The sequence below is a fragment of the Lactuca virosa genome, chromosome 4 (assembly GCF_052849685.1).
Source record: "Lactuca virosa cultivar CGN04683 chromosome 4, Lactuca_virosa_CGN04683_v6, whole genome shotgun sequence".
Classification (NCBI taxonomy): Eukaryota; Viridiplantae; Streptophyta; class Magnoliopsida; order Asterales; family Asteraceae; genus Lactuca; species Lactuca virosa.
The window spans coordinates 129,407,479-129,479,567 of NC_136429.1; the positions used below are offsets into that span (position 1 = coordinate 129,407,479).

Here is a 72,089-nt window from a genome sequence, read left to right on the forward strand (position 1 = left end):
TTCTTCTACTTGGGCCGAGAGAGTGAAGAGAGAAAAGGATTTGGGCCTTTTGTGCTTAAGTCTCCTAATGAGAAGCCCAAGCTAATGGTTTTCGGCCCAATGGGCCCTTAAGAGGTTTTACGGCCCAACTTGTATAAAGAATGAGTTTTATGGCCCATTAGGGCTAATTAGATTTGTTATGGCCCAATGAGGCCCATTTAGATAAACTAGCCCATTTTAGGCTTATAAGGCCCAAAAGGTTAAGTTTTATGAAAGTGAGTCCAATTAGGGTCCATTTAAGGGTCCTAAGCCCAAAATAGTCAAATTGGAAGCTTATTGGTCCATTAGGCCCAATAAGGAAATCCTAATCCATATGGACTTAAACCGGGATTTTTAGGGTTTCCAACCTTTTGTTGACTATTTGAATGTTTGTATAGAGTATTTGATGGAATTTTGTGGTCATTGAATAAGCACCATACATGTTTTCAAGTTTTAACTACAATGTTATCTTTGTTAAGGGTTTTACAAAGTATCAGAATTCCCAGTTGTGACATCATCCCCCCGTTAGAGGGAATTTCGTCCCGAAAATTCTTTTTAAGGCTAGCTTTGAGAATGCGAGAATAGGTGAGGGTACTTATGCTTCATCTGGTCTTCGTGTTCCCATGTGAATTCTGGTCCGCGTTTCGCGTTCCACCGAACTTTCACAATCGGAATGCGACTTTGCTTAGTACGCTTCACTTCCCTGTCCATGATTTCGTTTGGTTCTTCGATGAACAGGAGATTCTCGTTGATTTCGATTTCTTCTAATGGAATGACGAGAGTTTCGTCGGATAAGCACTTCTTTAAATTGGAAACATGGAATACGGGGTGTACACTGCTGAACTCAGCGGGTAGCTGCAGTCTATAAGCCACTGGACCGATTCGGGCAAGAATCTCGAAGGGTCCAATGTATCGTGGGTTTAGTTTTCCCCGTTTCCCAAAACGAATCACCCCTTTCCAGGGAGAGACCTTTAACAACACCCGATCCCCGACGTTAAATTCCAAGGCCTTCGCCGCTTATCGGCGTAGCTCTTCTGTCTGTCTCGTGATGATTCCAGTCGGGCTCTGATCTGAATTATCTTCTCGGTCATTTCACGTATGATTTCTGGTCCCGTTAATGCATTGCCTGGTGTCTGTCCTCTTGCTAGCTGGGTGTCACCTACCTCAGCCCAACACAACTGTGATCTACATTTATGCCCATACAATGCCTCGAAAGGAGCAACCTTGATGCTTGAGTGATAACTGTTGTTGTACGAGAATTCGATCAAAGGCAAGTGGGTATCCCATGATCTTCCAAAGTCTATCACACATGCGCGAAGCATATCTTCTAGCTTTTGAATGGTTCGCTCGCTTTGACCATCCGTTTGTGGGTGGTAGGCAGTGCTCATGTCAAGTTGTGTTCCCATAGCTTTCTGAAGCGATTGCCAAAAGCGTGAAGTAAACCTACTATCTCTATCTGAGATGATAGATACTGGTACTCCGTGGAATCTCACGATTTCCTTGATATAGGTCCTTGTCAATCGTTCCATCTTGTATGACTCTTTTATTGGCAGGAAATGAGCGGATTTTGTAAACCTGTCAACTATTACCCATATGGTATCCAAACCATCAGTCGTCTTGGGTAGTTTGGTCACAAACTCCATAGTAATCCTTTCCCATTTCCACTCAGGAATTACTGGTTGTTGTAATAATCCCGAGGGCTTCTGATATTCTACCTTTACTTTAGCACAAGTGAGGCACTTGCTAACGTAAGTGGCAATTTCTGCCTTCATGTTAGGCCACCAATAATGTTGCTTGATATCCAAGTACATTTTATCTGAACCCGGATGGATGGAGTATCGTGTCTTGTGGGCTTCATTCATGACTACTTCTCTGAATCCCCCAAGTTTAGGGATCCAAATTCGGTTCATGAAATAATATGCTCCGTCCTCCTTCACTTCGAAATTCTTTTCCATTCCACGTAACGCTTCGCTTGTCTTGTTTTCTGTCTTCATGACATCGAACTGGGCTGCTCTGATTTGCGAGGTCAGTTGGGATTGAATGGTTATGGAGAGAGTCTTCACATGACGATTCGAGTATTCTTTTCGACTCAAGGCATCAGCTACCACGTTAGCCTTACCTGGATGGTACTTAATTTCGCACTCATAATCGTTCAGCAGCTCAACCCATCTTCGTTGCCTCATGTTTAACTCCTTTTGATTTAAAATGTGTTGGAGACTCTTGTGGTCAGTGAAGATGGTGCACTTGGTACCATAAAGGTAGTGCCTCAAAATCTTCAAGGCGAAGACCACAGCTCCCAATTCGAGATCATGGGTGGTATAATTCACCTCATGTGTCTTTAGTTGTCTGGACGTATAAGCTATCACCTTCCCACGCTACATGAGTATACAACCTAAACCCTGATTCGACGCATCGTAGTAAACTACGAAGTCCTCTGTTCCCTTTGGTAGTGATAATACCGGTTCACTGCAGAGTGCTTGCTTCAGAGTTCGGAATGCAGCTTCTTGCTTATCCGTCCATTCAAAGGGTACACCCTTTTGCGTAAGCAAGGTAAGTGGCTTGGCTGTTTTGGAGAAGTTCTGAATGAACCTCCTGTAATAGCCTGCGAGACCTAAAAATTGACGAATTTCTGTGGGTGTCGTTGGGATCGCCCATCCTTCGATGGCTTTGACCTTAGAAGGATCCACATGTATCCCTTCTTGACTAACAACATGACCTAAAAAGTTCACACTACGGAGCCAGAATTCACACTTAGAGTGTTTTGCGTATAGTTTTTCGGTTCTTAGGGTTTCTAAGATTTGCCAGAGATGTCGTCCATGCTCCTCTTCGCTTCGAGAATAGACTAGAATATCGTCGATGAAAACGATGACAAAGTTGTCGAGGAATGGTCGGCAGATTCGATTCATTAGGTCCATGAATGCGGCAGGGGCGTTCGTTAGACCGAAGGGCATTACGACAAATTCATAATGTCCATAACGAGTTCGGAAAGCGGTTTTGGGGATATCCTCTTCCCGGACTTTGAGTTGGTGGTATCCGGATCGCAGATCTATCTTAGAGAAGTAACTTGCTCCTTGGAGTTGGTCAAATAGATCGTCAATTCGCGGAAGTGGATAGCGATTTTTGATAGTGAGCTTATTTAGTTCCCTGTAGTCAATACACATCCTAAAGAAACCGTCTTTCTTCCTAACAAAGAGAACCGGAGCTCCCCAAGGTGAGAAACTGGGTCGGATGAATCCTTTGTCCAAAAGTTCGCTGAGTTGGCTGGACAGCTCTTGCATTTCCGCAGGAGCCAATCTGTAGGGCGATTTGGCGATGGGTGTAGCTCCTGGCACGAGGTCAATTCGGAACTCGACTTGTCTTTCTGGGGGTATCCCCGAAAGATCTTCAGGAAAGACATCCGGGAAATCGCAAGCGACTGGGATGTCTCGAATATTGACCTCTTCCTTGGACTTATCCACTATATGAGCCAGAAACGTAAAGTCCTTCTTTCGTAGATACTTTTGTGCCTTAATGCACGAGATAAGACGAAGGTTCGTGTTGGGTTTGTCTCCGTATATAATTAGGGTTTCGCGATTTGGGAGGTGAAAGCGAACGGCCTTCTCGTGACACATAATTTCAGCATGGTGGGGGCTTAACCAGTCCATGCCGAAAATCACATCAAAACTCCTAATGGATACAGGCATTAAGTTTATTTGAAAGACGTGATGGTTCAAGGTCAGGGTACATCCGATGTAGATTTCCCCAGTGGATTCTGTTTTCCCATTAGTCATTTCCACCGTAAAGGTTTCATTAAGCTTCTGGGGTTGTTGTTTTAACAAGTGTTTGAATCTATTACTTACAAAGATTCGTTCTGCCCCAGTATCAAATAGGATGCATGCATAAGTGTGGTTTAAGAGAAACGTACCGGTGACAACAGCGGGATCCTGAACCGCTTCTCCCTGACCCATGGTCAGCACTCTTCCTGCTCCTCCATTCCCAGGGTTGTTGATGTTGGGGCAGTTTCGACGGAAATGCCCAGTCTTTCCACATCCATAGCAGGTGTGGCTTGGTCCCGCATTATTGCCGCTATTGTTGGTGTTGTTGTTGTTGTTGTTGTTGCGGTTGTTGTTGTTGTTGTTGTTTCCTTGCTGCTGGTTCTGGGGAGGATAGGTCCTGCAATATTTTGCCGCGTGACCCTTTCGATTGCAACTGGTACAATGCATCTCCCTGCATTCGCCATTATGATGGAGACCGCACTTGTTGCACTTTGGGAGATTCCCGGAATACTGCCTAGGGGCACTTGGAGTAGCTGAGACTGGAGCATGTGGTGTGGAGGGTACTTGGGTGGCTGCAGCATTGACTGTCACTGTTTGTTGCTTCTTTGACGTCTCTGAGCCTTGTCGCCCCTTTCTCTTGTTATTCTTTCCTTTCTTGTTGTCACTCTCCTTCTTGCCTTCAGTTTCCCCTGACTTCTCGCCCTTCTTGTTGTTGTGGTCGTATAGTTTCTTGGCCAACCTCTTGGCACTGTCGAAGGTTTCGGGATTTGCAGCTATCACATTCCCTTGAATTGGGGAGGTTAATCCCCAGATGAATCGTTCGATTTTCTTTCCCTATGAAGTAATCATGCCAGGCACAACAGTGACAGTTCGCTAAACCTTGATATGTATGTATCAATGTCGGAGTTGCGGACGGTGAGATTCCATAACTCTTGCTCCATTTTCTGAATTTCGCCTCGCGGGCAGTACTCGGCCATCAGCATTTCTTTCAACTCCGTCCACGGCATGGCATTGGCTACGGGGAGAGTCATGGCCTCTACATGTCCATTCCACCAGGTGAGAGCTTGGTCAACGAATGTGCATGCAACAAACTTCACTTTCATCTCCTCGGGGCATTCGCATATCTCAAATACCGATTCCACCTTCTCAATCCATCTCTTTAGGGTTATCATTCCACCCGTGCCATTAAAGGTTCGTGTCTTGGCGTTGATGAAGTCCTTGTAAGAGCATGTCTTGGTAGGTCCTTGATTTATTCCGTTGTTCGAACTTCCAGCCCCTTGTCCATTGCCTCCACCATTGTTACCTTGGTGGATTTGCGCCATGGTTGCGGTGACCGCAGCAGATACAGCTGCTTGAAATGCAGCTGGGTTGATTTCTGGTGGGGTTGGCTCAGGGTTTCCACGGGTTGGTCGTTGAGGCATCTTTCTGTCATTGAACGGAAAGATGTTGAGTGCCTATGATTTTTGTGAGTTTGTGGTCCTATAAACTAGGTGTATTGCGTGTACTTAAGTAGTTTCACATGTTAACATACAATCATGGATACATAACACATAACAGATAACAACGTCACAATAGAACACATATATTTTTCCATTAATAATATCCATACTTTGATACATGAAAATTTGCTCGAAAGAGCATACATAAGTGGTGCAAGTTCGGCAGCGTAACGACTCTATGAGTAGTGTAGTCACTTAAACATAGAGTCGATGGTACATATCATAGATCATAGTACTAGTAGGGTAAGGCTGGTCCTAACACTCTAAGGAGCGCTCGACGGCGGCAGCGAGGTCATATACCAAAGTGTTGTGCCAACAACTGGGCCATCTCAGTCATTTCTCCAATGACTTCATCTCTTTCCTGTACGACCTGCACCGTTCGTGCTTCCATGGCGAATAGCTGTTGCCGCAGAGCGGCAATCTCAGCTTCCGGAGAACGATTCTCTCTCGCGGGATTCCCTGGTGGGGCAGGGTGGTTCTGCTGCGTCTCGCTGGTAGGTGGTGTGACGGAATCCTCGTTTGGGTCTTGTTCTTCCTCCATGTCATCATTGGTCCCATCAAACTCGTAGTCTGTGTCCGTGTACTCGTCGGGCCCAATGCCGGGTGCTCCCCCTTGATCTCCCTTGGGTTCGTCCTCGATCATTCCGTGGGCCACTAAGACCTGATGAAACTGAATGCCCTGGTGCTCTCCTTCCATGGTGACTGAGAGGGGGTATATGAATAAACTATTATTACTCCTAAGATGTTTTAATTATTATGCAAATTGAGTTGATGTTCTCTTCTTGGTGACAAAGGGGTATGTTTTTAGGTTTACCGACCATCGAGGTTTCCCCGGGGCATGTAATAGTTGTACTTCGGAGAAAATGTAGTTGATCAGGCTACATTCACCCCTTAATACAACTAGGAACAGTCCCGACTTAACCGAGATGTCAGTATTATCTTATTTGATTTGGTATTATGATCTTTTTCCTATATCGTACAAGTAGAGGTGTTTTATCGTTGTGTTTTATTTGTTTTGTTCAGAGTTGTTTTTGTCCCTCTTTGGTTTATAGTTGCATATCAATGTGTGGTTAGATATGCCAGTTCACTATAAACAGAGCTCTGATACCAACCTGTCACACCCCCGAACCAGACGGCGGAAACGTCCGAGGGCTCGCGTGACTCAAATTGAATATCATCACAATGATTATACATGAAACACAAACATAAACTTCACCATGCATTAATACATTACAGCTGACATTGTTCACATCAAGTACATTGTCTAAATATTACATATCCATAGCATAAATTGTTTGAGAGTTTTCAAAACATAACATCCTAACATACTTGGTATTACTCTTCAGCTTACCTGTTACCTGAGAATACAAGTTATTTTGAAAACGTCAACATATGGAATGTTGGTGAGTTCATAAGCAGGGTTGTTATAAAAATGTTTTGTGTAGTTTATAAAACCCAGAAAATCTGATATTTTCTGAAAAGACAATTGTTTATACCAAAGTGTGAAAATCCATAAGTTTGTGCATGAATGATTTCAAAACATGTATAAATGAGAAGTTTTGCATTATAGTTATTGAAAGTACAAGTGAATGGTGTTGATTTCCTCGAAAACCCGATGTTTTCCGATAATATAATATAATTGTTTCAAATTGTTATACCGTCACAACGAATGATTATGATTTTCCTTGATTACTCGGATAATATTGGATTCATTTATTTATGTGAGTCGTTATAACCATGCATGATAATGACTAGTTCGTCTGTCTTGGCATTCTAGCGGACGCCGGAATTGATCTTAAGATTTTGTCACCCTAGACTGGCCGAATCTAACTGTAGCGAACAGCTGAGGTGTGAGGGAGTCACCCCCGTATAGATCTATACACAAACTCTCGCTCTCCCTCCAGGAGACTTTGATTATAACTACAGACTACGAACGACACTTAGAGGTGTCGCCCGTTATTCCTCACTTAATCCAAACGAAATTGATTACCATTGATTAACGACCTGTATTTGTTTACTTGAATTGAAGGTAAGCCTAACAAACGAGGAGAAGAGGATTACAAAGTCCTGCTAATTACGTGTGTTATTTAAGGCTGTTGGTTATACGAAGGACGCGTTGGCCCATTTCACATTTGATTTAATTGGACCTTACTAGCAATGCTAATGGGCCACAGAGGCCCAATAACACATAGAAGCCATTGAGGGTCCCTTAAACATGTATTGGGTCACAGGAGGCCCAATAGACATGTGTTATTATTGTTAGGCCCAAAAGTCATGTCGATGGGCCACGAAGGCCCAATAAGCATGATTAGGATCTTTTAAGCCCAACTATTTGATTATTTACTTGTTTTAGGTATAGTATAATTGTCGAAAGTTTGATTGAACAATTGTTAAATTCGCAACGGCACGAAACTTGTCGATTGTTTATAACGATATTTGAAAATATATGTATATTTTTCATTCTATTTTTATAAGTTGTAATTTGGTATTTTTGACCCAAATATCTTAATAATTAAATAATTGACTCAAAATTTTGGTTTGACACATTCAGCCCTTTTTCTAATAAAAATGACAATTTTAGTCCCTTATAAACAAAAAGAAGACATTTTAGGCCCTTAAACCATTTTCTTGACATTTTTGACCCATAGACTTGTTTAAGTAATGTTTTTAGCTCAAAATTTACTCTTTGGCAGTTTCAGCCCCTTTAGTAGGGAGTTTTTCGTTTAAAGTCCAAGTTTTTGCAACTTTTACAATTTTGGCCCAAATTCCAAAAACTTTACATTTTTGATCCTTTTTGGAAAAAAAATCATTTTAACCCCTGAAATAGTTTTGTTTACCCCTTTTACCCCCTGTTTTGAGAGTTGTACCATTTCAGTCCCTTGAAAATCATATTTTTGCAATTTTTGGGCCTATGGGCCGAAAAGCCCAAAAATTGGCCCATTAAGCTACAAATTACATATCTAGTCCTTTGAAGAGCATATATTCATAAAAACATTTATTTTAACTGTTTTGACTCTTTTGTTCCTTTGGAAAACCGTGAATGGCAATTTTTAACCCAACTTTTGTTTATTTGACAAATATAGTCCAAAAATGAGTTTTATGTTGCAATATGTTTATTATAACTTTAGAGGGTAATTTTTCTTGACTTGTTTAGTGTAATATATCTTAGATCATGTTTGTTTTCCTTCTTGTGCCATAGATCTCGAGATTTCTTTCCTTTTTGTTACATATTTACCACATAAACACATAAAGTCACACATATACACATGAAATCACACATAACATACACATACACATAGATCTACACATTTTACTTGTATTCTACCCCACAAAACTTGTGAAAACCGAAAATAGAGGGGTATGAACTCACCTTTTCTTGTTGTTTTCGATTTGAAGAAGAAAGGGAAGAGTTTGATGTTATTTTTCGGCCCTATCAAGCTTTCTTGTGTTGATTTCGAACTTAAGGAGCTTCTAAGGAGTAGATCACGAAAATTGTGTGAGTTAGGAAGAAGTTTTGATGAAATAAAGAGGCTAGGTTATGGATCTAAACAATAACTTACCAATGATGATGATTATTGTGGAATAACCTTCTTGAAAAGCTCTAAATCTCGAAAATTTGGAAGGAGAAGTGAAGAAGTTGTTGTGAGTTCTTGAGAGAAGCTTAAGTGAAATAGGTGTGTCTGTGTGTGTGTTGATACTTTCGGCCGAGAGTAGTAGAAGGAGAAGAGAGAGAGATGAAAGGATAGTGCATGGAAACATGTGAGATTTGCATGGAGATCCCATAGGTATTAAGGAGGTGGCTAATCCTCCTTAATCCTCTAATTTCCCTTTTTTTTTCTTCTACTTGGGCCGAGAGAGAGAAGAGAGAAAAGGATTTGGGCCTTTTGTGCTTAAGTCTCCTAATGAGAATCCCAAGCTAATGGTTTTCGGCTCAATGGGCCCTTAAGAGGTTTTACGGCCCAACTTGTATAAAGAATGAGTTTTATGGCCCATTAGGGCTAATTAGATTTGTTATGGCCCAATGAGGCCCATTTAGATAAACTAGCCCATTTTAGGCTTATAAGGCCCAAAAAGGTTAAGTTTTATGAAAGTGGGTCCAATTAGGGTCCATTTAAGGGTCCTAAGCCCAAAATAGTCAAATTGGAAGCTTATTGGTCCATTAGGCCCAATAAGGAAATCCTAATCCATATGGACTTAAACCGGGATTTTTAGGGTTTCCAACTTTTTGTTGACTATTTGAATGTTTGTATAGAGTATTTGATGGAATTTTGTGGTCATTGAATAAGCACCATACATGTTTTCAAGTTTTAACTACAATGTTATCTTTGTTAAGGGTTTTACAAAGTATCAGAATTCCCAGTTGTGACAAGTTTAGTGTCAAATTGGCGTTCAACAGTGAGAAGAAATTGTTTAAAGGTAGGGAAAACATCATATTTTTGCTTTAAAGGAAATATCCACATGAATCTAGTAAAATGATCTACACACAATAGAAAATAATGGTGACCACCATATGATGTAACAGGAGCAGGACCCCAAACATCACAAAAAACAAGATCCAAAATATGATTGCTTTTAATAGTAGATGGTAATAAATGAAGTTTTGAGGACTTGCCAATAGAACATGAATCACAAGAAATACTAGAACAATTGTTTGTCAAGGGTAAACAAACCTTAGAAAACATAGACTTCAAAAGTTGAGGGTGCGGGTGGCCCAATCTTTGATGCCATGTAGTCGGAGAAGCACGAGTTGCAGAGAAGGACACTTTAGATTGCACTCTCGGAAGATTGAAGGAATAGAGACCCCCGTTACTTGGACCCATGTGGAGGATATTGTGTGTCCTTCACAAGAAAAAAGATAGAATGAAATTCAAAATAAACATTATTATCTTGACAAAATTGTTGAACAGACAGAAGATTTTGTGTAATGGCTAGGACATGTAGGACATGTTTAAGATTGAATGTTTTGGTGGGTGAATGGAAGCATGAAGAACTAATATGTAAGATAGGCAAACCTTTACTGTTGCCAACATGGAGATTATCCTCGCCATAGTAGGCTTCAGAGTTGTCAAAACTAGAGAGATTTGATGCAACATGATGACTCGATCCTGTATCTGGAAGCCAGGTACTTGAAGCTTGTGTGCGGTAATCAGCATAGTTGGCAGAAGGTGCCTGTCTCAATCTAAGTGTACTGGGGTCACGGTTTGAACATTGAGACGGTACATGCCCTATAACACACCTGTTACATGTACCAACAACAGTATTTTGATTAGATGCCCAACTAAACTGATTACGAGTACCTCCTCCTTGAATGCGATTGTTGTAGTTCCCACGTCCACGATTGTTGTTGGAGTTGCCTGGTCGACTGTTTTGAGCCCGATCACGGTTGTTCTGAGATCTATTTGTGTAGTGTGCTTGAGGTTGCTGGGAACTAAGAGGTTGCAACTGAAAACCTAACTGAGCAGCAAGCTGTTGAATTGCTTGAACTGCCTCTGTAGAGGCCGGAGACGAGATGGTTGTAGTGGCTGGTTTCCGAATGGATGTTGCTGCAGTGAAGGCTTGCGCTGGAGTAACCTCGGTGGAGGTTTTTGAGATCATATAATCATGATCTAACAGTAGAGCATGAAGATCAACCAAGGGAACGGGGACTTGATGGGCAAGGATGGTTGACTTTAGACCATTGTATTCTTCACGCAACCCAGATAGAACGAGCATAACCAAATCTTTTTCTTTCATGGGTTCGCCTATGTTGGCTAGGGCATCAGAGTATTCTTGAGCCCTAGTAAGATAGGCGGATGACGACTCATCAGGTTTCATTTGTAGCTTCAACAATTGAGTCTTCAATGTGTATTCCCTTGAAGAGGTATGAGGGGCAAAAGCACGTTCCAGAGCAAGCCATAATTCTCGAGAAGTGTTTCCTTGAACATGTTGAAAAGCACTTTCAGAGATTGTGGACATAACTATCATCCTTACGTGAGCATCATTCAAAACCCAGATTGTAAACTCAGGGTTGACTTGTGTAGTAGCTGTCGGTTCTTTGTCTTTATCAGAAGAGGGTGTAGCCACTGAGATTGTAGATGAGGGACAAGGAATGGTACCATCGATGTGGCCGAATAGATTGTTTGTTACAAGAAAGGGCTGAATCATCGTTTTCCAGTACCCGTAATTGGTTGAGGATAGTTTGAAACCAAACTTGTGTGAGTTGTGAACAGTTTTCTCAGCTTGAGTAAAAGCAACTAGAGTTGTCATCTTGTTTTGTGATTACCAGGGAACAAAAAGTAGAAGAAGATGGCAGTTGACGACTTCTGGAGGGAGAACGGCTAGTGTGGCTGCCGATTAGGTTTAGGGCTCTGATACCAAGTTAATCTTGATAATCGATGTTATATATTCATGAATACATTACAAGGGTAAATTTATATATATATATATATATATATATATATATATATATATATACACTTTACAATGTTACACTTTGATACCTTCTAGTATAATATAAAGTCTAGTCTAATAGTGGGCGACATATGGAGCGGAGACTCCGGTTTTGGCGGATGTAGCAAAAAGAGTACTCTCTCAACCAATTAGTAGCTCTTCGGCAGAGAGGAATTGTAGTATGTACTCTCATATCCATAATATCAAGCGAAATCGTTTGAATGACCAAAGAGCTGATAAACTTGTGTTTATTCACTTCAACATTAGATTTATATACCGTTTTTCAGAATCTTATAAATCTGGCCCCAACAAAAAATGGGACATGAATCCGAAAAGTGATTACACTGAAGGTTCAAGTGCTCGTTTAGAGGAAATGGTGTGAGAGAATCTTGATGATGAAGGCTTGAAGAATGAGAAAGGAAAAAGATGTAGAGATGGTGATTATGTTTTCTATTTTTATTTCCTGTTTTTTACTTTTGTGTCTTGTTTTATGTCTTGCACTTTGACTATGTATTATGTAATTATATTTCCTTTTTTTATGCACTTGGTAATCAAATATTCAAATTCAATTATGTCTTGTTGTCTGGGTTCACTCTACCGGACCACAAGGTACACCGGTCCGAAATGAGCCTACCCCTCGGTACCCGATACACTCAGTTTAGTAAACCCTAGTAAACCCGTACTCGTTTCTCGTTCCCGTACCCGAGCCTACCGCGTTTTAGGTAACTATGGTTTTGCTAATCGGTTTGAGTAGTGCCGTAGTTAATCAGAAAAAAAACTGTAATAAAAAATCATGTAAAGCTATGAGCTTTGTAAAACCCTTGATTTTTCAAGCGCGTTTGAAGTTGTTCCTCCGCAACGCATCTAACTCCCTCCTTCGAGAACCCTAGATTTATCTTTTGCTGTTCGATTATTCAAATGGGTAAATCAAGGAAGAAACCCGATTCCGAAGTACAATCCTTTTAAAATATCCTTATAATCTTCATATTCGAATGTATCTATGTATGTATGATAATCTGACAATGTTTTCTTGAAAATTCAATTTTAGGTTGATTTGGATCCCGTGGTTGTAGCTTCACCCTCCACTCCAATAGAAAATGGTAGCTTCTTCTGTTCTTGAATTTTGTTATCATGACATGTTTTTTTCTAACGTCTTATGGGTAATTTCTTTGACGTTTATCCTTAAAAATTAGGACTTTAATTCTTTCATTAATGTTAATTATGGTGGCATATCTTTCATCTTTGTTTCTTCTTTCGCCTAATACATTGTATTGTTTTTCTGGGCGGAGGCAAGAGAGCAAAAGCCTAGCCTTTTTTTTGTTTGTTTTTAGGGCAAAATAGTTGAAAAACACTTATATCTTCACCAATCACCATTTTATTGATTTAGCATCTTGACTATTCTATTTTCACGGTTACTCAGTTTTGTAAAGTGACAAAAATACAGATCATGACAAGATATTTTCACTGTTTTGTTGATTTAATCACATAAGTATTGATATTTTATCATTGAAATTATTGTTCGATGGGTAAATCGATGAAAAATAATAGTTCTATAATGGTGATAGTACTTTATAATTCTCTGTATTTTGCTAGCTCATGGTCATACCATTTTTTTTCAACAATAAAAAAAGTATACTGGTTTAGTCAGTTGAAAAGTTAGTTAAGAGGTTAAATGGATAAAATTGCAACAATACGTTGTGCTTTCCTGTATTTTGCCCTTGTCTTTTAATTCCTCTATCAGTTTAAAAAATAAATGGATCATGACTTGCTAATGCGTTAATTTATAATCTATCATATTAAAAGAACTTCTTGGTAAGTTTGTATTGGAGGAAACATTGCATACAATCCAAGATAGAAAGATTTGATTTTTTTTTTTTTGGTAAGGAGGGAGTGTTTGGTATACTTATGGAAAGAATATTGTTCTAGTTTCTTTATTTTATAAGATTTATCGTGTTTGTTGCAGAGAAGATTGCCATGAAGCAAGTTGTGAGTAGCAAGAAACAGAAGCTTGACAATGGTGACAAGGGGCAGACTGTTGAAAAAAAGAATTTTGGAATGGAGGGAGAGGAGAACACTAAGGAAGAACAACACAATTCTTCAGAAAAGAAAAAGGTTCAATTTTTTGGTGATCAATTAGTTTTTGGATACAGTTTCTGCTGGATTTGAACTCTGGTGTATGTTAATAGGGTTAAGTGTTTGTTTATGCAAAAAAGTTTCATTTTTTTTTTCAGTTTATGCCACAAATCTGATTTTTAGACGAAATATGCAATCATGTGTTATTCTAGGACCCAAGTATGCAAAAGTTTACATGTAATCGATTTGTCAGGTTGAAACATGGTTGCATTATTCGTGTCAATTGCATAAATTGGTAAAAAAAAGTGAGACATTGTTGCACAAGTTGGTAAATTAAGTGAAACATTGTTGCATAGATTGATAAAAATGTAACCTTTATAAGTGATTTTAATTGGTTGAACCATGGTTACATAATTCATGTCAATTGCATAAATATGTAATAAGAATCGAACATTGTTGCATAAAGTTGTAAAAAAAATGAAACATTGTTTAGCCTAGTATTACATAATGACAAATAAACATGAATATCATTGAGTAACAAAAGTGTAATATGTATCAAAAGTTTTCAATCATATGAGACATGACTTAATCTGGTAAGCTATATATGAATGTTTATTTTTCACTTAATGCAAAAAGAATAACTTACTAGAGAAAGTTAGAATAAGGAGACTTTGTTCATTAAGTCCTAACTTCTTACAAATTTGCCCTCATTCATCTACTTAACACTTTATATGTGTACTAAGTGAAATAATAGATGCATACTTATCTCAACTTGGTACTAGTAAATCCTAGATTTAGACATTTAGTTACTCATGTGAGCATTAAAGAGTAATTTAACATGAGGTATTCCATTATAATTTATAAATGAACATTTTTTCCTTTAGGCAATTTTAAATATAGTATGTAGGGGCCTAGGGGGTGTTTGGGATTGTGTTTTAAAACAGCTTATTGACTCTGGCTTTTTAAAAAAGTTAAAATTAGTTTTTGGCAAATGAAAATAGCCTCTTAAAATGACTTTGCACCACCATTAATAAGTCATTCTGTTGTGACTTGTTGAGATTAAATGACAAAAATACCCTTCTATTAAACCTAAAACATATGCTGTTCTCTCATCCATCTTGTTTTCTTCTTCTTCTTCTTCTTCACAACCACCGGACACCATTTTCTCTGATCTCTCCTCTTGCTCTCTTCTTCTTTGTTTCTCTTTTCTGGCAATTCTTCAATCCCTTTTCAATTTATTCGATTTTTGGTTTTGATTTGATATATTTACATGTTGATTTCTAGACTGGAATTGGTCAACTTGAGCACTTGTAATTTAAATCTATCCAAGCACCTTAAATAAGCAATCCCAAACAACCCCCTCAATAGTGGAGATATACCAATGGCAATTAAATATTTTGTTTTTGTAGCATGTGACAGTAAAACACTATGATATGGTTGAAGCAAAATATGGGATTCCATTGTATTTTCATTTATTTTCTAATTCCATGATCAATTTACTTCAATACTTTTAAAACCTGTCAATATTCTAAATGTTTTGTAGGTTGAAGTGTCTGTGTCTCTAACAATAAACTCAGCAGAAACTACAGAAGATGCAAAGAGAGCTAGAGTCTCTATTAAGTATGAGGAAGAAGACAGGGATGATAATTCCAAGGAGGATCACCAAACCCCTACAAGAAGTGTAAGGATAGTTAAGATTTCCATCAAACTGATGGATGATTTTTTTTATTGGGTTAAATGCAAGAAATAGTAATGCAGTTTCATTGATTTGCTATTTTTTGCATTTAGCCCTTTTTCTTTCATCTCAATGACATTGCATTCTTTTGGTGTTCGAATGATTGTGATTAATTGTTTTGTAGGTTGAGGTGCATGTAGCTATTAACTCAGCAGAAACTACACAAGATGCAAACAGAACTAGCATCTCTAATGAGGATGGAGATGATAACTCCAAGGAGGATCATCATCATCATCATCATCATCATCTAGAAACCCCAACGAAAAGTGTAAGTATAATTAAGATTTCCATAATGTTGATGGAATGTTTTTTCTCGTATTAAATGAAAGGAATGACAATATACTTCCATTTCTTCCTATTATAGTATTGTATATCGAAAAATCTACCCAATTTTAGCAATATCATCCAAACACAAAGCAGCTTTCACTGTTAAAATGTTGATTTTTTCCTTCCTTTAAGTGATATTGCATTGTTTAGGTGATTGAATGATTGTATTTACATGTATTGTAGGTTGAGGTGCCTCCTGCTATAGAGTCTACACCAACTACACCAGTTGCAAAGAGAGCTAGAATCTCTAATGATCATGAGGAAGAAGACAAAGATGATAATTCCAAGGAGGATCAACCACAATTAGAAACCCCAAAGAAAAGTGTGAGGATAGTTTTAAGATTTCCATCTCGGGTTAAATGCAAGACATAGCAGTGTACTTTGATTATTATAGCATCCTACTTTCATTTCACTGCTATAATTGGATAGATTTTCAAAGTATAATAGTCGTAATAAGAAAAAAAATTGGAAGTACAATGCTATATTTGGGTAGATTTTATAAAGTACCTTGTCTCATTAAAGGAAAAAAGTTGAAAAAAGCTCTAATTGGGTAGATCAGTGATTATTTGCATTCTTTTTTGTAGGTTAAGGTGCCTCAAAATATAAACTCAGTAGAAACTACACCAGATGCAAAGAGAGGTAGCATCTCTAATAAGTATGAGGAAGATGGAGATGATAATTCTAAGGAGGATCAACTGCAATTAGAATCCCCAAAGAAAAATGTAAGTCACTACATTTATTGGTATATCAGTTTGTAGAATGTTTTGGAAGGAATTGGAATCTGAATGAATTGAAATATCAAGTATGTCATGTGTTTAGTTGGCAGGAAATGGAATGGAATTCACTTTCATTTTCTAAATCTGTTAAAAGGATTTGGAATGTCAATGAATGATATATTTCTGCTCTATTGATTTTTGTAAATTATTATTGTTTGTTTTATAAGTAAGTTATAAATACTTGTAAAAATATTTAAATTACCCTTTTATTGATTTATTGTTTGTGAAACGTTTTTAAAAGTTAATACTAGTTTAGAAGAGTATTCCAGCCATTTGCACAAATGACACTCACTTCTTTTGCAAAAAATTTCTCCAATTGCAGGATATTGATGTTGAAATGTTTGATGCTTCATCATCTAAGAAAACGGTTGCTTCTAGATACTCATTTCTGCTTTGTTTAACTTAGGTGCTTGTTTCTTGTAGACTTAATGGGGACATGACTTAATCTGATAAACTATATATGAGTGTTTCTTTTTAACTTAATACACAAATAACGACATAATAGAGAAAGTAAGGAGGCTTTCCCTGATAAGTCCTAACCTTTTACAAATTTGACCTCATTAATTTCTTCTTCCATTTCCCCCATTTCTCAAATATTTTTGAACATCACATATCCAGACAACACTTTATCCATACATTACAACACTTAATGAGAAAAAAGAGAAACAATATTTCTTGCTTTCATTTGAAGGAGCTTTGATTGCATTACTAACATATGCTAAATACTGCAGGCTCAAACTTCATTAAGTTCTCAAACCCCAGGATCGAAAATTGTGCTCATGGACAACTTGAGTTTCTCAATTCAAGCAAAAGATGTGTATGAACTATGATCTTTTTCTACTTTAACTTTTGCAACCTTCTTAAATATTCATTATGCCATGCTTTCCACCCATTTTTCCTATTAAGTTCTGTATGTTCTTCAAATGTATTTGAAAATATAACAGCATACTTTGGGAAATGGAAGGAAGAAATAAACAAGGACAAATTTGTAAAATATTAGGACTTAATGGGAAAGCTTTTTTTTTTTCCTTGACTTTCTCTCTTAAGTTGTTTCTGCATCGAAATGATAAAGAAACACTGAAGTGATGTATAGCTTCTTAGATTAAGTCTTGTCCCCATTAAGATTTAAGCCTAGTAATGTTTGACAAGTAGTTTGATTTTATAGGAAAAATTTCTTCAAAAATGGTGGTGAAATTGTTGAAATCCACTTTGATATGAAAGAGGACTATTTTACGGGTCATGGGCATGTTGAATTCACCACTACTGAAGCAGCTAAAGAGGTATACACTTGTGTTTCCATGGTTTCAATAAATCCATTTGGGCTAAATTCAAAAAAATTTCAATGTACTTTCATTTGTTTGTGTATTATAGCATCCTACTCTTCTTTTTTATTTCTATTATGGCATTGTAATTTACAACTTTTTCTTAGTAAAGGCATTGTACTTTGAATAATCTATCTACCCAATTCTAGCATTTCACTTTCACTTTTTTTTCTTATTAGCACGTTTCACTTAAAAATTTCTATCCAATTAGAGAAGTGGAAATTGCTTTGTATTCGGATGACATTGCTATAATTGGATAGATTCTCAAAGGAAAGTGATATAATAGAAAGAAATGAAAGTATGATGCTATAAATATAATAAATAAATCAATGAAAGTACATTGCTATAATTGGATAGATTCTCAAAGGAAAGTGATATAATAGAAAGAAATGAAAGTATGATGCTATAAATATAATAAATAAATCAATGAAAGTACATTGCTATTTCTTGTATTTAATCCAATTCGTGGATACCCTTTTTTTTAAGGGTGCTTTTATATGCGAAGTGTAATGCTTCTTTGTATTTACCCTTTTGTTGATCATTGGTTTGTTGAAATTATTGTTCAATATCCACATAACTCTACTCACATCCTATCAAAATATTTATATAATCATCTTTCTGTATACAGGCTCTGAAACTTAACAACACATCATTATTAGATAAGCCAGTGAAGCTTGATTTGGCAACAGAAAGGGGCGAATGTGATCACCAGACAACAACTTCTCATGTCACAGGATGCAAAACTTTATTTCTTGGCAATTTAAGTTTTTCAATCGAAGAAGACGATGTGTATGCACTTTTCCCACATTACCCTTTTGCATCTTATTTATACTTTACTCTTTTTACCAATATACACAATGTACTCACATTTCTTTACCAATAATAAGAGCTTAATTACATATTTTTACGGGTAATAGAGATAAATAAATCCATAATTGCAACATTCTTACATTTCTTTACACCTACTAATTTCTTTACAGTAATGGAAATATGCAGAATGAAACATGTAAGCATTTTACATTAGGATTGACTGATTCATGATTATTATTTGGATGTGATTCTATAGGAGGGAATTCTTCAAAGATGTTGGAGAAATTGCGGGAATCCGCTTTGCCATTAGGAATGATCGATTCATGGGCTATGGGTATGTTGAGTTCACCACTGCAGAAGCTGCTCAAGAGGTATTATTTAATTATAGCATATGTTGTCAATACTTTCTTTAAATAATAGTTTTTAAAAAGAAGCACAAACTACTTTGATGTTATTAATAATAGTTCAGTGGCTAAATCGATAAAATTGTTCAAGTACCTTGTGTCATTTATATGGTCAACAAAATATAAGGGTTTTAGTCGCTACATAAAATAGTTAAGGGGCTTTTCTGTATTTTTCTATTTACAGGCTCTTAAACTAAATAACAAAGTGATATTAGACCGAAAAGTGAAACTTGATTTGGCAAGGGAACGAGGTGCATCCACTTCGGGTAGCAGGTATTCTGACCTGGAAATATTTTTTATTTTATTTTTTCAGATGAAAAAATAAATTCTGAATTAATATTATATATATATATATATATATATATATATTATGATTGTAGCTTTGAGAAATCTAACCAAAGTGGAGGACATGCTCAAGGAAGAACTTTATATGTTCGGGGATTTGATTATAGTCATGGTTTTGACAATGTATGTTTATGTTCCTCTTATATACACAAATTTCAGAAAATAGCAATGTACTTTAGTCTTTCTTTCTATATAGGCAATGTACTTTGTTTCTCACCTTTAATAGCGTACTTACATTTTTTTTTTTAAATTCATAATAGCAATATGTCATATGTAGCATATAAAGTTTACTTTATTTCTTTGTCCATAATAGCAACGTAATAGCAATATGTAATATGAAACCTATGAAATTTACATTATTTCTTACACATAATGGCAATGTATTTACATTTCTACCCCCATAATAGCTACACACTTACATTTCTTCACCCATTATAGCAACATACTTGAATTTCTAATACGGATAACAACAATATGTAATCTAACACTTGTAAGCATTTTACAAATTTCAGGTTACATATTGGTATTATTGCAATTATTGGTAAAAAAAATGAAAGTACGTTGCGATTATGGGTAAAGAAATGTAAGTACACTGCTATTATGGTAAAAGATGAAGTACATTGCTTATATGAATTAATTAAATACATTGCTATATTATCCATAATTTGCCCTTGTGAATATATTTTGGGATTAACTTGCTATTTGTTGCAGATTAGGAGTACACTTGAAAAGCATTTTGGGAAATGTGGAGAGATCTCACGTATCTCCATACCCAAAGAGTATGAGTCAGGGGCTCCTAGAGGGTTTGTAATCTTTTTGTACTTTTGGATTTTGATGTTTAAAATTATGGCAAAATACAGAAACATGCAACATACTTTCACCATTTTATCTATTTATTTAACCCTGAAACTATTATTCTTTATGGTTATTATAGTAATAGTCCAATGGCTAAATCGATAAAAAAGCAAACTTATGTGGCGAAATTGATAAAATGGTGAAAGTTGGTTATGCTTTTATGCATTTTGCCTTGATAGCAAACCATGGAACCTGGAAAAATGTTTTTTTCAATGGTAAAAAAGTGTATTTGGTTAAGTGGCTAAATTGATTTTTGGGGCCATTCAATATCACTAAACCATTTTTATTTTAACTTCATAATTTTAATTAAGATATTAAATATGATTGCGAAAAGTATTATTAGATTAATAGTTTGAATTTTTTTTACTAATACAACTAAGAGGATATAAAAACTTGATTATGGCATGGGTGACTTTTTACTCCGTTCAACACTTTCTATTTTAGGTAAAAGTAAAAATTTCATTTGGCCCGTCTGACTCAGTAGCAATAGATAATTTTCACATAAATGGGTTGAAATTTTAAACAGATAAATGAAAGTACGTTGCCATTTCTTGCATTTAGCCTAAAATTTTAATTTGAGCTATTATGCTCATTAGCAATAGATAATTCTACCCGAATTGGCTAATTATGACATAAATGAGTTGAAATTGTGACAAATAAATGAAAGTAGAATGCCATTTCTTGGATTTATTTATGAATGGATTGGTGCATTGTATTTTCTCAGGGTTGCTTTTATCGACTTTGTAGAGAGTAATGCATTCAGTCAAGCTCTCAGACTCGATAAATCTGAGATTGGAGGCTTCAAGATAATTGTTGAGGAAGCCAAAAAAAGTAGAGGTGATGTTCGTGAAGGATCTGGATATGGCGGTGCCCGTGGTGGCTCCGGTGGTGGAGGAAATGACTATGGTGGTGGTTCTGGTAGACCAGGTGGTGGCTGGCGTAGAGAAAGTGGTTCCGGTGATGGTTCTGTTAGAGTCAGTGGTGGATGGCATAGAGAAAGTGGCTCCGGTGGTGGAGGAAGTGACTATGGTGGTGGTTCTGGCAGAGCAAGTGGTGGCTGGCGTAGAGAAGGTGGCTATGGTGGTGGTGGTTCTGGTAGAGCAAGTGGTGGCTGGCACAGAGAAGGTGGCTGGCATGGAGAAGGTGGCTATAGGGGTATTTTAGGAAGAGGAAGTGGTTATGGTGGTGGTGGTGGTGGGTTTAGTAGCAGCAGCCGTGTGGGGATGTTTAGTGGCGGTAGCAGAGGTGGAGGTAGCCGGAGATGAAATGGGATATTGCAGCAACACCTTACTTGACAATGTAAAATTATTATTATTATTATTATTATTATTATTTTTTATGTATGTCTAGTAGGTGTAAAGAGTCTTCAAGGTCGAGATCCCTTAGATTTGTATCGTATTAACTTCTTGTTTTTTTAATAGACTTGATGTTAAAAAAGAACAACAATTTAAGCACCAAATTTACTACAAATTTGGTGTGTAATAAAAGCATGTCATAAGGATATGCTTACACCAAATTTTGTTTATTCCAATATTTGCATGAAATCTCGACACGCTTCAAAACAGCATTAGACCAAAAATATTAGTATTTATACCCATACTACCCATAAAATTGATAAATATAGAGATTTTTCAGAAGTTAGAAGCAGTTACCCGACAATTAGGATCGAATTAGATTTATACAATTGTTAAAGTGTATGTCCACTCCCCACTATTTGATTTGTATCAGATCAAAGTCTAAATCCCATTTGGCACCCATATAAATTCTAATTACACAAAATAATGACAGACGTGACACTAAAATCATTAACAAGAGAGACACTAAAATCATTAACAAGAGAGAGAAAGCAACATATATATAGAGAGAAAAAGAGTGATTTAAAGCCATGTTTAATTGAATTACTGAAATGACCACAAACATATGGAGCGAAGTCTTAGGATTTAAGCTTATTTAGCGAAAGCGCTTTTGATTACAGATACCAGATGAAACTAGAAATTAATAGGACATTAATATAAGTTTATGTTGAATTACAAACCCAGTGCTTTCCTAATGCAGAATCCTTCCCCTATATAACCTGTTACATGAAGAAAAACAATTACAGTAGCAAAAAGAAACTATAGCACAGTGATGCACCAGTGTGCAAATCATGTATATAGTTACTGGATTTTAGGTGAAGATTTATTTTGGTATCATGGCATGGATATTAAAAGTACTATAGAACTGAGAAACTCGAAGCACACAACATAGACATCTATTGTTATTTCCATACCACGTCAGATAAAACCAAAAAATTGCTTTTTATATCATCCCAAAACAAATGCAAATTATACCAGTTGAGTAATTTTTAGTACAAGCTTACTTAATTTTTCATCTATTAGTCATACAACTTATGATAACACTAATTATCCTAATACATTTGAATACATAAACGTTGAGGTAGGCAGGTAGCATTAGGTATTTCCTACCTTATACAAACAGCGAGGTTTGGATAGTATTATATGCAAAGTGTAACGCTTCTTACTTCCTATTAAATATGAATTAGAAGCTTCATGCACAATGTTCATATGCTCTTGAAGTCGAGCTCTAACTTGGTTGAACTTCATTACTTATACCTTTTTATTGGGATTGAGAGGGCCAGCCGAAGAAAAGAAGAGCTGTTTGGTGTAAGTATAGTATTTGGTATTATCAAAGTCATTACTCTTGTAAATATTCCAATCTAATGTGAAAATATCCTTTCGTAGGAAATCATTATTTTAAATGATATCAGAGAACAAATCCCTAAACCTTAGGGATGTCAAAAAGTCCCGTGGGTTTGAAACCGAAAACCTAAAAACCGAAATCGAGAAACCCAAACCTAACCCAAATCATCAGGTTTGGGTTTAAATTTTTAAAAACCGAAAAATGAGTTTTGGGTTCGGTTTTAGTACCTCAAACCGACCCAACCCATTGGGTTTGAAACCGGCCCAACCTGTTGGGTTTGAAACCGACCCAACCCGATATTTTATTATATGTTTTTCAATGATATGCTATAATTTGACTTTATATGTAAAAGATAATATATGTCAAATGCAAAAGGAGGTGGATTTTGGTACTAAATTGCATCAAATATATGGCTTGTGTTGTTGTTTTAGTGAAACCGATTGTGTATATTCAGTAAAATCCATAGAACCAATAAACCATATAACCAATAACTATGCACATTTATGAATATTTTGTAATTTCATAACTTAACATACATATGTTCATAAATGAACATTTATATTTAATGAATATTAGTCATTTTCATGTGGTTTTATGGTTATTTGAGTTATTTTGGTTCTACGTTCAATATATATATATATATATATATATATATATATATATATATATATATATATATATATATATATATATATATGCAAAAGTTCAACAATGAACATTTTAAACCATAGAACCAAAGATTCAAGTTTTAGATATTATTATTTATCGAAAAAAAAAAATTCTAAAAATATAGAAATTCATAACTTTTTATCTTCTTTCCATTGATATCGAATTTGATAATTTTTTTTATCTGTTTAGATTCACATTGTGATTCTACACTATAAATCATTAATTTTGTATAAATTCACAGTATGAATCTGCACAAATTCACAGTGTGAATCTGCACAGATTCACAGTATGAATCTGCACAGATTTCACAGGGTGAATCTGTACAGATTCACAATGTGAATCTGAACAAATTCACAGTGTGAATCTGAACAGATCCATATATATATATATATATATATATATATATATATATATATATTAATTATCAAATTTGATATCAATGAATGGAGGGTAAAAAGTTATGAATATCTATATGTTTAGTTTTTCTTTTTTTTTGATGAAAAATTTGCTCTAAAAATTAAGAAAAGATTGATTCATTGGTTCTAACGTTTAAAATGGTTCATTTTTGAACCCAACCCTATATTATATATATATATATATATATATATATATATGAACCCACTCGCATCCATCGGTTAAATCAATCAATCTATAATGATGACAAATTTTAAAATTGAAAAATAAGTAGCACATAACAATAAAGATTAATAACTTATAATGGTAATAAACTTTAAATCACTTGTAACCATCACTTAAATCAATCAATAATAATGATGGGATATTTCAAAATTAAAAAATCAAGAGTGAAAGCTATAAAGGTTAATAACTTATAATGATAACAAACTTTAAAACATTTATAACTGTCATTTAAATCAATCTATAATACAGTTTTTTTTAAATATTGCATTTAACGTACAACCAATTGTGTATTCTAAATGGCATATAAATGTAATATATCATCTAGTTTTATATGCACATATTATACATGAACTAGTATATATTTACAATGAAGAGTATAACTAAGGAACTCATTAACATATTCATAGTAGACTACACAACTAATACTTTGGTCATTGATATTAGAATAAACAACCAGGTGATATCATAGCTATATATTATGATACGAATATACAAATATCTGATGTATTAGTTGTACATATATGACTAAATAACATATTAGTTGTATATTCCACTGTGAATATTCAACCAACTAATGTATTACATATCATATACAACTAGGTTATTTATTAATAGTATATCAAAATTTCTAACATTAGTTCTCCTATTCTCACTGAATTCAGGTTCTATAAACTCAATCTTTACAAAACTTTTAAAAGTGGTCATCCAAATCAAAATGATTAAAAATAAATGACATATCTTGTATCGTATTCATTTGAAACTCATACCTTTTCAACTTATGCTAATTAAATACGTGGTTAAATAAAATAATTTTTCTAAATAAGAACATTATTTGTATGTTTTATTACTCATATTTTTTTCTCATTCTATTTCCTTTATTGTTATCATGAGTGTATCAAATTGAAAAAGGATCACATATATATATATATATATATATATATATATATATATATATATATATATATACTGTAAATAACGTAAGACGTGACTTGACGACAATATCAAACCTCAAGTTTTTTCGAGCCGTGGCGAGGTAAGTCGTTTGTAATGCGTGACTTAAGGCGTAAATTTTGTATATAATTAATAATTTTATATATAATTTCTATTATTTTTTATTTTTACATGCATATATGATTTAAAATGAAAAACATATCCTTGGCAATGATTACATATATCAGACTTTGGAGGACAATATTTTGGTGTTTGTGATCTGGAATGTTTAAATAAGAGTAAATTACAGTTTTGGTCCCTAATATATGCATCTTTGTGTAAGTTTAGTCCTATTTTTGAAATATTGATGTTTCAAAATCCATCTTGATCCCTAACCCATTTAGTGTCTACAACTCTCCATTAAAAGTGTATATTGTTTTTGCCAATCCTCTTAACTTCAGGGATAGTTACATAAATATTTGAAAGGAAGCCTAAAAGCCGTAAGTAACCCCTAAAACCATCTCCAACTCATCTTCATTTTCCTCGTAAAATGAAGGGAAAAATTAAGTAAACAATGTTTCAGCTCTAACTGTATTCTATTTTTTACCCTATTTTTTATCTCAAAAAAAAAAAAATATTCCTAGTATATTTCATTTTGCAACTTACATAAATTGTCAAATACACTCCTTCTACTAATTAATTTTTAACAAATATATAATCTATTTTATTTCATTACAACAATATTAAATAAATTAGATTATATTTATAACACACTTATAAATAAATATTATACATGAACTCGATACATAAAAAATAAACTTTATATTTATAAGCTTTTATGAAATATATTACTGTGTTCCAAAAATTTGATATGAAATTTTTATATAGATTTAAAAAATAAATTTATATTTATGATTAATTAATATAACTACTAGATAAAAATAAACAAGAAATGTATAAATACATGAAAAGAAGGAATAAAACTGACAAGTGAAACGTCATCCTCATTTATGGAGAAATGAATAGTATTACTCCATATTTGGGCTAATACTAATCATATCTCCATAAATTGGGTAAGATTGAAGAATAATGGAAGAAAGACAAAGGAAAATACAGTTTTTTGAGGTGGGTTGGAGATGTTCTAATGCTCCATCGATCGTATCCGTCTATCACGATCAACATATCCAATGACGACAACCCCCCCCCCCCCCCCCCCCCCCCCCTATCTTTCTCGTATGTAAATCCGACATCTCTCTTCCTCCGTCTCGCATGTTATTCTGGCCACTATCTATTTAGTAAAAATAACAATACATCTAGTAATATGAAAATATAAAAGAAAAAAACAAAGGCATTTTAATTATTTCGTGCATACTTAACGAAAGGGCACTGACGGTAACTGTGGTGGGGACCATATCTGATGGATTTGGAAACCTTTAGGATGTTTGGTATCAATTTTTCAGAAGTATGAGTAAACCTACATAAAAGTGCATAGCTAATGGACCAATACTGTAAATCTACTCTTTAATTATTGACATTGTTTCCTACGTCAAAAGAAGCCATGGTACAAAGTTTTGGTACTGTTTCGTGATCTCAAACATAGATGTAAATAACCCAGAGATTTAAATATGTGAAAAATATGACGTACATTTGTGCCTTTGTAAGTAAAATGAAATGTCAAAGGACTGCTAAAAATTAATACTTTATTGCTGCGCTTTAAATCCCAAAAAGTATTATTTTTAAATTGATGATGAAACTCGACTTATTTGTACGTTTGAAAATCCAATTATGGCCATGTTTACCGAACCATAAACCAATAATAAAAGCATAATTTTTTTTAGGGAAATTGTCGGAAAAGTTATACTTTAATTTTAAGATTTTTTTTAACATAAAAGTTTGAATTATTTCATTTTCACTCAAGTTTCCAAAAGTCCTTTTTTTTTTTTTTTTTTTTTTTTTCTTTTAACAGGAAATGACATATTATCGTGTTTTTATAAATAATCGAGACTTTTATGTTAAAAAAAAATATTGAGACTAAAGTGTAACTTTCCTGAAAATATCGAGATTTTTCTGACAATTTTTATTCGTAGATGTTTAAGATTATTTCTTAGAAATGTTCTAAAAAATATAGATATAGCTAGGGGAGCAATATACATGATTTAGTCAACAAATATGTACGACTGCCTTTTACTGAAAAGGGTATATAGATTAAGTGCAAGAAACATCTTTGACTAAAACATTGTAAAACGACAAAATTGAATAAAAGTAATACCCCAATATAATCGGTAGCAGACAACCATCAAACTAGTAAAGTATGGCCCTCTCAGCGCACCAAGAATAGAGCAAGTTGTGGGTGACAAATATGCCACTGTATAGTGTATATGCATGACCTCAGGAAACAAAAAGAAAATAAACTTAAGTCCGTGTTTAATATTCCAGTAGGTTTTTTTTTTTTTTTTTTTTTTTTTTTTTTTTTTTTTACAACTGCTGTAACTTTATTAAAAACAAAAGATGCTTAGGTTTTATATAATGTTATTATGATTTCAACATTATATTATATCAAATTAGAACTTCTAGGTATTATGCAAAATAAAACCATATAGTTAAATTTTTTGTATATACATATTGAAATAATAAGACATTAACTATAAACCAACAACTCCTACGTTAAGTTGATATATAAATTTATAATTATTTTGAACTATAATAAGACATTAACTATAAAACAATAACTCTTACATTAAGTTGATATATAAATTTGTAATTATTTTGAACTATAGTATAAAATATACATCTATCAAAATCATATCATTCAGTAACATCTATCTGCAGTTTGCGTTTAAATAGAACTAAACATGGTTTTCGACTTAGTATTACACTTTAATGTTATGATTGATTGATTTAAAAATTACTTAGCTATTGATTTTCTTTTTAATTTCGATCATGATGGTTATGAATCATTTTTTGTAAGTTAACACAATGTAATTTTTTCTGTTAATTAGTTGAAAACCACTTATTTGGAAAAATAATTAAATTATAATAAAAAATAATTTTTAGATATTTTTTATTTAATTTGACTTGACGGTTTACATTTACAATATTTAAATATTTTTAAATATTTCGAAAAATAGTATTTGAATATAGTTTTAAGTTTATTTTATATTTTAGTTTGTGTTTTGGATTTAACATAATATTTTTATTTAACAAATAAGTGTATTATAATAATCATTCTAAAAGTCTACCAATAATAAGATAATAGTTGACATTTAATAACATATTTTAAGTTAACAAGTTAATTATGTTAAGTTGGAAATTGAAAGATTATGAAGGTTTCAAATGCATATGATGATAGTAAAAATGTCTCATTTATACTATAACTAGACGAATACCCGCGCATTGCACAGAATACAACAATATATTTGAAATCTTTACAAATATATATTTTTTAAATATATCAATGACGTTGTTGTTAATTCTTATATATATGATAAATCTTTTAGTAAGTTGGTATAAACATTGATTGTTTTGAATTATATGATAATATAGAGATCTTTTAAAATTCTATAATCCCAGTTGTCTCAATGACCTCTACCTGTAGGGTACTCATGAATAAAATTAAATATAATATATATGGTTTAATGATATTTATAGTTGTTATTTATGAATAAAATTATATTGTTATCTTTAAAAACAAAAACAATGTATGTTGTTTTAAATAATTACAATCAAAGAAACTAACAATATTCATCAAATAAATTTCAAAAAAGTTAAATTTCTGAAACCAAATTAAAATAATTAAGAGTTTCCAAATACGTTTTTTAAATAACTTATAACAACAATAGTTAAAAGTAACATTATATAAAAAAAATTATATTGTTACCTTTAAAAACAAAAAATAATGTTTAATGTTTTAAATAATTACAATGATAGAAATTAAAATCTCAAGCAAATAAACTTTTTAAAGTTAATTAATCATGATAACAACTATAAATATCATTAAACCATATATTATATTTAATTTTATTCATGAGTAACCTGCAAGTAGATGCAATTGAGACAATTGAGATTATGAAATTTTAAAATATGTCTACATTATCATATAATTAAAAACAAACAATGTTTATACCAACTTAATTAATCAGAAATTTAATTTTTTTAAAATTTATTTGATGAATATTGTTAGTTTATTTGATTGTAATTATTCAAAACAACAAACATTGTTTTTTTTAAAGATAACATTATAGCTTTTTATATAATATTACTAATAGCTATTCCTAATGTAAGTTATTTTTGAGCTACTTATTTGAAATTTTTTAATGATTATAAAAGATTGTTTCATGTTTTTTTTTGTTAATATATGAGTACAAATGAGGTTTACAATTATAATTTATAACTTTTAACTATTTATAAAACTGTCTCTCGATTTTTTTTAAGTTTAACTGAAATTTTGATTTAAGTTAACCGTTTAACATTATATTGAAATTAATAATTTAACTATTTTGCACAAAATCATAAATTATACAAAAGTTGTGAATTTAAAATGATAATTGCTCACATATGACAACATATTTAAACTAATAAGTTAACTATAATATGTTAAAAAGTTAAAGTAATAATTTTATAAATAGAAGTAAAATATGATATTTTAATATTGTAGTTTAGTTAATTTATGATTAGAATTTAGTTTTTATATTAAATTAACATTATTAACGAATTTATAATAATTATTAAAAATAAATTGAAAAGTCATGGAGGTTTCAAATGCATGTGGTGCAAGTAAAAATGCCTTTTTTATAAGTATATAGATATAGATATATTGATAGATATGATATTTGAAAAATAACATGTCATGTCATTTGATTTATTTGTGGCATTCTTTTTCACTACGAGTGTAAATATGCTTTTTATGCTGTTCTATTTCACTAGGAGTACATATATCCTCTCAAAACTTGATCAAGTGTACTACTAAATTGTTTTGAGATCTATTAAGGAGCAATTTGTATGTTTCCATAGCTTAAAAATGGTACTAGAAACATGTCTATTTGTGGAAATCATGTTTTCGTGTAACATGTTTCAAAACATGTATTTACATGTTGTGTCACGTGTCACACAAATTAATTATGTGTTGCGTTAGTGTTTGATATCCAAGACACGTTTTACAATTCATGTATAATTCGTGTTTTATAAATTCATCTTGTGTAAATTCGTGTCCGACTCATACAGACAACACGAAGATATGGATTGCTATGTCTAGTTCAGAGTCGTGGTTTATTTCTTTGAGCATCAAAGAGGAATAAATGGATTAAACAACAAGGAGAGATTGAAGGGCGATACAAAAATCAGGAGATTAAAACACAAATCACCCAACTTAAATGTTAAGCTTTCTTTATATATTTATCCAAAGAAAAGACAACACTTTATAAGCATCAAAACTTTTCACATTATGCTATAGTTAGTAAAGGCTATTGTACACACGTGTTTACTATACTCCTAAATCTACACCTTTAAAACAATTTGCACACGTACTCAACCTTTTAACCTTTTATATCACATCAACACCACATCATTTTATTTCTCGATATTTCACATATCTTTCAAAGAAATACTTTTTTAGAATGGATGACACACATGCTAACTACTATACTCCTAAACCTATACCTTTCGTCTACAATCATACTTGAACCCTCAATACTTGGCTGATAGACACCCTATTCGTCAAACTCCAGATACCTCTAAGCCAAATGCATTTTGGTTCAAATAAATATTCGCCTTTCAACCTTTCAATCTTTCACCAAAATTTATTATTTTTTAATAAAATAATAGTTACTATTTTCGAAATATTTAAAATATAAATAAAATAAGTATAAACAAATCATTAATAATACTTCATTTTTTCGTTAAACTAAAAATTTTAACATAAAAAAAATAAACATAATTTTATTGTTTAATTAAAATGTAATTGTTGAAAAATAATTTTATTAATTATTTTCTACATAATTAATTTTATGTTAAATAATATAACTAAATAAATGAATGAAGAAGAAAATAAGCTTTGTATTCACTTTGACTCATGGATTTGGATTCACTTTTGACAAAATAGATCAAAATATTGACCAAATGGATCCAAAATGTGGATTCACTTTTAACCCCATGGAGAGAAAGAGAGAGAGAGAGAGAGAGAGAGAGAGAGAGAGAGAGAGAGAGAGAGAGAGAGAGAGAGAGAGAGAGAGAGAGAGAGAGAGAGAGAGAGAGATAATTGGGCGTAAGTGGATTCATAGTGGTAATTAGGGTTTGCTATTCCATTACACAATCAATATGATTCTCCTTGGAAAGTTAATGTCTCGTCTTATTATGATCTTGAATCCATTGGTATTAACTTTGATGACTTCATCTCTAAAAAAAGTGGCAAATATGCAAAATAATAAATTTTGGGAGGACAATTAGACCCAAAATATAGTATATATACTTTGTTTTATAGGCTCCTTGCTTTAGTTATGATCAAATCATGTATGGTTACTGATCATATTATTAAGGAAGGTTTTACCTAGGAGTGAAGAAAGGTAATTAGGTCTAGAATAGAATAAGAGGAGCTTGGAAATCTGATTCAAACCATGTTAGGTGCGTTCCTGTCCAACCAGAAAGATCGTTGGTGCTTTACTCTTTACGGATCAAGCAAGTTTTTTTCATGCAAGCTGCTAGAAAGCATATTGAAGGGAATCACTTGGATACCACAACTTTCACAACTCTGTGGAATAACAAGATGCTGATTGAATATCATTATGGAGAGTGATTAACAAGGGGTAATATACGATACAAGAATTGATCCATAGAGGATTGCATATCTCGACTTCTATTTGTCCTATTTGTAATGAAGTCCTGAAATCTGCCCGACACCTGTGTCAGATTGCGAATTAGCCAATTAGTTGGCACACAAAATTTATATTTGGTGGGGTATTACAGTTCATACCGGAGGTCTAAAGAATAATGCATACAACTTTCAAGGAAATTTGAATGCTATCAAAGCCTTTTATGTAGTAGTAAGGGCCTATTATGGCGTGATATGGAACTACATGAATAAACATGTTTTTTATCTTGTTAAATCTAACAAGCAAAGTTTAATCTTTGACTATGTGGTATACTTTTTATTTTCTTTACGGTTAATAGGAAAAATTCTTGTAATATGTCGTGGTCTAAGTGGATGAATAATCCCCAAGAAGCTTTTCCCAATATGTAACAATGTAATTGTTTTTGCTCCATCTTGTTGGGCTTGTGGTTGGTATTGAGTATTTTTGTTGTTAAAAAAAATGGATATATATATATATATATATATATATATATATATATATATATATATATATATATATATATATATATATATACATATATTGTCCGGATGTGTGCGGACAATGTTATTTTGTAAGAATGACAGAGATATTAAGTTGTTTGGTAATGTGAATACTTACAATCTCACGTAACTATTGTTATTACCATGCATTCTCAATAATTCTCATTTATTCTTGTACTCACGCATCGTTATTCACTCGTTTTCATTTTTATATAATAAGATTATCAAGAACACACTCTGACCGACATTATGAGAGAATGAGAATCATAAAATAAATTCATATTACCCTTATTAACAATTTAATTAGTGAAAATGCATCATAATGACAATATTTATGTGAGGTTGAACATATTCACATTACCAAATAACATATTCTCTTAGTCTTAGTTATTTACAAAGAATTGTACTGTCTGCACAGTAGATGTCCATCCACATGTGAACCTAACACACACACACACACTCTCTCACTCACTCACTCACTCACACACACACACACACACACACTCTCTTTCTCTCTCTCTCTATATATATATATATATATATATATATATATATATATATATATATATATATATATATATATATATAGTAGGTTTCAATTCAAAAAAATAGAAATCTTATGATTCAACCTAGCCACATATTTCTCTTTTGCCGCTCTAGCGCACCGACATGGTGTGAGAGTTATAATCATAAATGATTATGCGGCACCGTCTGTTCCTTTTTCCATGCCACCTTCCCTACCACCACAATCGCTACCGACACCACTACCACCGCCGCTACCACCACCACGACCTCCTCTGCCACCAAACACTATAATTATATATGATTAATCACTTTTGTGAACAAACATATATGTGTAGTCCTTTATGATTAGACATATATATATATATATATATATATATATATATATATATATATATATATATATAAACATGTATACTCATATATGATTATACCTTTCAGTTATATAATCATTTATTATTACCCATTATTCCGCTGCATCGTTACATTGAAACGTTAGAGTGACAAATGAGAAATATATGATTGAGGTTGAATCTTAAGATCTCTATTTGTTTAGAATCTTAATGGAACCGACTCTCTCTCTCTTTCTCTTTCTCTCTCTCTCTATATATATATATATATACACACACACACATAGGGGCAGAACTAGCATAGAGCTAGGGGTAGCATGTGCTACACCTCAGATTTGTTCAATAACTGCAAAAGTTTTTATATGATGTTGAGGATAGTACAAGATGCTACTAAGATGCTACTCCTTGATGATATATAAGGAGCTACTCCTAATATCAATTTGGATAAATTGGCTCGATGTCAAGTCCGAAACAACAATCTGAATTTGCATAAATGCCAACTGATGTCTGTTTTTGGGATTTTGATTTCTTATATTTTGCTTTTTTACCGGCGGTGTAGTACATAATATTGGACCTGATCTTTATTTTTGTATGAAGACCAAGTGTTTGATAAAATTCATTAATGAAAAAACTTCCACCAGGGCGATATGAACGTCGAATGGGAGTGTTGGTGTCGCCAATTTGTAACATCGATGTTGATTTGTCATCTGTTTCATATACATAATCTATTTTGGATGGATATAAATTTTATGCTTATTGTTTCATTTCTTCTTGTGAGCTGTAGTTTGGAGGGCTTTTGAGCTATAGTTTGAAGAGCTTTTGACTGCTGGAATTTTTGCCTTCTGCTGGAAAAACAAATAGTTTATTTGGTAAGAGCACCAATTTTGACCATGTTTGTATCATATGGTTTCCTGAGTCCTTACAAGTAACCAGGGTTTACGTGTTGAAGTGATGTCTATTGCATATATTTTGAAGATGGAATAAGAGCAATGATGCAAGAAAGTTACTATCTACAAAACCGCTATTCATCTATCTCCCTATCTATAGAGTGCCAAATACCATATACACTATGAAGATAACTTGTGTTGATTAGAATACAATATCTAAAGAAGCTTACAAGGTTCGTAAGTTCGCTTGTGTTTCACTCACATTCTTAATTGTAGTACATAGAACTATTAAAATATGATTACTGATTGGTACTCTAGTGTTTCTTAGAATTGATACCAATTTAACTTGTGATTTTGGGTTTTGGAATAATAATGGGGATGATCAATGATCGTTTTGGGTTCTTCAGCTCCATATAACTGCTCTTCTCTTATTACATATTATTATGGGTAAAAGCTTGATAAGTTTGTGCTTCGCTTATCTTTGATGATCATCATTTTTAATTTTTTTTATCTAATTTAGTTTTATCGGGGAAAAAAAAATAATTGGGCTACACCTGGCGAAAATTTCTGGTTCGACCCATATATATATATATATATATATATATATATATATATATATATATATATATATATAGAGAGAGAGAGAGAGAGAGAGAGAGAGAGAGAGGTAAGTTCAATTGAGAAAATAAAAAAAGGTTGAGAATAGGGAATCATTCTCAGTCACTCATTTATTTTTGCCGCAAAACACTCCGTTTTACCAGCGAAAATGAGAAATGAATACACATGTGTTTCCAACAAAACATGTTTCCTTAAACTATGCTAATCATTACCTTAATATATACAAAAATATAGTTTTTTCGGTTTTTTTTTTAATTTTTAAGAAGCTATTTTTATCGAAAAATGATTTTAAATATACCAAAATTCATGATTTTTTATTCTTTACAAATAGACATCCATATTGATATAGTTTTAAGATAAAATAAAAAATTTATTTTTTTTATATTTTCAGCTATCGTTATTCGTAAGTGAATAAAAATACATCAGATTTAGTAAAGTACATTCGTTATTCACTTATGAATAAAAAATATGATTAATTTTTTTTTACAATTTAAGTATCATTCATATATGAATATAACATATAATAAACATAGTATATTCATATTTAAATATTAGACGATGCATTCACATGTAAATATTACATAATATATTCACTTGTGAATATTAGATTGTATTTTCATATGTGAATATTACATAGTATTACATGATATATCACATGTGAATATTACATAGTATATTACTTGTGAATATTAGATGATATATTCACTTATGAATATTACACAGTATATTCACATATGAATATTACAAGGTGTTTTCACAAATATATATAATTTTTATATGTTATTCATATATGAATAACATACAGACTTGCATATTTGTTTTTTGTTTCAATAATCATATACTGATTCAGGTGAGAAAACATATTCATATGTGAATATAATGTGGTAATTTAGTTTATGCATTTCATCAAATAATTGGAGTGCATACAGGTTAACTTTTTTTTTTTTAAATGTTAAAAACATGATACTTTGACTATTTAAATCTTACAAAATAGTAGATTGATAGAGAATTATATGAAATTTTTCAAAAAAAAAATGATTTGATCTTTTTCTAACCTTAATTTTGAAGTTTTATTTGATGATCGATGTTGAATGAATGATATGAAGTTGATTTTTTGTTGATTATCGATGATGTTGATCTAATGACGCTGAGAGTATAATTAATCGTAGATGTTGAAGATCTGATCGTATTTAAGCAGAATTGAAGGTTGGATTAAAAGAACCAAAAACGAATTTTTGTTGTCAATTGTTGAATGATGTTGATAAACGTGTTATTGACGAAGATCGATGAGTGATTAACACTGGTTGACGTTGATGATGGTTTAATTGAAGAAATCTGGATTATTGTTGAAGTTTGGAGGAGAAATTTAGACGATTAACGATCGATTAGGAATGAGTTTGAACTGTACGTATTTGAGATTGAAGGTTATTATCATATTTACAAGTTTGCCACCGTGTCTTTTTATGCTTAGATAAAATGATTGGCTGAGAATGATTCCCTCATTCTCAACCTTTTTTTTTTCTCAATTGAACATATATATAATCCATAATCCAGATTTCTTCAATCTTACTTGTACCCACATTACTTATCTCAAAGCCATGCGTTTTGCTACAATTCTTCTTGCCATTTCAGGTAAAAAAAACTTTGAAGGATCAATATGTCAAACAAATATCATATTTGTTTTGAGTTATATCAATTACGTTAGGATGGTACGACTTACTGTACTTGATTAAGCACAAATCCTTTTCGCTCTTTTCAAAATTGCTAGAACAATTTGTAGCATAAAATCATTATTCACATATTTAACTATTCGACCCTTACTTGAAGTACTGATTTGGTGTGCTGCTACAGCCCGAAGATTTTCACTTTTCTTGCCAAAGAGATCAAATATATCTCCTTTCAGTGGTTTAGCAGTCATAGGGAAGTTTCATTAATGTAATTTATCTTGGCCTAATTCGTGTACGAACTCTTCTATGTATTAGACTTACTTTTGTATATATGACTCCTCGCTACTTTTTGCTATAATAAATCTATCTTTCCTTTTATGTTTTTTTACTTGAAGAAATATTTTCATTTGGAATTTGAGTCATTTCTACTTCATTTTGATTTACTTCTTATTATTTATATTAATTTAATATAACTATATATTCTCTCTCTTAAAATAAATAATGATGTATGACATAGGACGCACGTTAGACAATAGCTATAAAAATATAAAAATTATCAAAATGCTATTGACTTCTGTACTAGCTAGCCTGGCACCAGTTTTGAGAACACATAAGCTCCAACACATGCTTCCTTAGTCAAACTATCATCAAAATGAGAGTCTTATTCTCGCATCCGTTCTTGATATATTTGGGCGGAACAAATTATTGGATGCAACGAAATGGAGTTTTATCTATAGTGACAATCTTTTTTTTCAACGGCAAATGTCATTTTTGATTCAAACGGGCTAGAAAGCTGCTAGAGATATATGATCTGAGAAATTAACAAGAATTTACAAAATTAAGTCGCTATGTGATAGCTAGAAATCTAAATACTAGCATAACACTAACTAGCTGCAATCAAACTAAAGCACTAATGAGCAAGAATGGCTATAGATAGTGCTTTAATTAGGATGAGATGGGACTTCTAATTAATATTGATCAACTCAAATACTTTGTGTGTATGTGATCGATGTAAGACAAATAAATAATTTTTTTTTCAATAATATTGATTGAAATCAAATATAGCTCAATAAATAAAGGAAATGAGGGATCTAATATTGGTTGGTAAATAGAACTTATGTAGCTTCTATCTTCTACACATATGATATTTAAACGAAATTACTTTCACATGTGTGGTAAAATCATAATCAAGTTCATTCTCATAAAAGAACCAGTTGCTATATATGTAGTTCAAATAATAGTTTTTGTTTAGCTTAATTAGTGCACAATTCATTTTTTCAGGGCACTATAAAATGGGGTAATATATATATATATATATATATATATATATATATATATATATATATATATATATATATATATATATATATGGTTAGGTTAATTTGAAACAGACATAATTTTATGAGATCGTGTGCCCATTTTTTAATTTAATATTCTAGTATTTTATTGTTTAAAAAATATAATATATGTAATAATCTAATATTCTAATTTTTTTTAACATATTTTATATTGAAATATTCTAAAAGCATAAAATGTTACAATATTATACATATTATATTTTTATGAACACTATAATATTAAAATATTTCACTAAAAAAAATTAGTCTCATAGTCTTACGAATTTATGTCTATATCTTAAATGAACTTTCATATATATATATATATATATATATATATATATATATATATATATATATATATATATATATATATAAATATATAAGGTTAAGAAATTTTGCGAACATAAAGATTCCCGTGAATCACAAACTTTTTCGTGTGATTTTTTTTTCTGAAAAAAAATTGACTTAAGGCATTAAGTCGGTCATATAGAAATATATTTAAAAAAAATCGAAAAAACGTACACATATAAAAATGTGAATATATGCACAAACATCGGAAATACGTATGTTAGTAAAAACTGACCATATGCCCATTTTATATATGCATATTTTTTTTTCGAATTTTTTTTGCCAATCTGCTTCTATATGAGCGACTTAATGCTTTAAGTCACTGTATTATAAAAAAATATCATACGAAAAAGTTCGCAGGTTCGACACACTATATATATATATATATATATATATATATATATATATATATATATATATATATATATATATATTCATTTCTCTCGGCTTTTGTCCACAAATGCATGGAATTAACAATGTGTTAATCTTATATTTATCACCAATATTTGGGGGAAAGGTATAGTAATTATAACATATATAGTATTCACAGAAAATATCTAAATATAAAAATAAGTGTGAAATGATGAAGTTGCCAATAAAATCATCACAATATATCTTAATCCTATTTGTTGATGTGTGTTATATATAACATCATATGTTAAAAAATATTTATATTACACACACACATATATATATATATATATATATATATATATATATATATATATATATATATATATATATATATATATATATATATGCAATTTTCAAAAGAAAACAAATAAGTATATAACAATAATGCCATTCACATGTAATTAATTTCCCACTATTTCAAATATGCTTGCCTACCTTTTAATTTCAGTTAGGTTTCAAATTAAAAAATGAATTATATGCAGTGACGGAGCTAGATGGGGCGTTGGAGTACTACAGTACCCCAAAAAATTGTTTTATATATATAAAAAATATTGTTTGTAAACATGTTTCTTGTTATTGTACCCCAACTAAAGAGATTATAACATGTTTTTTAATGTCTGATTTTGGATAACTACATATATAATACATTGACAATGTTTGTACCCCATATCAAAATTCCTGGTTCCGCCACTGATTATATGTAAACCAATTACATGTTTTTATTAGAATATATAACCAAATAGCTTCCTTACCAATTTATGTAGACATGTTTCGGGAATCTTATAGCTCACAGTACATTTCTTTGAGTTAATCGTAGAAAAGAAAGGCAGTTAACCGAGTTGGGATCGATTGGTGTTGTAATCATACCTCTAAATGTACCGAATTGTTGTATCAACCTTTGTTTTCTCCTACCTTTAAGCTATTATTTTTGTTCAGATTTGTTATATATATATATATATATATATATATATATATATATATATATATATATATATATATATATATATATATATTGGTAATTGATCAATTTTATTTTATAAATTGGTAGATAAGGTGCTGATAGCAATTTGTAACATTATTTTATAAATTAGTGAAAACGTTTCGTAGTAGTCATTAACCTTTAAAAAATATTTAATGATAATAATTGGATGATAAGAAGTTAACATATCTTTTTTCAGATATGAAGATCTTGCACCAATAGATAGGTAATGTTAGTTGGATTCTAGTGGCCATACATTAGGGCACAAAAACTGCAAAATACCTGAGTAGCAGTCTACACTAATACTGTTCATGCAAATATCATAGACCTCGTTGTTACTTGATTTTATGCATGTTTTATGTTTACCAAGTGACTGACACGGTTTGTTATTGTAATTCTAACTTCAACTCATTGCTTTTATTTTTGAAACCTTTGTAGTTAGATGTCGTCATGGATTAAGCTTTTGTTACTACTAGTACTAGATCTGACAAGATCTCTTTTATAAATATGAACTATGTAGGATTGCTTAGTGAAAAAAATATTTGATGGGAAGAACATAACTTACGATCGATCAAGAGAAATGCAGTGTGGAGCTAGAGTCTTCTCCCTTGGTTGTCTTCTTTTTCTTTTTATGAGGGATTCCCCTAGCCTTGGCTTGACATTCCTTCACCTCTCTTAGGTAAACTCGAATCGTGCTGCTAGCAAAAGGGTTTGATTCGGGTGAGCCTCCATTTTCCTCGTAGGCAGCACGAAGGCGGCCGATGAGGGCATCAAGGCTTCCCCAGGCTTGTCTAAGTGGGCAGGTACAAGGTGCCGGTGGCTCAGGCTGGCCGTAAAAGATACAACCCTGCAAGTGAACTTTAGTCTTTCCGAACTGATCCAGGTATCGGAGGAACTCGAGCACATGGTTGCTGTGGCAGTGGGCGATATGTATGGGAGGCCTTTGGTTCCTCAGGTACTGTCCGAAGGTATTCCAATCTCTTCGTTTCTGGGACTCGTAGCGGCTAGGAGAAGGTGATGGTGGATCCCCAGATGATCCATGATCTGCAATTTCTTTTCCTCTGTCATATGACATATTTAGATCATCAAAGACAGTGGAGTTTTTTGATGAATTTTGGGAATGAATCGGTGAACGAAGATCTGAAGAAGAGGAGGTCAGGGATGGTGAAAAGGGTGGTGGAACATATCGATCACATCAGTAGGACATCTGAGGTTTGATGAGATGTCATGGGGCCATATGCATCAAGCACTCTCTCTCTTTCTTCATCTCGCACTCTCTATTTTATGTATTTCTATGGTTTAATTCTTAACTGTTACGGTTTACACTTAAAAGAAACAAGATGTATCATTATTCACCTTGGATTCACTAAGTATTACACACATAGAATACCGAATTACCGATATTCTGATCTCTATTTCATTTTTATATGTATATTATATTACATGTAATTAAGCTGTCGTGAATAATGAGACTTTCCCCATGTATCATCGTTGACATCTTGAACTTTGTATTACCTACTCAACCTATTGGTGGTAATTTTTTTTTTTTTTTTTTTTTTTTGTAGATCTTATGTCAGCATAAATTAACTATGGTCGTTACTTTGTTTATATGTTAGTTAAAATATTCCAGTAAATTTAAATGTAACGATCCAATAACTATGCGTCGAGTTCACTTCAAAAGTTACGTCCAAAAGTTTATTAAATTTGCTCAAAAGATATAGTACGTAGGTTATGACTTTATAGGACGTTAAATATGAATGATTAATAATTACGACATGTAATTTGATATAAGCCTAAGAAATTAAACATCACTATCTGTCTTGAAATTTTACCAAAATGTAATATATATATATATATACACACACATGGATGGTTTTAAGAGGTTGCCGGTTTCAATTTTCTGTTTCTAGTGGAAAATTTATTGATTTTTCGATTTTTTACATATTTTCATGTATTACCAACACCTATTCATCCTGACAATACCTACTATGTATTCCTACGTCCGATATATATATATATATATATATATATATATATATATATATATATATATATATATATATATAAAGGTTTGGGCTAAATATCCAAATCTTAATTAGAGAGCGTTGAGACTTTAGGTGTCATGTTCTGATGTTCATGCGGACTAATATATTTTTGTTAAATGAGATGATTCTGAATTCATTGAAGCCCAAATATGTTTTAAATTATCGAGCCATGCAAACTGTTAAAAGACCCAACTCTAGAGTATATACGGCCATATCTATTCATATTCCTCTCATTTTCATCATATTTAGTTGAAAATATTATTAAGATATAACTTTTTTTAGAAACAGCGAGAATATATATATATATATATATATATATATATATATATCTCTTAGAAACAGCGAGAATATATATATATATATATATATATATATATATATATATATATATATATATATATATATATACACACGTTTAGGTTATTCTATTCTAACTAATTATTGTGCGGATATCGTATGAGAATTACTAAGAGAATAAGTTGTTTAGCAATGCAAATACGTTCAATCTTACAAAAATATCGTCATTTTCATGCATTCTCGCTAATTATTATTTATTTTTGTTCTCACACATCGTTTTTCACTCATTTTCAATCTGACAGAATACGACTCAAATAAACATTCTGACAACATTCTGACATAAATGAGAATAATAATAATAAGTGTATAATAACCTTATAGACGATTGAATTAGTGAGAATGTGTGTTAATGACAATAGTTATGTAAGATTGAACGTATTTATATTATCAAACAACATATTTTCTTTATCATTTTCATAGCATACGATATCCGCACAATAATTAGTTAGAATACTTGAACCTCTCTCTCTCTCTCTCTCTATATATATATATATATATATATATATATATATATATATATATATATATATATATATTGTAACACCTGGTTCCTGGTATGCATTTAAACTTATAATTTATTCATGATTTTAGAGCAACTCGACGAGTTGGAAGCCCCAGACTCGTAGAGTAGAGATTATTTGGACCGCGGGTTTGAGAAACCTATTCGACGAGTTGGGAGGCCTCAACTCGACGAGTAGGCTGACAGATATGAAACCCTAATTTTCGGGGTTTGCACCCTATTTAAACACCTTAAACCGTTTATGTTGGCCTCATTTCCAGCCTCCACTATCCTAACCCTAAATCTCGAAACCTTAAAGCTACTTTGAGTGATTGTGAGCCATTTTAGGTGTTTTTGGTGTGTGTTGAGGCCATTGGAAGAAGGAAAAGTTTGAAGACACAAGAAGGAGCTTATAGATCCAGAATCCTTGCCTCCTCCACGTCATAATTCTGGTATAAAGCTTGAACCTTGCCTTGTAGTTGCTTAGATTTTCTTTTAGGGTTATTTTGTTAGGTTTTGTCCAAATATCATGGACCTTGGGAGTTGGACGTCCCAAATGGGTTAACACTTCAGATCTAGGGTCTTGAGGGGTTTTCATGGCATAAAGGTGCCAACTTTATCGCCATGGGAGTCCCATGCAACCTTTAGACTGTAACGCTCGTTTCAGGTATCATTTATTTCTCAAGATTTTAGGGTTTTAGACTGGAACTCGACGAGTTTGGGAGCTCCAACTCGCCGAGTAGAGATTATTTTGGACGCGGGACTTAGGGTCTACTCGACGAGTTGGAAGGCCCCAACTCGACGAGTAGACGCTGTAAAGGAAAAACCTAATTTTCAGGGGTTTGTACCCTATTTAAAGAACTTATGGCTCATTTGTGGCCTCCCTCATCGTCCTAACTGTCCAAAGAGAAACCCTAGCCGTGTTTTAGTGCCTTCTTGAGTGTGTGTGAGCTTTGGAGAGTGAATCTTGTGCTTTTTGGAAGGAAACTTGAATATTAAAGAGATTGAAGTGAGGAGAGGGCCTTAGATCCGACATCTACCTGGTGATTGTATGCAGTTGAGTTGGAGCTGCACGTTGGGACTTATCTGATCTTATCTTATCAGTTCAACATTTTTGAGAGGTGAGTCTCCTCACCATACCAATGGGTCTAAGGCACCAAGGCCGGCCCATTTTGCGATATGTGATACACTAGATGATGTAGTGATATATGGCATGTTAGTTGGTTATATGGTAGGTGGTATGCTAGTTGTATATGTGATATTTGTAGGGAAGACCATGGGGGAGCCCATGACGCTTGGATGTAAGACCATATGGGGGGGGGGCATGACTTTTCAGGTAAAGACCATAGGGGGAGCCCATGGCACTTGGATGTCAGACCATGTGGGGGAGCCCATGGCTTTCCAGCTAAAGACCATGGGGGGAGCCCATGGCTTTCCAGCTAAAGACCATGGGGGGAGCCCATGGCATTTAGGTGTAAGATCATGTGGGGGATCCCATGACATCCTGGAGTAAGACCATGGGAGGAGCCCACGACATCCGTACATGTTTGTATGCATGTATTATGTGGTTTATGTAGCTTTTATAGCTAATATGGATTATGTGATTATGTGGATTGTGTGGGGTACGCTCTGGGGAACTCACTAAGCATTAGCTTACAATTTGCTGATTTGTTTCAGGTACTTCTGAGCCTAAGGGCAAGGGCAAGGCTTAATGGCGCATCATGCACTCTTCAGCATTTGATTTGATGGGACACTCTGATATTTGAAATAAAATGTTGATGTTATGGATTTTGAAAACAATTGTCATTGATATTTCATATTTTATGGGAATGTTTTAATTAATTAAAAATGAAAAATTTATTTGGAAATTTGGTTCGTTACAAGTTGGTATCAGAGCCTTGGTTTGAGGGATTTAGGCACACTCTCGGGTGTGTCAGGACTCAAACTAAGGAAATGGTAAAATTGTTTTCAAAAATCAAAAGTTAAAAACTTCTTAAAATGGAAAAAAGGGAGAGTGCAATGTGCGTGATTGGCCGAGCTCAAGTAAGTAGTTCCCCAATATGTTAGCCATGTTATACTGATATTTGGATTATGATGGCTGAATGGATTTTGCTATGTGTATGCTTTAAAAATTATATACGGTTAGGATCTTATAGCCTTAGAATGATTGATTTGGCCTTATTTCCTATTCCCTGTCTGGTTGTGGTCCTAGGGTAGAGTCTGTTATTCGAATGTCTATTTGATCCTGTTCTGTGTATAATTTGCATGCATAGGGCAACCTGTTATGATTGATTTGAGTTCTGGTTTGATGGGATTGAACAAATCTTAGGATAGCCTAGTATTTGAATTATGTAGTAGCCCGTGAGATATGTTTTGTTCTGGAACGAATTAGAGTTATCAGGTAGAGCTTTGGGGAAGGTACAGGTAGGTGTGGAAGGTAGTATTGGGCCCGTACTACTGGAAGTACAGGACCTGTACCCGAACTAATGTTAGATCTGGAAGCTCTAAGGAGAACCAGTGTGGGAGGATCCCCTTTTTCGATATATTGATCATTCTGTGTTATGGTATTTCAGATCAGGATGGTGGTGACACGACTAGGAGCAGGGGGATCAGGATCAGGATCTGGATCTGGGTCGGGCGACGGTACCGAGCCCATTGAAGAGAGGCTGCGCGAGCTTATTACAACCAAGGTTACGAGGGGCATCCTTGACGCTACCCCAGTGATTTTTTGGACAGTCAAGGAAGGGATGATGGAGATGATGAAAGAACCTCTTTCTAAACTTCTGTATTTCTGAAAGACCCAAACTTTCATACTTCACAATATTTTTACTCCAAAACATGCTACATGCATATTTATAAATAATATTTTACATTGATAGTGTGCTTACAAAATACTGGATACAAACCGACTAAGTTTTAGTATATTACAAAGTGTTATATTTATTAGATAACTACCCAGGATATTATAGTTTTATACATACGTAAACCCAATACAAAAGTAATAGTATAAACTATTCTAAATCTTCCAACAAAAAATGACTATACTGGATTCTGCAATTGTTAAACACTGAGAGGGGTAAGCGGTGACGCCGAGTGAGTTCAATAATAGATACAATATAACGTTATGCCATATATATACTTTAATATGGCAGAAGCAAAGGGGTACAAGGAACAACAAATGCATATGTGAAATGCGACAAGCTTTCCAAATCGATGATTTGATTCAATGATATACAATCAATGAGACATAACAATTTCAATACTTGATATACATCAATAACACTTTGGCAGAAATGGCCTAGAAGACATATGATTTCTGATTAAACATTTTGGTAGATTTCAGGCTTTTAGCCCTATCTAACCTTCTGCCATTGCCATAGGGGTAGAAGTCATTCTCTTACGAGGCATGCTCTACACGGCCAGAGGCTACATACCAATACCATCGTGAATCTAAGTCCTTTCACTGATCACATGGTCAGAGGTACAACTTTGCTACCATAATAGCCTGAAATAACAACACGAGATAATAACACGGAAAAGCACATAGCACATATAACACATAACATACAATTGTTCCTATATATTGAACTCAACGTGAAATAATCGGGGGTTAAAGTATTAATTTGGGCAACACTTCGACTCTAAAAATGACTTTCTGTGACGAAACCGGAGATTTTAGTTGAAAACCGGGCTTTACTCGGGCAGAGTTTCGACTTGAAAATATGATTTTCTCGGGAACTTCGGAGCGTCGGGACTTGCTTCGGGTGTCGGGGATGATACCGGGACTTCGGGGGGTGTTAGAGTAAATGAGAGAGAGTAGAGGGTGTAAAATGCGAGAATTCTAAACAAAAATACGACAGCCATCGGTTTCTATTTATAGGGGCTGAAACACGAATTACGCTGGGCGTAATTCTCATGTACGCGGGGCGTACTGCATTGCGGCTCAGTACGCTGGGCTTACACCAAGTACGCCGGGCGTACCCTGATACGTGGCTCCGGACGTGTCGAGTCCGTATGATACGTGTCGCATGCGAGGGTTTGGGCGACGTGACCAATCTTGGACCGTGAACACGAGTACGCTGGGCGTACTCCGAATTTCCAAACTTCAAAAAGTAGTATCTTTTGCATAAGAGCTCCGTTTTTGATGTTCTTTATATCCACACGTAGGTGAAATTATGCTCTACAACTTTCATTTAGACTCCGTCGGCTAATTTTGAATTCATTTTTAATATTATGTTTTTAACGGCCCGGGACATGAAAAGTCCGTTAAAAATTCATAACTTCTTCATCCGATGTCCGTTTTCGTCTGTCTTTTTACCGTTGTACTACTATTGACGAGACCTTCTATTATCGTTTAGGATGCGTCGGCTAAAAATCACTCGATCTTTATTTCGAGTTTTTAGCTGTCTACTGCTATTCCGAAACTTAGAAAAATCATAACTTCTTCATACGAAGTCAGATTTGGATGTTCTTTTTATGAAAATTCTCGGTTTAACGAATACTACGACTTTCGTTTAGATCACTAAAGCTAAAAAGTAGTTTATCGAAAACTCACTTTTTACGCTAAATAGTGTTTGCCAGTTTTGTCGCGAATCTTCGATTGGTCATAACTTTTTCGTTATAACTCGGATTTCGATGAGGTTTTCGCCTAAATGTTTCCAACGAAATTATCTACAACTTTCAATAATATAAGTTTACTTATTTCAAATTTTATATTTTCGTTAAATTTCAATATTTGACTTTTGATTGGAATCTCATAAGACTTCCAATATTTTCCGAGAGATTCTAAACATAGTTTTACTTCGTTTCTAGTAAAAACTATCTCTTAGAACTCAACGCTCAAATTACATAATATTTAATTATATCATTCACTTTTAAAATTACATAACACGATAACTGAACGTGTATGTTACAAATACCTCCTCCTTTTGAGGATTTCGTCCCCGAAATCATAACGATATAAATGAATGGGAATATTTCGCTCTTATCTCATTCTTATTTTCCCAATTATAATTTGGGCCTCGATGGTGTTTCCACTTGACGCGCACCAACTCCGAGACATATGCACAAAGCATATCTTTTACTGTTTGGATTGTACTCTCAGTCTGACCATCTGTCTGGGGATGATAAGCTGTGCTAAGAGCAACACGAGATCCCAATTCATGTTGCATACTCGCCCAAAAATGAGAAGTGAAGCGAGTATTACGATCAGAAATAATCTTCAGTGGTACACATCATTTACAGTTTTCTTATCCTCTTTGAGATATCAACTGTATAGAACAGATAGATAGAACACCCATTCGATATAAATTTTACGATTTTTTAAGAAAGAATTTATCTTTAAGATTTTTAAGTCTTTATTCACTGTAGACATAAATAGGATCCTTCCCTTCGATAGGGTTACGTACCATCTTTTCGTAACACCAGAGTTCTGCGTGGTTCTTTAATAACCAATACATGCGGAGAATAATATCAAAGTTAGGTAAGGAGATAAGAATCAGATTGGCAAGAAAATTATAGCCTTCAATTTCCATGACACAATCTCTATAGATTTTATCAGCAAATAATGATATACTTCCCGCAGTATCTACGTGAAATGATTGGGCGAATGAATAACAAGCAATTTGGAAAGAATGTGCAAATTCATGAGACACAAAAGAATCTGAGGCACCAGAATCAAATAAGATGTGAGTAGGTCTAGAGTTGACAAGAAATGTACCCGTCACAACATTCGGGTCCTCGCGTGCCTCCTCTGTGGTAATCTGGAATGCACGGCCCTTAGCTTTTGGCACCTCCTCCTTTTTAGTTGGAGTATTCTTTGGTTGTTGGACGGAAGCTTGACTTCCCGCCATTTGACTAGTAAGAGTAGGGCAAAAACGCTTCTTGTGGCCAGTAATACCACATGCATAGCAAGTAACATTATTCATTGGGCAAGCTGGCTTTATGTGACCCGCTTCTCCACATCTATAACAGACCACAGATTCCTTTTCTATTCTGCATTGGCCCGGATGATTCTTTCCACAAATGCGACATGATGGCGACTGAATAGAAAAAGACTGTGATCTATCGCGACCGCAAACGGTGCTCTGAGATTTCTCTCTTGTATTAGAATCAGATCGAACAGATAGAGCCGATGGAATAGAGGAAACATGAACAGTTTGATCGATACGTGGATGCTTTGGAACAGAAAGAGTGGCACCACGGATCTCTAAGTCATGCTCACGCTTTCGAGCATACTCAACGGCTTTGTCAAAGGACAGAACATCCCGATTGGCTACAAAATAGTGGATTTCATGCCTTAGTCCCTCCATGAATAACTGAATTTTCTCGTCTTCAGTTGAAACATACTTTGCAGCAAACCGTGCTTTTTGATTGAACTGAGTTTCATACTCATTCACAGTCATTCCTCCCTGTTTAAGCTCAAGAAACTCTTTCTCCAATCTTCTCCTCATGTATAGAGGACAATACTTTCCTAGCAAACGAGTTTTGAACATTTCCTAGGATAAATTCTCCTGGCCATACCCTTAAAGAGCTTCATATGTTGCCTCCCACCAGACCAAGGCTTCTTCGATGAGCATTGCAGAAGCATAATTAGCCTTGTCTTCATTATCCACATGAGAGATACAAAATACTTTCTCTGTGTTCTGAATCCAAGTTAGAACAACTATGGGATTAAGGACACCAGAAAAACTCCGTAGCACCACTACTCTTGAAATCTTTGAACGAGGGACGCTTCACCTCTCCTTTTGAAAATTCTCCAGTGGCTTTCTCTTTGCCTTTATCATTATTCTTCTTGTGTTCTACGAGAGTCTGCCAAATAATACCAGTAAGTTTACCCAAGAGTCGCTCCTCACGAGGGGATACTGGAGTATTTAGTTCACCAGGTTTAGGATTTCCACCCATTTCTGGTGTATGGCTACCTTCCTGTTCAGCCATTCTTCTGAAAATTTGGAGCAACATAATATTTTAGAATATTAGGATTTATTATTACCTAATACTTTACTTAAGTCATTCCTATGGTTTGTATCCATATACTTCTAATGAATCCGTTCATATATTGAACTTCTGACGGTTTAAGTCTAAATACCAATCCGTGGAATTTAGTTCACTTAAACCACCGCTCTGATACCATGATTGAAAGAACCTCTTTCTAAACTTTCGTATTTCTGAAAGACCCAAACTTTCATACTTCACAATATTGTTACTCCAAAACATGCTACATGCATATTTATAAACAATATTTTACATTGATAGTGTGATTACAAAATACTGGATACAAACCGACTAAGTTTTAGTATATTACAAAGTGTTATATTTATTACATAACTACCCAGGATATTATAGTTTTATACATACATAAACCCAATACAAAAGTAATAGTATAAACTATTCTAAATCTTCCATCAATATATGACTATACTGGATTCTGCAATTGTTAAACACTGAGAGGGGTAAGCGGTGACGCCGAGTGAGTTCAATAATAGATACAATATAACGTTATGCCATATATATACTTTAATATGGCAGAAGCAAAGGGGTACAAGGAACAACAAAGGCATATGTGAAATGCGACAAGCTTTCCATATCAATCGATGATTTGATTCAATGATATACAATCAATGAGACATAACAATTTCAATAATTGATATACATCAATAACACTTTGGCAGAAATGGCACATAAGACATACGATTTCTGATTAAACATTTTGGTAGATTTCAGGCTTTTAGCCCTATCTAACCTTCTGCCAATGCCATAGGGGTAGAAGTCATTTTCTTACCAGACATGCTCTACACGGCCAGAGGCTACATACCAATACCATCGTGAATCTAAGTCCTTTCACTAATCACATGGTCAGAGGTACATCTTTGCTACCATAATAGCATGAAATAACAACACGAGATAATAACACAGAAAAGCACATAGCACATATAACACATAACATACAATTGTTCCTATATATTGAACTCACCGTGAAATAACCGGGGGTTAAAGTATTAATTTGGGCAACACTTCGACTCTAAAAATGACTTTCTGTGACGAAACCGGAGATTTTAGTTGAAAACCGGGCTTTACTCGGGCAGAGTTTCGACTTGAAAATATGATTTTCTCGGGAACTTTGGAGCGTCTGGACTTGCTTCGGTTGTCGAGGATGATACCGGGACTTTGGGGAGTGTTAAAGTAATTTGAGAGAGAGTAGAGGGTGTAAAATGAGAGAATTCTAAACAAAAATACGGCAGCCATCGGTTTCTATTTCTATTTATAGGGGCTGAAACACGAATTACACTGGGTGTAATTCTCATGTACGCGGGGTGTACTGCATTGCGGATCAGTACGCTGGGCGTACACCAAGTACGCCGGGCGTACCCTGATACGTGGCTCCGGACGTGTCGAGTCCGTATGATTCGTGTCGCATGCGAGAGTTTGGGCGACGTGGCCAATCTTGGACCGTGAACACGAGTACGCTGGGCGTACTCCGAATTTCCAAACTTCAAAAATTCGTATCTTTTGCATAAGAGCTCCGTTTTTGACGTTCTTTATATCCACACGTAGGTGAAATTATGCTCTACAACTTTCATTTAGACTCCGTCGGCTAATTTTGACTTCATTTTTAATATTATATTTTTAACGGGCCGGGACATGAAAAGTCCGTTAAAAATTCATAACTTCTTCATCCGATGTCCGTTTTCGTCTGTCTTTTTACCGTTGTACTACTATGGACGAGACCTTCTATTATCGTTTAGGTTGCGTCGGCTAAAAATCACTCGATCTTTATTTCGAGTTTTTAGCTGTCTACTGCTATTCCGAAACTTAGAAAAATCATAACTTCTTCATACGAAGTCAGATTTGGATGTTCTTTTTATGAAAATTCTCGGTTTAACGAATACTACGACTTTCGTTTAGATCACTAAAGCTAAAAAGTAGTTTATCGAAAACTCACTTTTTACGCTAAATAGTGTTTGCCGGTTTTGTCGTGGATCTTCGATTGGTCATAACTTCTTCGTTATAACTCGGATTTCGATGAGGTTTTCGCCTTAATGTTTCTAACGAAATTATCTACAACTTTCAATAATATAATTTTACTTATTTCAAATTTTATATTTTCCTTAAATTTCAATATTTGACTTTTGACTGGAATCTCATAAGACTTCCAATATTTTCCGAGCGATTATAAACATAGTTTTACTTCATTTCTAGTAAAAACTATCTGTTAGAACTCAACGCGCAAATTACATAATATTTCATTATATTATTCACTTTTAAAATTACATAACACGATAACTGAATGTGTATGTTACAGATCATGGAGGAGCGGCTCAGGTCGTTTAGAGTCGAGATTTCTGCGGGCCAGATCGGGGCCCGAAGTCCCTCGTTTCGGGAGTTCAAGGCGTGCGGGGCGCCGGAGTTCTTCGGGGTCAGAGACCCCATAATGAGTCGACGCTGGGTGGCAGACATGGAGAACGCCTAGCGCATGAGTTATTGCCCTGATGCGACAAAGGTGGGATTTTCTTCGTGTATGCTGAGGGACCGAGCTCGGGACTAGTGGGGAGGGGTGACTAGCCAGGTGGGAGCAACCGGTGTGGCTGAGATGACATGGGCAGAGTTTGTCAGACACGTTGATCTGGAGTTTTCACCACCTATCAAGGTGAAACAACTAGTGAGGGAGTTTCATGAGCTCCAGCAGACCACCGAGACTGTAACGGAGATCACCGCCAAGTTTCTGGAACGAGCACTGTTGATACCGCAATATGCTACAAACGAGGATATGAGGAGGACGAGATATCATTCCATGCTGAGGGATGATATTCGGGAGTTTGTGAGCTTTACAGGGTGCAAAACCCTGAATGAGATGGTGGAGAAGGCCCATGAGCGGGAGATGGAGTTGGAGTTCCGCACCAAGCGGAAACCAGAGTAGGCATAGACAGCTGTTGGTCAGGCTAAAAAGCCTAAGACCTCTGATTCTTCTGGTAGGAGCCAGCAGGGCCGGGGCCGGTGTGCCAAGTGCGGTAAGCCGCACAGTGGGGTTTGTCGGGCGGCAGACTCGGGATGTTACGCGTGTGGCCAGCCGGGTCACATGAGCAGAGATTGCCCCAAGAAAGGCTTGATTTGTTTCCACTGCAACCAGACCGGCCACAAACGAGCCGATTGTACGAGGTTGCAGGGAGGAGGAGGAGTAGTGGCGGCGCCTGCGCCCACCATAATGAGGATCACTGATGGCCACCCTGCTAAGGCGGATGCTACAGCGGTGAAGAGCCGTGCATTTCAGTTGACCAATGAGGAGGCTCGGGCAGCGCCAGACGTTGTGGCTGGTACATATTTTATCTTCCTGATCTATATTGATTTGCATTGCTTATGTGTATATTTTTGCTCATGTATAGGGACCTTTTTGGTCAATGGTACGTCGGCTCAAGTTCTATTCGACTCGGGTGCTACCCGATTGTTTGTATCTCTTGCGCTTAGCAAGAAGTTCCGGGATGCGCCAGGGACTTTGGATTCCCCGCTTGAGGTTGAGATTGTAGATGACCACACTGTGAGTGCTGTGGGGGTGTATCGGGACTGTGTCCTGAATGTGCTTAGGGAGAGGTTTCATGTTGATCTAGTCTCGATACCGTTGCGAGGGCTGAAGGTGATCGTCGGGATGGACTGGTTGGGGGCCAATAAGGCCATGATAGATTGCAAGCGCCAACGGGTGAGGGTTCGAACCCCAAGTGGGGGAGAACTGGTTATTCATGGGGAGAGGGCCTCGCAGGGGCCAACCCTTTGTTCAGCTGCGAAGGCTAGGAGACTTCTTCAGCAGAGTTGTTTTGGATTTTTGGCATATATCTTGGATACGAGGGTTGAGACCTCGACAGATTTGGGCAGTGTACCGATTGTACAGGAGTTTCGGGATGTCTTTCCCGAGGAGTTACCTGGAGTGCCTCCGGAGAGGCAAGTGGAGTTTCGTATTGATTTGGTATCGGGTGCCGCTCCGATAGCCAAGGAACCGTACCGGCTAGCTCCACCCGAGATGCATGAGCTATCAACACAACTTCAGGAGCTATTAGACCGAGGGTTTATTCGTCCGAGTAGTTCCTCGTGGGGAGCACCGATCCTGCTTGTGAAAAAGAAGGACGGGTCACACATGATGTGTATTGATTATCGAGAGCTGAACAATCTAACTGTGAAAAACCGTTATCCGCTCCCGAGGATCGATGATTTGTTCGATCAGCTGCAGGGTGCATGTTGGTTTTCCAAGATTGATCTTCAGTCGGGGTACCATCAGATGAGGATTAGAGACGAGGATATACTGAAGACAACTTTCAAGACTCGGTACAGGCACTATGAGTTTGTGGTGATGCCATTCGGGCTCACCAATGCCCAAACAACGTTCATGGATCTCATGAACAAGGTGTGTAGGCCGATGTTGGACCGGTCGGTGATCGTGTTTATTGATGATATCTTGGTCTATTCTAAGACCAAGGAGCAGCATGAGCAGCATCTGAGGGAGGTATTGGAGACACTGAGGACGGAAAGGCTTTATGACAAGTTAGTTTTTGGGGCACATCATCATCCAAGAGGGTATTTTGGTTGGTCCAACAAAGATTGAGGCAGTACTGCGATGGGAAGTACAAAATAATGCATATGAGATTCGTAGCTTCTTGGGTTTAGCGGGGTACTATCGGAGATTCATCCAGGATTTCTCCAAGATCGTTGTACCTTTGACTTATTTGACCAAGAAGAATGTGACTTTTAGGTGGGGCCCGAATCAGCAGATGGCTTTCGAGACCTTGAGACAGAGGTTATGTGAGGCCCCGATTTTAGCACTATCCGATGGGATGGATGATTTGGTGGTGTAATGTGATGCGTCTATCACGGGGTTAGGCGCTGTACTAATGCAGATAGGGCATGTAATCGCGTACGTCTCAAGGCAGCTGAAGCCTCACGAGGCGAACTACCCCACTCACGACCTAGAGCTGGGGGATGTGGTGTTCGCCCTCAAGATTTGGAGGCATTACTTGTATGGAGTTCGCTGCACCATCTTTACTGATCACAAGAGTTTGAAGTATTTGATGGATCAACAGAACCTGAACATGCGACAGAGGAGGTGGTTGGATCTACTAAAAGATTATGATTGCGAGATCTTGTACCACCCAGGGAAGGCCAATGTGGTGGCCTATGCTTTGAGCCGCAAAGCGGCAAGTGCACCGATCGAGAATGTTTGTTTGAGGATGACAGTGATCTCTCCATTGTTGGATATGATCAAGCAAGCTTAGGTGGAGGGTGTGAAGAAAGATAATTGGAAGATAGAGCGGATTCGGGGTTAGTTTCCCTTGTTTGTTCGGGATAGTCGAGGTCTCCTGACACAGTGTGGCCGGGTGTGGGTACCGGTAACCGGAGGTGTGAGGCAGAAGATCCTGGAGGAGGCACACAGATCCAAGTTCTCTATTCACCCGAGGGCCACGAAGATGTATAGAGATATGAGGTTGAGTTACTGGTGGCCCTGCATGAAGCGGGAGATTGCGTGGTTCGTAGAGCGGTGCTTGACCTGTAGGATGCTCAAGGTCGAACATCACCATGGACTTCATTACAAAGTTACCTAGGACGGCGAGGGGTGTGGATTCCATATGGGTCATTGTGGATAGATTGACGAAGAGTGCCCACTTTATTCCGATCTCCGAGAGCATCTCCGCTGAGAAATTAGCGGATATTTACGTGCGAGAGGTGGTGGCTAGACACGGAGTGCCAGTGCCAGTAGTTTCTGACCGGGATGTTCGATTTACATCTGGATTTTGTAGAAAGTTCCACGAGGAATTGGGCACTCAGTTACATTTCAACACGACTTACCACCCTCAGACAGATGGCTAGAGTGAGAGGACAATCCATACACTCGAGGATATGCTTCGGGCATGCGTGTTGGATTTTAGAGGGAGTTGGGATACATACCTCCCACTAGGAGAGTTTTCATACACCAATAGTTATCATGCTAGTATCGACCGGCCACTGTTTGAAATGTTATATGGTCGGAGGTGTAGGACCCTTGTTTGCTGGGGTGAGGTAGGGCATCGAGTCATGGGGAGCACCGAGGTGGTGCTCAAGACTACTGAGTTGATTCAGCAGGTGCGCGACAGGCTGCGAGTTGCACAGAGCCGTCAGAAAATCTATGTTGAACGGCTCCGATCGGATCTCGAGTTTCAGGTGGGGGATTTCGTCTTGCTGAAAGTGTCACCATGGAAGGGTGTCATTAGGTTTCGAAAAAGGGGCAAACTAGGGCCCTGATATATTGGACCATTCAGGATTACTGCCCGGGTGGGCAAGGTGGCTTATCGCTTGGATCTGCCGGACGAGCTTAGCCAGATACACAACACCTTTCACGTGTCCGAGCTTCGGAAGCGTGTCACAGACGAGGCCGTGGTTGTTTCTCTGGATGACATTCAAGTGGATGAGAGCCTGAACTACATTGAGAGGCCCATTGCGGTTCTTGATAGGAAGACTAAGGTCCTTCGCAATAAGGAAGTAAAGCTAGTGAAGGTGCAATAGCAGCACTGAAGAGGCTCCGAATGGACATGGGAGCCGGAAGATGAGATGCGAGACCACTACCCGAAATTGTTTGCGTCAGCAGACTTCGAGGACGAAGTGTAGTTCAAGTGGGGGAGATTTGTAACGCTCGTTTCAGGTATCATTTATTTCTCAAGATTTTAGGGTTTTAGACTGGAACTCGATGAGTTGGGGAGCTCCAACTCGTCGAGTAGAGATTATTTTGGATGCGGGACTTAGGGTCTACTCGATGGGTTGGAAGGCCCCAACTCGAAGAGTAGACGCTGTAAAGGAAAACCGTAATTTTCAGGGGTTTGTACCCTATTTAAAGAACTTATGGCTCATTTGTGGCCTCCCACATCGTCCTAACTGTCTAGAGAGAAACCTTAGCCGTGTTTTAGTGCCTTATTGAGTGTGTGTGAGCTTTGGAGAGTGAATCTTGTGCTTTTTGGAAGGAAACTTGAAGATTGAAGAAATTGAAGAGATTGAAGTGAGGAGAGGGCCTTAGATTCGACATCTACCTGGTGTTAGCATCCATTTGGATGTAAAAAGTTGCTACCTTGATCTCTATTTGCTTAGATCTCATCATAGGAAGTATATGGTCACTTTTGGTGCAAAATGGTGTCATACTCGGATTTGGACTTGTCATGAGGATATGGTTCCAGATCTAGACACATCTAGGTCTTCATGGACATAAAGTTGCTCACTTTATCTAGTCTAGGCCCTTCTCTATGCCCCAAACCTTGTGTGAGACTTGGTTTTAGTGTTTTAGCCTCTTGAGGCCTTGCATGCACGTAAAGTTTGCAACTTTACGTGGTATTTTAGTCCTAAAGGACTGGATCTGTAGTTTGGGGCTTTGGATTCGACTGAAAGGACTGATTATGTTAAGACAGGGGAAAACTCAACGAGTTGCCTTGGCAACTCGGCGAGTTGAATCGGGTTCTCCCGTTTTCGGTCTGCAGAGTAAACTCGACGAGTTGATAAGATAACTCGAGGAGTTGGATCAAGTTTTTCCCGTTTTCGGTCTGACGAGTAACTCGGCGAGTTGATTAGACAACTCGGCGAGTTGGTTAGGGTTTTCCCTGGTTTTCTGAACACTGAAGGAACTCGACGAGTTGCTAGATGCACTCGACGAGCTGGGTTAACATGGACCGTTGACCTTGACTTTGACCATGGTTGAGCAAGTTTGACCTTGAGGGTATTTTTGGTATTTCGGGATTTTGACAAAACTAGTCACATGATGATTGTAGGCAGTTGAGTTGGAGTTGCACGTTGGGACTTATCTGATCTTATCTTATTAGTTCAACATTTTTGAGAGGTGAGTCTCCTCACCATACCAATGGGTCTAAGGCACTAAGGCTGGCCCATTTTGCGATATGTGATACACTAGTTGATGTAGTGATATATGTCATGTTAGTTGGTTATATGCTAGGTGGTATGCTAGTTGTAAGACCATTTGGGGGAGCCCATGGCTTTTCAGGTAAAGACCATGGGGGGAGCCCATGACACTTGGATGTCAGACCATGTGGGGGAGCCCATGGCTTTCCAGCTAAAGACCATGGGGGGAGCCCATGGCACTTAGGTGTAAGACCATGTGGGGGAGCCCATGACATCCTGGAGTAAGACCGTGGGAGGAGCCCACAACATCCGTTTATGTTTGTATGCATGGCTTATGTGATTTATGTAGCTTTATAGCTAATATGGATTATGTGATTATGTGGATTGTATGGGGTATGCTCTGGGGAACTCACTAAGCATTAGCTTACGATTTGTTGATTTGTTTCGGGTACTTGTGAGCCTAAGGGCAAGGGCAAGGCTTGATGACGCAGCATGCACTCTTCAACATTTGATTTGATGGGACACTCTGATATTTGAAATAAAATGTTGATGTTATGGATTTTGAAAACAATTGTCATTGATATTTCATATTTTATGGGAATGTTTTGATTAATTAAAAATGAAAAATTTATTTGGAAATTTGGGTCATTACATAGACCATCATTTTGGCCTTTTGGAGCTTCTTATGGCCATGCATGAAGAGAAAGCTGGAACTTTACGTGATCTATTAGTCCTTAGAGTCCAGATCTATGATCTCATGGTCTATCTTATAGTTTTGGTGGCTTTTGGATTAAAACTTTGGCCTTTTTGGGTTAGGGTTTGAGCTTAATCTCTTAAGGAAGGGTATTAATGGGTAAAGTTGGAAACTTTACCCTTTTAGAGTCATTTCCAGTTTAGATATAAAGTTTAGGGTTTAGATATGAAGAATAATGGCTTAATAAGTTAAGAAGGGGTTAACAGATTGAGTAACTTGACGAGTTAAGGTAAAGTGTCCCGATTATGTTCATAAGGAAGAACTCGACGAGTTCATGGAAGAGCTCGATGAGTTGAATCGCGATATCAGGATTCTGTGATTCATGGAAACTCGGTGAGTTGAGTCAACTTGGAGCATTGACTTTGACTTGACTTTGACTTTGACCAAGGTTGACCCTTAAGGGGTTATGAGTATGAAAGGGGTACTTAAGGAAATCTTTTCTGTTTAGGGGATTGAGTTGGGTTGATATTCGGAGCCGAAGACTGTGTAACTACTTTCCAGTATTCGAGGTGAGTTACCTTCCCGGTAGCAGTGGGTCGAAGGCAGTAATTTAGGCCCACTTATTGTTGTTTATAAGAAAATGATTGTCTTTGTGATAATTGTCTGATATGCCACTATCTGTAGAGATTTATGTGCTAGTATGCTATGATATTATGTGATAGTGGTAGGGGGAGATATAGACCCCGTAACAGGTTGAAAAAGACCGAAGGGGTAGGCCAGCATCCAGATATGCTAGGCAGTAACTGGTTGAAAGAGACCGAAGGGGTAGGCCAACACCCAAATATGCTAGGCAGTATGTGATTATGTGCTAGGACAATATATGGTAGTGGTAGGAGGGTGAAATAGACCCCGTAACTGGTTGAAAGAGACCGAAGGGGTAGGACAGCACCCAGATATGCACGACAATATCCGGTTGAAAGAGACTGAATGGGTAGGCCAGCAACCAGATATGCTAGGCAGTATCCGATTGAAAGATACCGAAGGGGTAGGCCAGCACCCGGATATGCTAGGCAGTATGTTTATGGTATGTGGTATGATGGGGGAACTCACTAAGCTTCGTGCTTATGATTTTCGGTTTTGGTTTCAGGTACTTCTTCTTCGAAAGGAAAGGATCCGACATGATCGCAGCGCATCACACTATGGTTTTTCCGCACATGAGATCTTTGGGACTTGTACTCTGATATTACTATTCTACGACATGTTTTGGATATTTGACATATTGGTTATGATATGGGATGACATTTTCGATGTTTTTAGAATATCGTTTTTATAAATTACTTAATTAAAAATGAAATTTTTGGTCATGAATTTTGGGATGTTACAAGTTGGTATCAGAGCCTTGGTTTGAGGGATTCAGACACACTTTCGGGGGTGTCTGGACTTACATTGAGGGTTTGAAAGATTTTTACAAGAAAAATAATTTTTCTAAAATTAAAATTAAGGGTTTTTGATAAAGAACAAAGAGTGTGATGCGTGCAATCAGCCGAGCTCAAGTAAGTTTTCCCAAGATACCACACATGTCTATTATGATATATGATATGGTTATGAGAACTGCATGCTAGATTAGGGATAAGGATCTAGGAAGGATGCCTTGTATGGCTACTGTATGTTCTTATTGAAGTGCATGCTAGTACTGATTAGTCAGTGATATGATGGCCTGATTAGGATATGCTTGGTTTTGGTTACTCAATGCTCGACTGCTGCTTGCTTTGTGCTATTAGGAGTTCTATTTATCTCTAATTAACTAGTAAACGAATGCGCTAAGTTACATATTACGTGGACTAAATAATTTAAGAAGGTTAGGTTTAGCCCTATTTCAGAAGGTTTTGGTTACTCAATGCTCGAATGCTGCTTGCTTGCATAATCATCCAAATGCCTTGCAAAACCATCTAACCCTAATTAATCCAGAAGTTAATTCGAATTGTATCTAATTAATTATAAAATAGTTCTTATTAAATTAACAAATCAATTATTAATTTATTAATTTACTAATCACATAATAAATTAACAAATCAATTATTTATTTCTAATTAATATACCAATCATAAAATATATGAAGATTGTTGGAAAATGTGTTTAAATCAATCGAATCAAAGAAAATAGAAAAGAACACCGAGATCTAAATAAGATCTGTATAGCTCAGTATCTTGTCTGAAAGAGTATAGGGGTATTCGAGTACAAAAATATTCTGAGAGTGTACGTTTCCCTAACACCTAAGTACTTACCTAATTATAGGGTACACCCCAAACCAAAAAAATACAAGGACTAGTCTATATAATGCGAAACTTGATAATTCCTTGTAAATAGATAAGACAACGAAATTCCTAAAACTTTTGCTATTTACAGACGCGAAACCTATAGACATAACTTTCGACTACTCACTACGACTTTCGACTCTACAATCTCCCCCTTAGTGAGAATAGTCGAAACTTCATGCTATAGTCTTCATTGTCTGTAACAATACCCTTCTTATCTCCATGTACCAAAAAATGATTTTTCAAATCTCCGCTTTATCTTCGTTGTCATTCTTCTTGCAGTTATTTATACGGATCAAAATATTCAAAAAATGAGAGTTTGAGTATCTCTCAATGTCATTCACTTGGAAAAGAAATTTAGTCAACTTTCCCTTCTTGTTATTTCCTTGAAAACCCACTCCAAACGGTTTGTGAATAATTTCACTATCTTCAAATTTATCAATATTCAGCTTCCCTTTTAATAATGATTAAGGCACCTTTGAAGACTTATTGATTGCCATGGAAAACTCTATGTCAGTAATTGCCAAATATTCGTAGTAACAATCAATAAATGCCTTTATGTGAGCATATCCAAGAACAAACGCATCTCTATTCTCCTTTGCCACTTTTGAAGCATCAACATTGCATAAAATGTCCGAGACAATGATGAGATCGTTTAGATTCATCAAAGGAAAGTCTGCAATAGTGAAATCGAATGCCACATTATTCGACCTCACAACTGAATAATGAAAGTTCCGCAACAATCCTTCAAACAAAACATCAGGTACAAATGACATCACTCTAACGATCTTTACCAACGACCGAACCTCATCTTCGCTTTTTCCTAAGATTGCGTTAAAGCGAATCTTCAATCTTTTGTATTCATCTTTGTCTTTGAAATTCTCAACTAATTTGAACTGAGTAAATGTGAACAATAGATGATATATTGGGAAATCAAGCTGATTAAAGTTTGAGTCTTCACTCTAACGATCTTTACCAATGACCAAACCTCATCTTCACTTTTTTCCAAGACTGCATGAAAGCGAATCTTCAATATCTTGTATTCATCTTTGTCTTTGAAATTATCAACTAATTCGAACTGAGTAAATGTGAACAACAGATGATTGATTGGGAAATCAAGCTGATTAAAGTTAGTCTTCAATTTCGTAGCTTTTCTTGGGCTTTTTCATAAACTCATATGGCTTATCGAGTACTGCAAACTTGATTGTTTCATAACACCAATGTTCATTAGGATCACCCTTGTTCAATCTAGGTGGATCATTCACTCTTTGACAAAGAATAATATTTATTTGTCTTTGTCTTTCTATTTCTTTCTCTTGCAATCTCTTCTTCTCTTCTGCAGATTGTTCCATTAGAATGTTTTTCCCATTACATTTGGGATCAACATTTGATGTTGTTTTGAAAAAAGTAGAACTCGAACCTCCAGCTCCTCCGTTTATAGAAATCCCATTCTTTTGAACTTTTTGTTGATCAATATTCTCTTGAGAAAGATTCATTGTTGAAGTAGTTATTATTGAAGTTGATACAACTAGCTTCATTGGAATGGATGTAGGTATTTGTGTCGATAAAACCCTTCCCTCGACATGTCACACCCCCAAACCGGAACGACGGAAACGTTCGGGGGCGGAGGACGTCATGTTTAGTATCACAAGACATGCATCATAGTAATCAGAGTAATAAACAACCATTTCATTAGAAAGAAAATGTTTACAAAGTATGTGTTTCACATAAGATAGATTACACAAGTAAATGACAAAACAAGACATGAAGCTACTATGCTCCATCTTCCGAATCCCAGCGCGTGTACCTGTCTACTAGTTACATGAGAATACAAGTTATTTTGAAAGAGTAGATCAGCATTTAAGCTGCTGAGTTCATAAGTATTTAAGTGATGTATTAGTAAGTTAAAAGCTCTTTTTAGAAAAGTTCGCCTGTTCCTCAGAAGGTCTTTTACCTTCTAATGTGATTTAAGATAAGTATAAATGACTCTACAATCCTTTCTATTAGTACTAAATCAATATAAGTTTTATAGAATACAGATCAAACAAAAAATCGATTGTGTGAATCTGCCCTAAGACCACAACCAAACAAGGAACAGGGAATGAGGCGGAAGTCACACATCCCATTGTTTGTTAGATCTTCATTGTATATAACTCTGGTGCATTCTTTTGATACTCACGGAGTTAACTGTAATAGTTCTTTTAGTAAAAATAGTAACCACAATAATTCCTTCTATAATCACTTAGTTTACCCTAGTTATATATGATCTAATATCGAACAGGTAGTTAATTGTGTGAATCTGCCCTAAGCCCACAACCAAACAAGGAACAGGAAGTAAGACGGAAAACACACATCTAACTATCTGTCGGATATTACATATATATAACCCTGATATGTAAACTAAAATATTATAGAATTAACCACTTAAGGTCCTTTAAGTTGTACCGGTTTAATAAAATGGATTAAACCTTTCACTGTTAAGTTTCTGGTTTAGTTTACTCAATGTTCTATCTGAAAATATGTTTTTGTACTAAAAAGCGATATTGAATTTGTATACTATGACCTGACCTATACCTGGTACTCCTTATGATTACTTGGTGTATACGAAATATATATATAGTCAAGATCGAATAGATAGTATACTGAGTGCATCTGCTCTAAACCCACAACCAAACAAGGATCAGGGAATGAAGCGGAAAGCATACATTCTACTATATGTTGGACTCAGTTAATATATATATCCTAAATGTATCTACCAAGAAATTATAAAGTTAGCATTATAAGTCACCTTCTAACTGAATGGTTTTGTTACATGTTTTACTTATATTGAATGTTTTTCTTGTATCATACATCGTGTTTGCTACCCCTGGTACGTTGTATTTGTACCTTTGTTATTGAAACGCGGTATGACGTAAGTGTCATTCTTCAAGTTTGCTAACCCTGGTACGTTGTATTTGTACCTTTGTTATTGAAACCCGGTATGACGTTGTACCTCGTGTTTGCTAACCCTGGTACATTGTATTTGTACCGTTGTTTGTGCAAACCCGGAATGATATGTTATTTCTTCGTATTTGTTAACTTGAATTTTACATATGTTTATATGTTTCTTGTATCATACTTCGTGTTTGCTAACCTTGGTACGTGGTATTCGTACCTTTGTTATTGAAACGCGGTATGATATACTTCGTGTTTGCTAACCTTGGTACGTGGTATTCGTACCTTTGTTATTGAAACGCGGTATGATGTAAGTGTCATTCTTCAAGTTTACTAACCCTGGTACGTTGTATTTGTACCTTTGTTATTGAAACTCGGTATGACGTTGTACCTCGTGTTTGCTAACCCTGATACGTTGTATTTGTACCGTTGTTTATGCAAATACGGTAATTTCTGTGTAATTTCATGATTTGTTCTTCTGTTATAGTTATAGTATGTTCCTTCTGTTATAGTTGTAGTATGTTCCTTCTGTTATAGTTGTAGCATGTTACTTCTGTTATAGTTATAGTATGTTCCTTCTGTTATAGTTATAGCATGGTCTAGTATGTTCCTCTCTGTACTAGTTATAGTATGAACTCTCTGTACTAGTTATAATATGAACTCTGTGTATTAGTTATAGTATGAACTCTCTGTACTAGTTATAGTATGAACTCTCTGTACTAGTTATTGTATGAACTGAATTCCTAAACTATACCTATTATAGTTTACTAGTATGTTTGTTTGAATTGTTACTATCTTGAAATAATGACTCATTTATCTACTAAGTTATGATTTCACTTTAAAAACGGAGTTTTATAAACCATAAAGTAAGATAACTTTTTAAAAGAGTTTTTGTAATGAATTGATCACTTAATAACACATAAGCAATCCTTATAATGATGTTTATCACAAAACATTTACCCAATTATCATTGTGTTCAACTTGTATTCCCCCTTAAAAGCATTTAAAACAGTTAAAAGATTGATTATAGGGGTATGAACTCACCTTATGTGGGTGATTCAATCGAATGTGTGCGTAAGGATGAGAAGTTCCACGAATGAAATCCCGAGACTTAACGAGTCCTAAATGACATATAATGGCATATATTGACATAAATATAGTGTTTAGAAGCAACCAAATGCAAGGAAACACCTTACAGGACTATGAAACACTTGGACCAAGAGTTAGAATCACATGTGATTCATCAAAGGGGAGTGTACGGACACTAAGAGGAGTTTACGGCCCAAGTGGTATGTATAATGGAGTTTACGGCCATGGGGTTTACGACCCTATGAGTTTACGGCCCTAAACTCAAGGCATCTTGTACCCAAGTGTGTGATAAGGTCCTATTTACATCAAGGAAGTGTTCTAGGTCACAAGCTTAGCTTCTAGAAGAGTTTATGGTCAAAATGGCACCTTTATAAGGGTTTACGGCTAAGGGAGATGCTCTTGGCCGTAAACTCCTATTATTCTTGAGAAATGGATGATTTCAAAGGGTAAATTAAGTGTTTCTAGCATACAACAAGTTAAGGAAAGAGTACTCACGATATTGAAGCTTGAAAGGGTTGATTTTGGTCAAAAAACACTAGTGTGTTCTTGGTGTTCTTGGTGAAAGTTGAAGATTATGAAGATGTTTTTGGAGGATTTGGATGAAGAACTTGATGATACTTGAGAGAGTTTGAAGAGATTTCGGCCAAGGAAGGAAACATAATGAGGAAAATGAAGTGCTCTCATATATATATGAGGGGTTTACGGCCATGGTTGAGTTTACGACCGTAAACTCCATGTTTACGGCCGTAAACTCCACATGATGGAGTTTATGGCTTTGTTTTATGGTTTGAACTTCAGTGGCTATATCCTAACACTCCTTCCTTGAACGAACTAGGCTTAAAACACTCAAACAGACTCTAAACAGTGCTGAACGATAGCAGGAGTGAGTCTGACGTAAGGTTGCTTGGCTTGATTTATAAGGCAAAAATTTTCAAGTTGTCACATCATCCCCCCGTTAGATGCAATTTCGTCCCGAAATTAGCTTTCTTACAGTACTACTGGGGTTATGCTCCTCTGATTGGTAGGATACTCACTCGTAGATCTGGGCAACCTTGCCCTGATGGTCATGTTAGGGTTCATACTTAGTCCATCTATCATTATCTCGTGTATACAAGTCGTATACAATTAAGATTAGTAAGACGTTCGAGTGTGCGGCTCTGCCCCAGGTCCACAACCAGACAAGGAACAGGAGATAGGGCGGAAACACACATAGTAAATCTGCATAATCTTAATTATATACCACCTTCGCATATACACTTATTAGTGATAGGTGGACTATATTCGTCCTTAGCCTTTGTGCTTGAACTTGATCTGCTGAACGAGTGGTATTTCGGGAAAGTCTGCTGAATGTATGACGGTAAGGCTTCGGAGGGCAAAATACTCTTCGCACGAGTACTTCAGGGTTTAAAATACGAGGTATACGATTCCTAGGTCTGGATCGAACTGTCGTTACGAAATGACGACGGTTTCGTGAATTTGATGGTTAAGGCGTTGGAAACATATGAACTTAGTATGGTGAGGACCACGCCAATTCACGACGAAAGATGACATTAGACTCTTTACAGAAATAACTGTTAGGCCGATTTAAAAGAAACGTTGATTATACGACGGTGTATTTTGAATGTGTTCGACAATGTACTCTATGTAAACGTTCTAGTGCTTTCTGTTTTCTCCTTGATATTACCACTGCCACAAATCGTACCGCAATGAGCAAGTACTAATAGTGCAAGTGTTTTGATAACTAGTGTCAGTACTTTAGGTTTCGATCCTCTTTGGTACTTCTATGATCGCCTGGCATGTACAAGTTATGTATAATTAAGATGAATAAGACGGTCGAATGAGTAACTCTGCCCTAAATCCATAACCAGACAAGGAACAGGAATTAAGGCGAAATCACTCACTCTAAGTCTGCAAAATCTTAGTTATGCATCATTCTAATGTACATACTAAGCTATCACAGCTTCCCTGAACAGAGCTTTAGTTCTCTTGTGAATACTGTGACTTGAACAAGTTATTATAATTACTTTTAGTTGTTCTCCCCAAGTTTTAATCTTATATAAATATAAATTAAATTTTAAAGTAATTTTATTTAGAAAACGTACCAAAATTTCAAAAGAGGGGTCCTTCGATACTCCCTTTATATCAAGTTGTTAGATTCCTCCTTCTCCTCTGTCACCTCTCTCTGTTGGACAGTCTTTCTTAGCATGTCCCATTTCACCACATGCATGGCATACCTGAACTATACTAGCATCGGTGGTTGAAGTGATATGTTGAGTCGGAGTTCTGCAGAAGCGAACTCCTTCGTCATTTCTCTCCATTGGACATTCTTTTCTGAAGTGTCCAAATTCACCGCACGTGAAACATACTTGTTTTACTTGGGGGATTGGCTGTGCCGACGCCCTACAGAAACGGGCAGTGTGCCCCTTTCTGTTACAATTTCTACATTGTAACTCTCGGCAGGCTCCGTTGTGGTGGTAGTTGCATTTGTTGCACTTTGGGATATTTCCAGCATATCGCTTGACGGGGGTTGTAGTGTCAGATGAAGTACCAGATGTTGTGACCACAGGGGTAGTCAGAAGATGTCGTCTCTTGTTAGAACCTTGAATCGACTTTTTCTCCTTTTTCTTTCGTTTCTTGTTCTTAGGTTTATGGTCTGGAGTGTCCTTGTCAACATACACTCGTTGGTTCCCGTGATTGTTACTACGATTAGCATAACCGGCACCACTTCCGTTTCCTCTGGCGTTAATAGCATCAAAATGTGCCATGATGGCTGTCACAGCAGCTGTGACTGCAGCCTGAAAAGTAGCGGAATCTATCTGCAGAATTGGTGACTCGCCTGTTGGTTGGTTTCATTCTTGTGAAGACATGATTCTGTTGCATGGCGAAGAATAATCTCGTGAGTAATGATGGTCATCACTAGATGTATCCCATCAACTTAAATGTACCAAACAATTTCACGCTTTACTGGGCTATTCTCAATGTTTCTGTCAACATTTCTGAGATATGTCCACACTAGTAAGTAAAAGTGGGTTTTGTACGAATGATATTTGAACTAAGTTATCCTTGTTTCCTAGTGTATCTGGTTCTGACTTTCATAGGGTTCTGGAAAATAATTCATAATGGAAGTCTATATATAAAATAAACTTCATGAATCATAATTGGTTATCCTCGAATGAATTTCTATGAACTGAAAATCTGTTACTGGCTGCAAGAAAAATAATAATCTTAACACATAGTGTGAGTAGTGTATTCACTAACTTACTAAGTCAATTAAGGTTATTATTTATTAGTGTGACACATAGAATGTTTTAGTTTCTCTTGCTGATCCTTCTCAGAAAACTTCTCATAAACCTGCTCTTGTTTCTCCTTGACTCTTCTGCTGACTGCTTATGAAGAAGTAGTTACCTCTATCTGGGTTCGTCGTGCGGGAATGGAATGTCTAAAGAACTTATGAGTTTAAGTGTAACATTATGGGGTGATCCTTTCCAGGTCCTCCTATAATTGCGCAATGTATACAAGTTGTATATAATTTAAGATTAAATAGACCTTCGAATAAGTGATCTTACTCCAAAACCACAACCAAACAAGGAACAGGAAGTGGAGCATAGATCACAAATTCTAAGTCTATAAAATCTCAATTATATAAAACTTTGGAAGTATATACTCCGGAATCATAGACTTACCAGAAGGGTCTTTTATGTTCTCACACAAGTTGTTTATAGTGCCTAAAATACTCCTATAGTATTTTAATGTATTGAACTTGATATGTTTTATACTTGTTGTTGTCTTATAGTATCATAAAATACTCCCATAGTATTTTAACTTTATGTTCTGATCTAGAAATCTCTTGAATAGAGTTAGGTAAGTTTTAAGGCTGTTGCAACACCACATCACTCCCAAACACATGTCGGTCCCATCTCAAATGAATATAGTTGATTAGGCTATATTGATTCCAGATGTGATTACATAACTGTCCAGGTTTGACTGCAATGTTCGACCTTTAAATACTTCTGTTCTGTTCTTCTTGTGATACTTGTTCTAGTATGTATAAGCATGTATGTATACTTTTATAAGGTATTGCTATACCTTTAAAATATATTATTATCCAGAGCACTTCGGCCCCATTGTATTTATAGTTGTATATCTTTTATAGGTTGATATACTTAGTTCACTATAAACAATGCTCTGATACCAATCTGTCACACCCCCAAACCGGAACAGCGGAAACGTTCGGGAGCGGAGGACGTCATGTTTAGTATCACAAGACATGCATCATAGTAATCAGAGTAATAAACAACCATTTCATTAGAAAGAAAATGTTTACAAAGTATGTGTTTCACATAAGATAGATTACACAAGTAAATGACAAAACAAGACATGAAGCTACTATGCTCCATCTTCTGAATCCCAGCGCGTATACCTGTCTACTAGTTACATGAGAATACAAGTTATTTTGAAAGAGTAGATCAGCATTTAAGCTGGTGAGTTCATAAGTATTTATGTGATGTATTAGTAAGTTAAAAGCTCTTTTTAGAAAAGTTCGCCTGTTCCTCAGAAGGTCTTTTACCTTCTGATGTGATTTAAGATAAGTATAAATGACTCTACAATCCTTTCTATGAGTACTAAATCAATATAAGTTATATAGAATACAGATCAAACAAAAAATCGATTGTGTGAATCTGCCCTAAGCCCACAACCAAACAAGGAACAAGGAATGAGGCAGAAGTCACACATCCCATTGTTTGTTAGATCTTCATTGTATATAACTCTGGTGCATTCTTTTGATACTCACGGAGTTAACTGTAATAGTTCTTTTAGTAAAAATAGTAACCACAATAATTCCTTCTATAATCACTTAGTTTACCCTAGTTATATATGATCTAATATCGAACAGGTAGTTAATTGTGTGAATCTGCCCTAAGCCCACAACCAAACAAGGAACAGGAAGTAAGACGGAAAACACACATCTAACTATCTGTCGGATATTACATATATATAACCCTGATATGTAAACTAAAATATTATAGAATTAACCACTTAAGGTCCTTTAAGTTGTACCGGTTTAATAAAATGGATTAAACCTTTCACTGTTAAGTTTCTGGTTTAGTTTACTCAATGTTCTATCTGAAAATATGTTTTTGTACTAAAAAGTGATATTGAATTTGTATACTATGACCTGACCTATACCTGGTACTCCTTATGATTACTTGGTGTATACGAAATATATATATATAGTCAAGATCGAATAGATAGTATACTGAGTGCATCTGCTCTAAACCCACAACTAAACAAGGATCAGGGAATGAAGCGGAAAGCACACATTCTACTATATGTTGGACTCAATTAATATATATATCCTAAATGTATCTACCGAGAATTTATAAAGTTAGCATTATAAGTCACCTTCTAACTGAATGTTTTTGTTACATGTTTTACTTATATTGAATGTTTTTCTTGTATCATACATCGTGTTTGCTACCCCTGGTACGTTGTATTTGTACCTTTGTTATTGAAACGCGGTATGACGTAAGTGTCATTCTTCAAGTTTGCTAACCCTGGTACGTTGTATTTGTACCTTTGTTATTGAAACCCGGTATGACGTTGTACTTCGTGTTTGCTAACCCTGGTTCATTGTATTTGTACCGTTGTTTGTGCAAACCCGGAATGATATGTTATTACTTCGTATTTGTTAACTTGAATTTTACAAATGTTTATATGTTTCTTGTATCATACTTCGTGTTTGCTAACCTTGGTACGTGGTATTCGTACCTTTGTTATTGACACGCGGTATGATATACTTCGTGTTTGCTAACCTTGGTACGTGGTATTCGTACCTTTGTTATTGAAACGCGGTATGATGTAAGTGTCATTCTTCAAGTTTATTAACCCTGGTACGTTGTATTTGTACCTTTGTTATTGAAACCCGGTATGACGTTGTACCTCGTGTTTGCTAACCCTGGTACGTTGTATTTGTACCGTTGTTTGTGCAAATACGGTAATTTCTGTGTAATTTTATGATTTGTTCTTCTGTTATAGTTATAGTATGTTCCTTCTGTTATAGTTGTAGTATGGTCCTTCTGTTATAGTTGTAGCATGTTCCTTCTATTATAGTTATAGTATGTTCCTTCTGTTATAGTTATAGCATGTTCTAGTATGTTCCTCTCTGTACTAGTTATAGTATGAACTCTCTGTACTAGTTATAGTATGAACTCTCTGTATTAGTTATAGTGTGAACTCTCTGTACTAGTTATAGTATGAACTCTCTGTACTAGTTATAGTTTGAACTCTCTGTACTAGTTATTGTATGAACTGAATTCCTAAACTATACCTATTATAGTTTACTAGTATGTTTATTTGAATTGTTACTATCTTGAAATAATGACTCATTTATCTACTAAGTTATGATTTCACTTTAAAAATGGAGTTTTATAAACCATAAAATAACATAACTTTTTAAAAGAGTTTTTGTAATGAATTGATCACTTAATAACACATAAGCAATCCTTATAATGATGTTTATCACAAAACATTTACACAATTATCATTGTGTTCAACTTGTATTCCCCCCTTAAAAGCATTTAAAACAGTTAAAAGATTGATTGTAGGGGTATGAACTCACCTTATGTGGGTGATTCAATCGAATGTGTGCGTAAGGATGAGAAGTTCCACAAATGAGATCCTGAGACTTAACGAGTCCTAAATGACATATAATGGCATATATTGACATAAATATAGTGTTTAGAAGCAACCAAATGCAAGGAAACACCTTAGGGGACTAGGAAACACTTGGACCAAGAGTTAGAATCACATGTGATTCATCAAAGGGGAGTGTACGGACACTAAGAGGAGTTTACGGCCCAAGTGGTATGTATAATGGAGTTTACAGCCATGGGGTTTACGACCCTATGAGTTTACGGCCCTAAACTCAAGGCATCTTGTACCCAAGTGTGTGATAAGGTCCTATTTACATCAAGGAAGTGTTCTAGGTCACAAGCTTAGCTTCTAGAAGAGTTTATGGTCAAAATGGCACCTTTATAAGGGTTTACGGCTAAGGGAGATGCTCTTGGCCGTAAACTCCTATTATTCTTGAGAAATGGATGATTTCAAAGGGTAATTTAAGTGTTTCTAGCATACAACAAGTTAAGGAAAGAGTACTCACGATATTGAAGCTTGAAAGGGTTGATTTTGGTCAAAAAACACTAGTGTGTTCTTGGTGTTCTTGGTGAAAGTTGAAGATTATGAAGATGTTTTTGGAGGATTTGGATGAAGAACTTGATGATACTTGAGAGAGTTTGAAGAGATTTCGGCCAAGGAAGGAAACAGAATGAGGAAAATGAAGTGCTCTCATATATATATGAGGGGTTTACGGCCATGGTTGAGTTTACGACCGTAAACTCCATGTTTACGGCCGTAAACTCCACATGATGGAGTTTATGGCTTTGTTTGATGGTTTGAACTTCAGTGGCTATATCCTAACACTCCTTCCTTGAACGAACTAGGCTTAAAACACTCAAACAGACTCTAAACAGTGCTGAACGATAGCAGGAGTG

The 72,089-nt window shown here is 35.4% G+C and overlaps 2 protein-coding genes across 6 annotated transcripts; one reads left to right on the plus strand and one right to left on the minus strand.

Annotated features, from left to right (window-relative positions):
* Nucleotides 1-12,496: 12,496 nt before the first annotated feature.
* On the plus strand, nt 12,497-21,818 carry LOC145107378 (uncharacterized). 3 transcript variants are annotated; one of them, XM_079044248.1, is made up of 16 exons: nt 12,497-12,652; nt 12,750-12,801; nt 13,665-13,813; nt 15,318-15,455; nt 15,634-15,777; nt 16,020-16,160; nt 16,421-16,558; nt 16,935-16,979; nt 17,344-17,429; nt 17,778-17,892; nt 18,563-18,723; nt 19,001-19,115; nt 19,333-19,421; nt 19,529-19,616; nt 20,205-20,296; nt 21,073-21,818. In XM_079044248.1, exons 1-16 carry the CDS (start codon nt 12,620-12,622, stop codon nt 21,611-21,613), a joined length of 2,127 nt encoding a protein of 708 aa, XP_078900374.1. In that variant the 5' UTR covers nt 12,497-12,619; the 3' UTR covers nt 21,614-21,818. The 3 variants fall into 3 exon arrangements, with proteins under 3 accessions (XP_078900374.1, XP_078900375.1, XP_078900376.1); XM_079044250.1 differs by having other exon boundaries at nt 12,505-12,652; nt 13,670-13,813; XM_079044249.1 differs by lacking the exon at nt 16,935-16,979.
* A 403-nt stretch (nt 21,819-22,221) lies between these two features.
* LOC145107380 (protein LIGHT-DEPENDENT SHORT HYPOCOTYLS 10-like) lies at nt 22,222-41,074 on the minus strand. 3 transcript variants are annotated; one of them, XM_079044251.1, is made up of 2 exons: nt 40,319-41,068; nt 22,222-22,422 (listed from the first exon to the last, which is right to left on the minus strand). In XM_079044251.1, the coding sequence occupies exon 1, from the start codon at nt 40,826-40,828 to the stop codon at nt 40,325-40,327; it is 504 nt and encodes a 167-aa protein (XP_078900377.1). In that variant the 5' UTR covers nt 40,829-41,068; the 3' UTR covers nt 22,222-22,422; nt 40,319-40,324. The 3 variants fall into 3 exon arrangements, with proteins under 3 accessions (XP_078900377.1, XP_078900379.1, XP_078900378.1); XM_079044253.1 differs by lacking the exon at nt 22,222-22,422 and adding an exon at nt 31,833-32,177 and having other exon boundaries at nt 40,319-41,074; XM_079044252.1 differs by lacking the exon at nt 22,222-22,422 and adding an exon at nt 37,173-37,483 and having other exon boundaries at nt 40,319-41,074.
* Between the last annotated feature and the right edge of the window lie 31,015 nt (nt 41,075-72,089).

What these genes read in the sequence shown, in the direction of transcription:
- LOC145107378 (XM_079044248.1), top strand. Translation starts at nt 12,620, where the DNA reads ATGGGTAAATCAAGGAAGAAACCCGATTCCGAA. An exon ending in ACCAAACCCCTACAAGAAGT is followed by an intron (nt 15,456 to 15,633) that starts GTAAGGATAGTT and finishes ATTGTTTTGTAG; the next exon opens with GTTGAGGTGCATGTAGCTAT. An exon ending in CTTCATCATCTAAGAAAACG is followed by an intron (nt 16,980 to 17,343) that starts GTTGCTTCTAGA and finishes TAAATACTGCAG; the next exon opens with GCTCAAACTTCATTAAGTTC.
- LOC145107380 (XM_079044251.1), bottom strand. Translation starts at nt 40,828, where the DNA reads ATGTCATATGACAGAGGAAAAGAAATTGCAGATCATGGATCATCTGGG.